At 41.4% G+C, this 72,089-nt stretch overlaps 2 protein-coding genes across 2 annotated transcripts; both read left to right on the forward strand.

Annotated features, from left to right (window-relative positions):
• Positions 1-4,899: 4,899 nt before the first annotated feature.
• Positions 4,900-17,549, forward strand: LOC309548241 (collagenase 3-like). The gene is made up of 9 exons (XM_082248192.1): positions 4,900-4,942; positions 6,112-6,260; positions 6,345-6,470; positions 7,490-7,651; positions 8,802-8,904; positions 12,294-12,427; positions 14,368-14,527; positions 15,450-15,556; positions 17,439-17,549. The coding sequence occupies exons 1-9, from the start codon at positions 4,905-4,907 to the stop codon at positions 17,528-17,530; spliced, it is 1,071 nt and encodes a 356-aa protein (XP_082104318.1). The 5' UTR covers positions 4,900-4,904; the 3' UTR covers positions 17,531-17,549.
• Positions 17,550-30,098: 12,549 nt separating this feature from the next.
• On the forward strand, positions 30,099-47,580 carry LOC309545983 (collagenase 3-like). Its single transcript, XM_082245448.1, has 10 exons — positions 30,099-30,395; positions 34,222-34,466; positions 35,087-35,235; positions 36,446-36,571; positions 37,847-38,008; positions 39,968-40,085; positions 41,080-41,213; positions 43,225-43,384; positions 44,807-44,910; positions 47,058-47,580. Exons 1-10 carry the CDS (start codon positions 30,276-30,278, stop codon positions 47,156-47,158), a joined length of 1,419 nt encoding a protein of 472 aa, XP_082101574.1. The 5' UTR covers positions 30,099-30,275; the 3' UTR covers positions 47,159-47,580.
• Positions 47,581-72,089: the final 24,509 nt, after the last annotated feature.

The following is a 72,089-nucleotide window of genomic DNA, read 5'->3' on the forward strand; positions in this document are numbered from 1 at the left end:
TTCATGCTGTTTTGAAATAGGGGACAACTTTTTGTTGCATGCATGCAGATTTTCTGTTGTTAAGAAGTCATTTGCTCATACATCAAGAATGTCATCCAGTCTGATAAGAGATTGATAACACTCTGACTCCAACTATAAATAATATTATGCTGATTGCCTTCATGCCAAACAACGGTCCTTAAATTAAAATAGGAACATGTTCCAAATCAAAGTCTACTTCATACTTTGGGGTGTAATAAGCATCGCATATGGCATGCCGATTGCAGCCAACCAAAATCTGGATGACAGTCTGAAGTCTACAATGGTGAGTGCATATCATCTATCTATATCTATCTGTCTGTCTGTCTATCTTTTTTGTTTTTACTTTAAGAGTAGGATAAAATGCACTGCAATAGGCCGAATGCTATATTTAGTGTTTTATGTATAAATTCTGTTATCCTAAACATGTAATGTAATAATGATGGTCTCGCTTGCACCGATTTCATCTCCTTTGTCAGTAATTAAATTGGTATTAAACTCAAAAACAAAAATGAAATATATTGTAGACTACCAATCCCTAAATGTGAAGGCTGTGTTAGTTTTCTTTTTTCATCTTTTTTTCCTTTACTTTCACTTGGCCAGTAACACACTTCCTGTCTTAAGCTGGATACACACTATCCAACTTTTGTGGTTAGATTTCCTTCAGATTTACCTTTTCTATGTAGTGCAAGGGCCTGCCAGATTGCATACAAATTGAAAGTGTTTAGGTTTGACCTCATATTATATGGTTTTGGTAAATCTAAAGGAAAAAGTCTTCAGAAAATCTTATAGTGTGTATGGCCCATTAGTGTGTATTCACTCTGGATGGAGAAACCACAGAGACACCTTTGGACAGCATTGTCAATCTGGGGAGATGGTAGCATTAGATGTACTAGCAGATCCAGATGGACTTGACTAACAAATTTAAGATGAACTCCAAAAAACAGGTTTTAAGCAATTACAGCAAGCTTTTTTCCTTTTGGGATAAAGGTTTTATATATATTGAATAAAAGCTGACCATTGTAAGCACTCCTGTCAGTGGTAAATGATTTGTCTAAACCTTCTACCAGACACTTTTGATGGACAGTTTGGTCAGGTAAAGGAAGATAAAAAATAACAGAATAAGTGCCGGCTCACACTATAGCGATGTCAGACATCACATGTGATTCACACCGCCCTGCTCTGCAAATCACATGAGATGTCTGTGCGATGCAAATTCAGCCATACAGAATTTGCATTGCATTTGGACCAAAGTCGTGCAGGACCCTTTTATTTGGTCTGCACCAGAATCGGATCGCCTGGGTGTTCGGGAATTAGATTTTGCATCGCATTCGGACCAAGGTTGTGCAGGACCCTTTTTTTTGGTCTGCACCAGAATCGGATCGCATGGGTGTTCACACCTATTCAGTCCGATTCCTGGCTGAATTGACAGTTCACAATGCAATATGGAAACTAATCTGGGGGTGTCATTAACTTTGTATTGACACTCCCAGCAGTTCGCATATGGCAGTGTAAACTGCCTGCGAGTCGGGTGCAATATGGGAACTCGCAGTGGATTCGCAGGTTTCCCACATCGCACCAATGGGAACAGGCACTTACTGTCAGGATTAGCAGGTGAAAATAAAGAAAAAAAAGCCTAGAAAAAAAAAAAGAAGACAACAAATGCGGCCATCATATTTAAGACCTGGTAAGCTGCAATATATGGCATTTTTGTTTTTGATTTTAATACAGCTTTACGTTTCACAACTTGTATCACATTTAAGGCAAGAGGCCCTGTCTGCCTGATAGGATTTATGTAATCCTAACCAAATACCATTTACTTTGCTAAAACAATGTGTTTCATCAACTAATGCTATGTTTTTATCTAATAAAATCATTTTACTGGTGCCAACATGGCAGCATACATGTGTTAGTATGCTGCCATGGATTGGCGCCAGGAAAGGAAAAATATAGTAAGTATGTGATGCCATTTTATGTTTTCCCTGCACCAATCTGGCAGCATACTACCACATGTATACTGCATTGGATTGGCACCAAGAAAGGAAAATTACAGTAAGTATTTGATACAATTTTCCGTTTTTGTGTTTTTACATTTTTTGTCTTTTGTTGCATTTCAGTGCTGCTGACCTCCTGCGGCATTTTTTTGCAACCAATTTCTGTCAGGCTGAATTTCTTGATGACGACAGTGGACCATGCCTGTACATTGTGTACTGAAATGGTTACTTGTAGACTCTATTGGGAGCCCATGTGACAGGGTGACAATGCAGGGGCACAATTAGGAGACAGGAAGAAATTGTTGTCACCCAATAACAGGAAGTGCCCGAACAAGGACCTGAGTGGCTTTCCAGATTACATAGTTAGTGAGGTTGAAAAAAGACATCAGTCCATCCAGTTCAACCTATGATGTGTGTGTGTGTTTGCTTTTAACCGTACATTGTATACCCCTGTATGTTGTGGTCTCTAAGGTGCCCATCTAATAGTTTTTTGAAACTATCAATGCTCCCTGCTGATACGACTGCTTGTGGAAGAGAATTCCACATCCTTACCGCTCTTACAGTGAAGAACCCCTTACGCACTTTAAGGTTAAACCGCCTTTCCTCTAGTTTTAGTGAGTGGCCACGTGTCTTATTGTATCTCCTCTCTCTGAATAGTTTGTTCTTTATGCTAGGGTCGCCAGTACAGTATTTGTACATTGATATCATATCCCCCCTCAATCGTCTCTTCTCCAGAGAGAATAAGTTCAGTGCTTGTAGTCTTTCCTCATAGCCGATGTTCTCCATTCCCCTAATTATTTTTGTTGCCCTTCTCTGGACTCTCTTCAGTTCCAGCACATCCTTCCTGAGGACCGGTGCCCAGAACTGGACAGCATACTCCAGATGTGGCCAGACCAGAGTCTTGTAGAGTGGGAGAATAATCTCTTTATTTCTGGAGTGAATCCCCTTTTTTATAAATCCCAGTATTCTGTTGGCTTTGCTTGCGGCAGCTTGGCATTGCATGCCACTGCCAAGCCTGTTGTCTACCAGTACCCCCAAGTCCTTTTCCATCCTAGACTCACCCAGAGGTTCTCCCCCTAGTGAGTAGCTTGCTTTCTGGTTTCTGGCCCCCTTTCTGGACCTTTATGGCAGGATAATTTTTAAACTTTTTTTGTGTATATATAGCCAGAACATTTGGGGAAATAGTAGGGAAGGATTAGAATCCCTGTTAGGTTTACTAGACCCTGTTACAAAGTTTGTTCCTAAATTTCTGTTATGAAGACAATGATTAACCTGACAGGAAGTGAGTGAAATCTGCAACTAGGAAACAGACCGCAACAGAGAGCCAAGGGGTTCCAGCATTCCCCAACTTAACTTAAAGAAGAATTTTTACTTCTATCTGTGTTAAAGTTGAAGATAATTTTCCTGACTTCCTGTCTGGTGAAAAGATTGTCCCTGGGAAGGGACATTCAGTAAGAGGAAATCTCCCTATTGGAGCGCCAGCTAGCAGTAAAATCTGACAGATGGTTCTAATACTTCCCAACTCTGTGCAAAGCTTAAGAAAAAGAATGTGGGCTTTGGCCTTGTTTACACAGTCGCCGAGGCCAGTAGTCCATGAATGGGCTATTTGTGTATGCAGCTTGAGCTGCTGGGTGCTGTGTGCAGGCAGCCTATGTAAGTCTATGGGGGACAAAGTGACTTCATGGACACAAACGCTCATCCTAATTTTACAGGCACACTCTCTGCTTTTGGGGCCGCTCACCCGCACCTTTTTAAATTAGGACGCGCATCTGCCTGGATGCATCACATGGCATCTCAAACTCCATAAACAAATGGGCCATTTACGGTCTGTGGGCCTCAGCAACTGAGTGAACGAGACTTATAGATAAACTTTAATGAAAGCTGCAGATTTAACAATGTTGAAAATTACTTTTAAAATCCCATTAAGATGTTAAACTATGAGATTTTCGTGATTGGGTATCGTTAAAGAGGTTGGAAACCCATACAACTTTTTTTTTTTTGCAACCTGTAAGAGAAACACATAATGAGCTAGTATGCATCGCATACTAGCTCATTATGAAATACTTACCTTAGAACGAGCCCCCGCCGTGCCGCCCGCTTACCTCTATGACTGGCTACATGTCCAGTCGCCCGTCTTCCGGGATCGCGGCATCCGGCCATCTGATTGGCCGGAGCCGCGGTGATGTCACTCCCGCGCACGGGAGCCGTCGGTCACGGCACGGGGCTCTGAAGAAACGGCACCAGCGGCTGTTCCTTCAGAGCGCATGCGCCAGTGATGTCACTAGCTGCATGTAAGGTAAATATCTCCTAAACCCCTAGAGGGTTTACTTCCTCTTTAATGAAGAGATTTGTGTTTTTAATTTTTGAATGTTCTTGAATTTCTATTTCCTTTAGTGAGTTGCTAAATGGTATGAGTTTACTAAAAGTTATTTTCATGGTTCAATTGATGACGGGATGTTCATAGACATGGGTGGGAGGTTGGACATGCATGCACCAAGTGCCAAGCACCAGCTGGTACTACGTTCAACTTGAATATTCAGCTTGGCTAAACATTTAGATTCTGGCCAGTGGAAACAGTGGGGGAGAGGAGGGAGGTGGCTTAGACATATTCTTATTGATTTTTGGGGTGATGGGATGGCAGTAGGGAGTGATCATTTGGAAGGCATCCGTAGGCATTAGGACACCTAATGTACCCTTCTGAACATGTCTGATAAAGCTTGAATTTTGAGTTAGACGATAAATAGTGTCACTTCAATTACTTCTGTACAGGCACTTAGAACACAAGCTACCACTATTTTACCCATGGACTGGGATTTTGTCTTAAAGAAAGCTAACATAAAGGATCTGGCAAGATGTGGAGTTCCTGATGTTGCAGGATATAAAATGATTCAAATGAATTTAAAATGGTCCTCTACAATTATAAGTTACCAGTAAGTATATTTTTAGGAAACACTATATATATATTTTTGTAGTTATCCTATAAATTTAATTTGCACCATGTTAAGAATGTTCATTGTCATTGCGCTACCCCTATATCCCTTTCCTGCTATGGGGAGAACTGTACATTGCTTCGTGTCTTCACCAAAGGGTTTCACTACAGGCATATTTAATAAGGCAAAATGTAGTGTTCAAAGTGCATTTTCCAGCAGTAACCAATCAGCAGCCATTTTCAATGTTCAAATTTCTCTTATGCTGTATGGCCTGCTACACTGTACATTATCATTGCTCTTTAAATAGCCTAAAAAAATAGAAGTCTGTGATATGAAAAAAAAAAAAAAGAAAAAACAATAATACTCACCTAGCTGGATGCCCAAGGTGTTTTTGCCCAAGGTGGCAGCCAGTCATTTCTAAATACCATAATTTCCGGCGTATAAGACGACTGGGCGTATAAGCGACCCCCCTAATTTTCAAGTTAAAACATAGGTTTTGGGCTATAATCGCCTTATAAAACTACCCCCCTTCCGAAGCAAGGCAACACCATTGAAAAACATCAGATTTCTCAGATCTCTCATATATCTCCATATTACCCTAAGTACTGTAATAAATGTAATCTCTCATAATATCTCCAAGGTACCCTAAGTATAAGTATTACTGGTAGATGTACTCTCTCAAGGCGCTGGCTGGGCGGGAATCCTTTACCGGTATACTGTACCTTCGGCTACATACAGTATACCGCGCTGAGCCAATCACAGTGAGCGATGTATTCCATTATTGAATGCAAAGCCTGCTCGGATTGGTGGAGTTAGAGAGGTGGGCTGATGTTACTCTGCCAATCCGAGCAGGTTTTGCATTCAATAATAGAATACATCGCTCACCGTGATTGGCTCAGCGTGGTATACTGTATGTAGCCGAAACTACGGTACATACGGTATACCGGTAAGGGATTCCTGTACAGCAAGCATCTTGAGATTACATCTACCGGTAATACTTATACTTAGGGTACCTTGGAGATATTATACTTGGCGTATAAGACGACCCCCCCCATTTTTGGGGGATTTTCTTGAGGTACAAAAGTCTTCTTATACGCCGGAAAATACGGTAGATTTCGCTTCAAGTGAAATACTTCATATATTGACATTTTTCCTCCTGCACTGTACAGGATTTTTAATTACACCCCAGATTTACCTCCAGCTGAAGTAGATAAAGCGATACAAAAAGCTTTTAGAGTGTGGAGTGATGTGACTTTGCTTCAATTCATCCGGCTTCAGAACGGAACGGCAGACATGATGATATCCTTTGGTGGGAGAGGTATATTCAATTTATGTAATTTACAACAGTCATGGATATTTGTACTTGAGTTAATAAATACTTTATATCTGTGGTGTCATCTAGAACATGGAGATTTCTTTCCTTTTGATGGACCTTCAGGTGTGCTAGCTCATGCCTTTCCTCCTGGTGACCACATTGGTGGAGACATCCATTTTGATGATGAGGAGACATGGACTGTGAATGTTTCTGGTAGGTGGTATCAGTAATTTTTAGGTACTTTACTTATTAAGGCTTCCTTGTCGTAGTGCTCTTTGTACTTTCCGTAAAAAGTATGGTTGAGGGATATGCTTTTTTTTCAAATGGTATCTTAGAACTATTAACATGAAACGAGAGGCCAACCTAAATTACGGTGGACATTCATGCTGTACTATCATGTGGTCTAATTCTCCCCCCTCCGCCAATTACACAATAGGGTATAAAAACATTTTTTATGGGGTTAGTGTCTTTTCTGGAGAAGCTGGAAATGCACTTTCTACTTTTTGGCTTAGGCGAGAATGACGAATCACTCAGACTTTGAGCCATGGGTGGCCCTGCAAGCACCACCTGGCTTTACAAAAGTTGATTCAAAGTGAGTCGAAGCGAAAATGATTGGCCAAAAAGTGACTGCATTCTATCCTATGGAGGAGTTGATTGATATTCTTCTGTTCATCCTGGGCATACAGCCCCTAGTCTGACAGTTGTTGCAGAGTGTGATCACTGGGTGCAGTGGAGTCCATTCACATCAGACATTGTGGAGTAACAGGAACTGGCTTCTTTATTGCAACATAACACAGAAATCAAAGATGTCACCTCATTGTAATAAGAACAACAGAACAGGAAGAGATAACCAACAAGTTCAGTACAGTGTACAGGATATTACAACACATCATAGAAATGCATAGAATATCACTGAGCATTAGCGACATCTAGTGTCCTATTTATGAACTGCGGTTAATCTGCTAAACTGAAAGCTGTTGTATCTCCAACAACAGTAACAGTCAAAGCTTTGCTGTGACCTAAACTTCCTGTTACCCAACTCTAGTGTACATTCTTCATTTATTCCTATAGAGAGTTGATCATGCGGGCCCTATGATTTTTATAAACAGCAATCACCTTAAAACATATCTGCACCAAACAAACATTAGAATCAACACAAATACAGTTTAAACATTGTATATTACAGTATTTTAGTAACCGTGTCCCCTTAAAACATTGTCTTTTCCTTATAGACTACAATTTGTTTTCTGTGGCTGTACATGAGATTGGTCACTCATTGGGATTGGATCACTCTGGTAATCCTCAAGCTCTTATGTTTCCCTTCTACACACACTTCAGTTCAGAGGTCTTTACCCTTCCGGCTGATGACGTCCTGGGAATACAGGAACTGTATGGTAATCTTTCCATATATATTTATTTTAACCTATGTGTCATATTATATGAGTAAAAGTTTGCAATATTGGTCAATAATTATCTCTATAAAATGGAAACGTACATGTTTTATATTTTTCTGTCTATTGTTTATAATGGATGATAACATATATACTCTGTATATATTTCTGGCCCTAACAAACACTTAAGTACATCAGCCCAAACTTAAAGCCCAACTGAACCTTCAGTTTAAATCAGCTAAATGCATTCCAGGTGCATCAGGACCAAAAATTGTTCAAAGTCTTACAGTTTGTTATATTTCGTAAACCGCCACTGCTGGAGTCGAAAAGCCTGTCCCCTGCCAGCAACTGCAGAGTGAGATGTTCATTCTTAGTGTGGAGGCAGTGGTTTCCCTGTAGTGTTCAAACGCAGCCCCTGCTAAATCTTACCTATAGCTCTGCAATCTGCAAAGCTCATCTGATTATTGAGCAATGGCTATGACTCAGCGGTGGCTGTGTTTGACTTCTACAGAGAGACTAATGTTTCCATACAGAGAGGAGAGGTCCTTTGTTGTAGCATGCTGGCAGAAGACAGGTTTCTCTATTCAGGCTGAGGCTGTTGTTTAAAGAAAACATACTGTAAGAATTAGAAAAATGTAAAATGAAGGATTTGGATTATTATTGGAAGCCACTGGGCTTTAAATTTGCTGTCCATGGTAAAATAATATTGTACCCATTCCTGTCCTCATCACTTTGTTTATAATAATCAGTAAGGATCTACTATGACTGCTGCTAATTACATTTACTAGAAGAAGGTAGAAATAGGCTGGCTATAGACATGAGATAACAGTTGGATGTATGTTTACAATTCAGAAGGAGGATTTTTTTTTCAAATCTGCTACATGGAGATGCATGTACAGTATGTACTGCCAGAATGGCATGGATATTCACTTATTCACATTCAGTGTTTGCTATGGTCTGGGGGAAACCAGGAAGCAGTTGGCTCATTGACAACACAAAGCGCTGCGCACACTGTTGGTGCTATAAAAATCCTGTATAATAATAACAAATTAGTTGATGATCTTCTAACATCTATAGGTAAACTTTAACCAAACTCTATAAATGTTATTATAGTGCATTTAATATAATATTTATTTCATATTTTATGTTCCAGGCTCCAAACCATCAAGGATTATAACCCCAACAATCTGTAGTCAGGAGCTTCCTATGGATGCCACAGCTCACTGGGAAGAAAGTGTGATTACCTTCAAAGACAGGTATTGTATAAGCAGTAGACAAGATTATTTTTAACAAACGGATAACAGAAGCTGTCTACCATGAGATGGGTAAATTGATTTGCAAATCTGGTTGACCAACAAATCATTAGCACAGATGTCCAACCTGAACACATTTGTCAAATTATGAATCACAATGTTCATAAATTACAATTGCTTGGAAATCCAATTTGTTTGAGTTGTTGTTTGTCTAAGACAGATATTCATGAAAATAATCAGACAAATTAACGTCGACCAAAATGGCTAATTTGCTTGATGTGACATTAGACAGGTCTAGGCTCAAAAGAAGACAGCAGGTGTGATTTAAATGGTATATTCAGGCAAAGTCTTTAGATTTGGAAAGAGTAGAGAAGGGGTAAAACACGTCAGGCTATTAATTTTCTGTCTGAGTACAACTGAGGAGATTTTCCTTTACTTCCTGTCATGGAGAAGAAGCAGGAAATGATATGAAATCTCACCATTTAGAAAGTTGCCATCAGGACGTTTGTTCCTATTGGATAATTTCCCTTCACCTCCACTTTTTTCCCCCTACTTTGTGTTTATGTGGAAATGGTTATCACGACAAATAGAGAGGGTGAATCTCCAAAGTGGGGACACAGACAGTGATAAAAACCTGAGAAAGGGTCTAATCTCTAAGCCTTCGACTGAAAACAAAAATAAGTTTTGATATTACACTGTTAACATGAAAAAATGAAAACAACTATTAGTTTTGAGCGAATTGATTCAAGAAACAGAAATCCTGTAATAAACTTTCACAATTAAACATTCAAAAGAGCACATAACTGTAGTATATAATTTTAGATGTTATCATTTAGTGTTCAATGACAGGCCCCTGAGGAAGTGCGAAACATGTTGAGCCTGAGCCCAGAACATACGTCAAGTATCAGAGTTGCCTTACCACCATCCTCTACCACTGACTGAAATCCTTCCTTCTGAATAATTGCTGCTATTTACTAGTGGAAATTGTTAAGGAAAGTTACAGATTCAGTGGTAATAGGCACCCCTATGTTGATTGATGCACATTTAATACTATAATGTGGCTACATGTATGTTTTCACATACAGTGGGTACGGAAAGTATTCAGACCCCCTTAAATTTTTCACTCTTTGTTATATTGCAGCCATTTGCTAAAATCATTTAAGTTCATTCTTCTTCCTCATGAATGTACACATAGCACCCCATACTGACAGAAAAACACAGAATTGTTGACATTGTTGCAGATTTATTAAAAAAGAAAAACTGAAATATCACATGGTCCTAAGTATTCAGACCCTTTGCTCAGTATTTAGTAGAAGCCCCCTTTTGATCTAATACAGCCAGGAGTCTTTTTGGGAAAGATGCAACAAGTCTTTCACACCTGGATTTGGGGATCCTCTGCCATTCCTCCTTGCAGATCCTCTCCAGTTCTGTCAGGTTGGATGGTAAACGTTGGTGGACAGCCATTTTTAGGTCTCTCCAGAGATGCTCAATTGGGTTTAAGTCAGGGCTCTGGCTGGGCCATTCAAGAACAGTCACGGAGTTGTTGTGAAGCCACTCCTTCGTTATTTTAGCTGTGTGCTTAGGGTCATTGTCTTGTTGGAAGGTAAACCTTCGGCCCAGTCTGAGGTCCAGAGCACTCTGGAGAAGGTTTTTGTCCAGGATATCCCTGTACTTGGCCGCATTCATCTTTCCCTTGATTGCAACCAGTCGTCCTGTCCCTGCAGCTGAAAAACACCCCCACAGCATGATGCTGCCACCACCATGCTTCACTGTTGGGACTGTATTGGACAGGTGATGAGCAGTGCCTGGTTTTCTCCACACATACCGCTTAGAATTAAGGCCAAAAAGTTCTATTTTGGTCTCATCAGACCAGAGAATTTTATTTCTCACCGTCTTGGAGTCCTTCAGGTGTTTTTTAGCAAACTCCATGCGGGCTTTCATGTGTCTTACACTGAGGAGTGGCTTCCGTCGGGCCACTCTGCCATAAAGCCCCGACTGGTGGAGGGCTGCAGTGATGGTTGACTTTCTACAACTTTCTCCCATCTCCTGACTGCATCTCTGGAGCTCAGCCACAGTGATCTTTGGGTTCTTCTTTACCTCTCTCACCAAGGCTCTTCTCCCCCGATAGCTCAGTTTGGCCGGACGGCCAGCTCTAGGAAGGGTTCTGGTCGTCCCAAACGTCTTCCATTTGAGGATTATGGAGGCCACTGTGCTCTTAGGAACCTTAAGTGCAGCAGAAATATTTTTGTAACCTTGGCCAGATCTGTGCCTTGCCACAATTCTGTCTCTGAGCTCTTCAGGCAGTTCCTTTGACCTCATGATTCTCATTTGCTCTGACATGCATTGTGATCTGGAAGGTCTTATATAGACAGGTGTGTGGCTTTCCTAATCAAGTTCAATCAGTATAATCAAACACAGCTGGACTCAAATGAAGGTGTAGAACCATCTCAAGGATGATCAGAAGAAATGGAAAGCACCTAGTTAAATATATGAGTGTCACAGCAAAGGGTCTGAATACTTAGGACCATGTGATATTTCAGTTTTTCTTTTTTAATAAATCTGCAACAATGTGAACAATTCTGTGTTTTTCTGTCAGTATGGGGTGCTATGTGTACATTCATGAGGAAAAAGAATGAACTTAAATGATTTTAGCAAATGGCTGCAATATAACAAAGAGTGAAAAATTTAAGGGGGTCTGAATACTTTCCGTACCCACTGTATGTTGTGTGATGTATTTGTATGAGCAACTGATGCTTTTTAATATTGATATTAGAAATAAAAATGTTTTTTTTTTTTAATAGATTATTTGTGATTATGTCCAGGTAAAGTCCATGCTGTTTAGCCCATACTCCTTTCTTGTAGTATATAAACTAATGGTTAAAATAGTATTAAACTTTCAGTGCAAATTTATGTTTTATTTTTAGGTCAATGCAACTGACTGAAAAATGTCCATGCTCTGTTCATCTCCACTGCGCTTTATTTAGACTCTCAGTCACGAAGCGTGCACTGTGCAATTTCTTATGAAATTATGCTTTAAGACTACATGTTCCATGGTTCCTTGCCCATCCCCCACACTGTGCATGTACACGGAATACAATAAAGATACCTGTGTACCTTTCGAATAAAGCTTGAGCATGTACAGAATAAGAAAGACCCGGCCAGGAGTGCACTCGTCAGGGTGACCTCCAAGGCATGGGTAGATATGAGTTACACTCCACTTCAAATGTTATTTATGCTAAACAAAGGGGCTAAACACAAGAGAGGACTGGAAACATTTTAAGCCTAAGACATTATATCAGTAGATGACATATAGTATGGTAATCAAAAAAATAGTATAAAAATGTAAAAAAAATAACAGAACTTTTTTTTTTTTTTTTTTTATCATTTCCTAGAAAAGTAAGGTATCATCATCCAAATGCTCCTGTATCGAAATCGTTCTCATCTAATTCACTTTGGAAAAATGTTCCAAATACCATAGATGCAGCTTATAACTTTCCAGGAAAGGAAACTCTTTATTTATTCAGTGGTAAGTAAAGACAATATTAATAGCAGCATAACTCATTGCCAATGGAACATCAAAAAAATGAGAAAGTACTCCTTGTATGCTCCTTTTCCTGAAAAACAGCACTTTGCCTTGGAATTTGTTTTCTTCGTGTAGATTGAAATCTGTAAGTGAAGATTGGTCTGATTATTTGAAAGATATTTCTCCTGAGCTCCATATCTGTTAAATGAATAAGTTATACAACTGTGAGAAGTTTTCTGGTTATCATACTGTATATACCCTCATGCTGGTCCTGTCATTGGTTACTTCATCTATAAAGCCAGGGTATGGTCTTACTGCAGCCAGATCACTGCTTTAACCACTTTACCACCGGAGGATTTTGCTGTCTTCCGTCCAGGCCACTTTTTGCGATTCGGCACTGTGCGACTTTAACTGACAATTGTGCGGTCGTGCAATGCCTTACCCAAACTAAATTTACGTCCTTTTTTTCCCCACAAACAGAGCTTTCTTTTGGTGGTATTTTATCACCTGTTTGATTTTTACTTTTTGCGCTATAAACAAAAAAAGAGCGTTTATTTTGAAAAAATAACAATATTTTTAACATTTTTTTATATGAAATCCCCCCCAAAAAAATGTAAAAATCAAAATTTTTTTTAATTTTTGGCCAATTTTGTTTTCTGCTACCTATGTTTGGTAAAAAAAAATCACAATAAGCGTATTTTGATTGGTTTGCGCAAAAGTTATTGCGTTTACTAACTAAGGGAAAGATTTCTGTCATTTTTGGTGTTTTTTTTTTTAACAAGTAATGGCGGGGATCTGCGATTTTTTTTTTTTTGCGGGACTGCGACATTGCAGCGGACAGATCGGACCCTTGACTGACATTTTTGACACTTTTGGGGGTACCAGTGACATTACTGCAGTAATCAGTGCTATATATATGCACTGTTACTGTAAAAATTACACTGGCAGGGAAGGGGTTAATTTTATTGGAGAGGGAGGGGTTAATGTATGCCTGGTGCTTACTGACGTGTGTGGGGGGAGGTGACTGAGTGAGTCATGGACAGATCGCATGTTCAGCTATGCTGAACACTGCAATCTGTCACTCCTTGTCACTTAGGAGATCCGCCGCTCTGTTTACACAAGTGGGCGGATCTCCAAACTAGATTCCCCGACGATCGGGGAAGAGCAGCAGCGATCGCCGCCGCTCCTCCCCTGGCCCGACTCCCGCTGTGACTGAAAACAGCGGGCGCGCGCCGCCTACAGGGGGAGGAGTCCAGTGACGTAGGTCTACGTCGCTGGACGATAACGAACCACTTTGCCGCAGTACAGTCAATGTGACTGGTCGGCAAGTGGTTAAAAGAATCATACTGCACAATTATGAAACCCGGCAGTGTGATTTCCAGTTTTCCAGATATGCATTGAGCTCCACTTGCTTCTGAAGTTCTATTATTAAATATATTAAAAACAGCCGGGAGGAGAGCCCAGTCACCATGACCTATCAAAGTTGTGTGGTTAGCCTCTCCTCCAGTTGTTAAGTTCTTTCTGCAGCATTAAGAGATAGTGGTATCCACTCTTTAAACAATATATCTAAACAATCACCACGCAGACCTCCCTAGTGTGATATCTAATGAGCCTACTCTTTTCCATAAATATGCTTGCTAGAGTCTGACCAGTCCCTAAGGAAGTGAGATCATCTAATCAGATGGATACACTGTGATGTTTCAATCTGTTATTTCATTTACTAACCTGCCTTTTACTTTTTCTGTACTTTTGTGGTTTGTGAGCAATGATATTATGCAATCTGCTATACTGGATAAGAACCAATCAGATTTCAGTTTAATCAAGGGATCTGACAGTGCATCATTGATGCACTTTAGGCCTAAAAGTGAGCATTTCTAATTAATGTATTATCGCATTTATTAATAGTTATTGAATATCCACTAATTGCGAACACTTGCATCTAGGAAGGGAATTCTGGACTGTCAATGGATCTACCTTGTTGAATGAAGGTCCCAGAGATATTGATGAATATGGCATCCCAAAATATGTACAGAAAATAGATGCTGCTTTTCATGATAAAGGGAAAGGAAGAACATTTCTCTTTGCTGGAGATCTGTGCTGGAGGTATGTTGGCAGTAAATGTATGGCAAACATTTCTCTATTATAATTACAGCACAACATTTTGATTCTTAACAGTGAATGTCATGCTTGGAATGAGATATCCTGTTCTAGATCCAGTATGCTGTGGACAGCTAAAAAACTCATTGGTATCATGCAACTTGCTCTGCCAAGTGATGTTGGCCCTAAAACTATGCCAGCACCATCAGACGGGAGGTCAATCAGCCACAGCTCAAGGATGGAACCTTAAGCCCTGTGCACACGTACCGATTGTCGGCCGCAAATATTCGGCCGCTGACCGATCGGCCGATTGTAGGCTTGTTAGTATGATGCTTCCGACAGCCGACAGCGCATTTTCGGCCGAACAGAATCTGTTGTGCAGACTTTAAAATATTTGTTGGCCATCACCAGAACGGCTGATTATTCGCCAGTCAGTACAGAATTCGGCCGACAATCAGCAGATTTGCAAGACTGGGCATGCTCAGAAAAGAAAAAACACACGGAAAGTTAACCATCACATGACATCACTTCTGCAGTCGGCTGTTGTTGGCCGACAAAATTCGTGTGCAGTCTTTTGCAGTTTTCAACCGACAGGACAGCCCTGGACAAAAGACGGCCGATCGTTCGGCCGACGATCGCTACATGTGTACGGGGCTTTAGGGTTCCATAGAACCCTGACTGATAATTGGCAAGTTGAATGTGTTCTTTTGAATAAAGTAGAATAATTTGAGCACTGGTCATCTTTTATCCTTGTGTTTTAGAAAAAGCAGTAAGCCAACCTTTACAAGTCAAAGCCTAACAGCGACCACAGCTTATTTTTGAATCAAGTCACCTCCAGAAGTAAAGAAAACACTTGGGCCAGAGCTCTGCTTTAAAATACAGAACAGATTTTTTTTCATATTTAAATATTTTACCCCTGTTTGTTTAGTTATGATGAAGACAGAAAGCAGCTGGACAGTGGATTCCCTGTACATCTGGAGTCACAATTTCCTGGCATTGGCAGTAAAATAGATGCCGCTGATATGCATAATAATGGTAAGCTTGCCAATAAATAAGCATTTTCACTTATATTATATGCCAAATGATTTATGAAAACCTGACCATAAAATCTGTATGGGCTTGTTGGACTCCCCATTCTAAACCCTTTTTTCTCCGTTTAACCCAGCGGGCCAAATGAAAACAAAACTGACTGCTCAGGAGAAGCCACTGTACTAACTATGTGATGTTAGTACAGCGATATCCCCCGCTGAGCTATTGTGGAGGACTGCCCCCATGCCAGAACACACCAGTCAGTGCTCTCAGCCATCAGATGAGAGCGCTGAACGGCAGACTTTTTTCGGTCATGCCCCATCTTTGGGCCACAGTGTTCATGTACTGGATGTTAACAGTTTTGCAATAAGCATTTCCCTCCCCACCCAGCCCCAGCATCCCTTTAAATGGGTCTTTATGCTTGGAGAAGGGGGTGCAGGACAGACCTCTGTGTCATGTAACCTCTGTGATTGGCTGTCACTGTTGTCATATGATTGGGAGCTTGTCCCGCTGACTCCCAATCATGACTAGAGACCAAGATCTGTCTATGCAAGCCAGCAAGCAAGCTTTTACCACAGAAACCTCGGCCATCCGTGGACTCATATGTGCATTATGAGGCTCAGGAGTTGAGAGAAGGCAGCACCAATTTCATTTTCACAATAAATGATTAAGTTTGATTTTAAATTCAGCTACCTCTATCTTGGCATTTGATATATGTGGTTTACAGGATGTAGAAGAAAGCCTACATGTTGGGGGTGGGGGTTGCTTTGAGGCAAAGGAATGGAGAAGAGACGCCTGAGAGGGGACATGATAGCAATTTACAAATACCTCAATGGTGATCTGAGCATAGAAAAAAAATGTTTCGGTCGCAAGGAATGCATGAGAACACGAGGCCATACAATGCGTTTAGAGGAGAAGCGATTTAACCTCAGGTTACGCAGGGGGTTCTTTACAGTAAGGGCTACAAGACTGCGGAATTCTCTGCCACAAATGGTAGTAACTGCAGGGAGTATGGCTACGTTTAAAAGACTCTTGGACGTACATCTCAAGGATCAAAACATTCAGGGGTATGAGAAATGATTCACACCTACACAGGTTGAACTGGATGGACTATTGTCTTTATTCAACCTCAACTACTACTAATGTATATCTGTGTTAACCATAGAACTCTATGTTAAAGACATCCACCCAGACCAATGCAGCCACCACCAAGCCACCCCGATCCTAGGTGGGTATGCAAACCTGACCTCCCACATCCCAACAAAAATACAAAAACCATGGCAAGGTTATTGTGTCTGCAGTTGTCTCACTTCTATTTTTATTAGCTTCCTCCGTCCCTCGCGAGACAAAGTACCCTATAGTACTTTGTCTTATTTTCCTATGTTCTTCAATAAGGTTAGCTGTGAGGTTGGACAGGGCAGGGTGTTCCTTCTTCCCATATGGCTGTCTGGCAATACAGCTAGCAAGGAGAGGGCTTCTCTGCTACAATGTTCTAGGCAACTGAGAGTAAGTGCTTGGAGATGGAGAAAAGTAACACCTGTAAAATTAGCCATCTTCTTGCTAGCTGAGTTGTCGGAAGGCCATGTAGGGAGGAGGAGTGCTCTGTCTGACCTCACAGCTAACCTTACACAGCACCTAGGAAGAGGTACATGTACTTTATCCCCTGAGAAACAGAACACATTAATAAAAATGGGAGAGCGAGGTCGGACAGGGCAGAGTGTTCCTCCTTTTTAAGTCTTATTTCTTTATTGGAATTCAAAACTGAGCCTTTAGTAACTTGACTGTGACCTTAGTGCATTTGCATTATCTCAAACAAGCATACAGTACATTGCTGACTTTATCCTCAAAATTATTACAACCCATACTCTCCTATTCTTCTCCCATACAGGATTCATCTATTTTTACCATCAAACAACACAGATTGAATATGACTCTAGAAGAAACACTGTCACAAATATGTCAGAAATATACCCATGTTAATGTCACTTTTATTTTTTACATATACATATATTTATATATATTTAAACATAAATGTGTGTAATAAAATTATATAAGATTTTCATAGCCTGTATTAAAACCCCTCTTAAGTCTTGTGCATACCTGTTAAGTATAATGCATTATCTTTATTGATTATCAGGGCTTTTTTTTCTCAGTCAATAGGTGCAGGAACTCCCCTTTCCAAGTCACCCCTTGTCTCCGCCGCCCTACTCACCTCCTGCACCATTCCTTAGTTCCACCCCCTAAGTACTGCTCCTTTTAGAGAATAAGGAACCATGTAACAATTGTGGTACTAAGTAATTTGTATGGAATTCGTTAATAATAACAAGAAAAACTAGATCACATGTGCCAGCAACAATAGATCCCCTCAGCAACAATGAACCCCCCAGAAGGAAATACCCCCTCCCCCAGCAACAAAAGATCTCCAGCAGCAATAACAGCTCTCCGTGCAGCCAGCACCAATAGACTCTCCAGCAGCAATAGACCCTCCCCCAGCAACAATGTATCACGCACAACAAAATACCCCCCCCCCTAGCAACAATAGACCCCTAGCAGCAACAACAGATTTCCCTGCAGCCAGCATCACTAGATCCCTCCCAGCAACAACTGACTCCCAGCAACAGTGGAACCCCCACCAACAACAATAGACCTCCTGAGCAACAGTAAACACCCCTCCCCACCCCGCAAAAGCAGATCTCCTCCAGCAACAATAGATCCCCCCAGCAGCTAGCATTAATAGACCTTGAACCCCTTGCCATTACATACAGTCAGTGCTGGAGGTGCCGGAACTGCGTTCCCCCGCGTTCCCGCTGAAAGAAAGCCCTGTTGATTATACATAAAAAATTGTGCATTACCTTTTTGAGTATACAAAAAAAAAAAAAAAAAAGTGCGCTATCTTTTTTTGATTATACAAAAAAACTTTGTGGAACATATTGTATAATAATTTTTCATAAAATGGGTTTGTTGGACATTTGGAGTACTGTGCAGTATAATGTTATTACTATAATGGAGTAGAATACACTAAAGTAGGTACACAGTTGCACATTTGAACAAATATAAATTCAAGCTGTGAGTGTGACATTAAGGGTCTTTTCACACGGGGTGGACCGTTTTTTGATCCGCTCCGGCACTTTTTTTTTTTTACAGACATGGATGACACTTGTGTCATCCAGGTCCGTATGTCCGTTTATCATCCCATCCCTTTGCGAATGATAAACAGAGATAATGTATGTCAATGGGATTGCGGATGTCAGCGGATGACACCGCTGACATCCGTTTTTGCGTCCGTTCCGTTTTTTTAAACAGAAGAAAAATAGGGTTCTCTTCCGTTCCAAAAAACCTAACTGATAGGAAAGGACACAAATCGGATGTCATCAAAGTTGATCCAGGGAATATCCGATTGCCTCTCAGGGGATCAGGGAGGAATTTTTCCCCTGCTGTAGCAAATTGGATCATGCTTTGCTGGGGTTTTTCACCTTCCTCTGGACTGCGGGTATAGGATTGTGTATATGGGATTGTATGTTTTTTTTTTTTTAATTGTGTGAATTTGGTGGACTTGTGTCATTTTTCAACCTGACTAACTATGGTGGGGGTTTACTAAAACTAGAGAGTGCAAAATCTGGTGCAGCTCTGCTTAGAAACCAATCAGATTTCAGGTTTTATTGTCAATGCTTAATTGAACAAGCTGTAGTTAGAAGCTGATTGGCTACCGTGCACAACTGCACCAGATTCTAAATGTTCCAGTTTTAGTGAATTTCCCTCAAAGTAACTGCAGGTAAATCCTCCAACTAAATGTGTTTTGATATACTGTATAGTGAATGATGTACCATTAATGAATGTTTGGCCTAGGAAAGCAGTAAAATCTAACAGTTGTCTTCATTATCCAAAACTTTAAAAAAAAAAAATGGTTCTTAACTGTTTTCTAAGACTAAAGATGGCCATTCAGAGGAATCAGGAGGAATGTTAGCAGTGGGTTGCTCTGCAGGCTTGACAAAAGTTGATTACTCAATTGACTTTTGTTGAAGCGCTAGGACAAAAATTGCGATGCGAACAGCGCCTACAGCAAGTCAGCTGCAGGCACTGATTGGGTATTCTGACAGCTGGCGCTTGCAGCTATCAGAGTACAATAGCCAAGCAAGGGGGATTCATTCTATTACGTGGATGAAAAATATCTGTTAGATTTCTTTCATTCAGCCCACAGGCTGAGTGAAACAAAATCTGTTAATGTATGGCTAGATTCATTCTTAACACTAGGTCAAACTTTTTTATGCACACTCATCTTTCCCTGTGTCGGGAGTGACTGCACTGGTAGATCCTGGCCTGCACTGATACCAATGCCAATCTATTGCAGTGAAAGCTACTGATTCACTGAAATGGCTACAACAAAATATAATGAACAATTGGTTATAAATTTTAAAAATGGTATAGTAAACTATATTTGGTATTTTAAACCATTACTGATAGACAGCAATTAATTCATTGCACCATGGGCCCCTAGCTGTTTTCAAATATTCGGCTCCAGCCAGAGCCACTGTTAGCGTTCCTGAAGGGGCCCCCCAACTTCACACCCCCCCCCCCCCGTGGTGCAGTGGAACAGCAGCACTGCCTTTATCTGTCTACACCTCAAAAGTTAAAAACAAATATCTTCTTTGCTCCCACCTCCTGGGCCACTCTGTTGACCTGATGGGGCCCAGGGAAATGTAATTTAGGCCCTGGTAAGCAAGTAGGAGTGGGGTGTGGTCTAGTAAAATCCATTTATTAATATAGGCAGAAATTAACAATGCTTTCCTGGCCCTCTATGTAGCTGCTGGGTCCTGGGCCCAGTGCAACAGGACTGGCTGTACTGCCTTATCAGCGGCCCTTGCTCCAGCTATTGTAATAGGATTATGCTTACGGTTCAGTGTAAGGGTAACGCTTACCACTGAAGTAGCTGCTGATGTTTGGATCCCTTTACTCTACTGATATCAACCACCTTCCCAGCAATGACATACACTATGACACACCAGGGCTGAAGGGAAGATTTTTATTTGTGCAACACACAGTAAAACAATAAGATGGAAACACAGTATTAAACACTTGAACATAGTATATCGAAACAGTTACAAAATAACCTGTGACCTAGTAAATAGTAACCGGATCAATTTACCCCTAATCCCTATACTAAGGAAGATTGCAAAAATACTGGCCCAACAGTCTCAGGCAAACCTTCTCCCACTGGCCAGTGCATTGAGGCTCAAATCTGACATTGAAACACTCAAATTTGAGTCCCACAATCCCGGGTGTAGGTGCCTAAATGGTGTCCAAAACGTCAATACTGTTCCTTTAAATAGTGTACAGAGGGTATGGCCAGTGGCCTCTCACTGACACAGAGGATGGCGACTTGTCTCTTCCTGCTTTCCCTCTGGGGCTCAGCAATGCCAGCTGATGTGATGCACTCTGCATTACCCGGTAACAATAGCAGACTTAAGGGGGGGGGGGGGTGAGGTAGATGGCGCTGCTTGTGGAAAGATGTCTGGTAAAATCACATATACCAAAACAATACACTATATTAAAAAGTCATAAGGCAATAAAGGCTTATCAAGTATGATATACATATGCATACATATATACATATATATATATAGATATATACATACATATATACATATATACATATGCATACATATACATATGCATATGATATACATATATATGAACTTTGGATAAAAAGTGCCAGAAAGTGCAATAAGTGCTATAGTACAATGGTATATGGTAAAAAATATATATAATACAGTGAGGTGGTCCATCGTTACACAGAGTCAGGGGTACTGGTATAAATCAAAAATGAACTATAGACCAAAAGTGACACAATGTGCTAATGGGAGGTGATGCAATTAATTAGTATATAAAAATTGTGGTATAAAATATATATATATAGTACTCATAAGACCATAAACATAAAACCAATAATGAGGTGGTGCAAATAAAAATAAATGTATGTAAATAATCAAAGTGCTTGGTGCAAAGTGACCACGTGTATATCCTGACGCATACAGGTATGTAATCAAAGTAATGGGTAATAAATATAAATGCAAAGTGACTAAAGTGATATAAGCCCCGGTTCACATTAGTGCGTTCGCGGAGTTCGCATGTAATTCGGAGTGCACTGCTCCTAAATTACATGCGAGCTCATGTGCGGTGCGAATTTCAGCCATACACTTTGTATGGCTGAATTCGCACCGTATCCGCACTAAACTCGCACATGAGGCTTTTTTTTGGTATTTTATTAAATAAAAAGATAATAAAAAAGGGGGCCCTCAGATCCTGCCCCCCCCCCATGTGAATGGGTATCGGGTACATAATACCCGTAAGCATTCACTAAAAAAGTGTCAAAACATAATAAAAACAGAGACAGTTTTTGACAAATCCTTTATTAAAATATAAAAAATAAAAACAATATTTCTCAATCACGCTGCCCGCCGACCCGAAAAAAACAACAACAAAAAAACGGTCCTTGATGTCAGAAGGGGGTGGTTCCACCAGGTGATGCCCCTTTTCTATAAAAGAACTGTCAAACAGAGGAGGCGGCGTGATTGACAACGGATCTACATTGGGGACACTGTTTTTTATTTTTTAATAAAGGATTTGTTAAAAACTGTGTGTGTGTTTTAATAATTTTTTACATTTTTTTACTGAATGGGTACAGGCACTATGACAAAACCCATGCGCATTAGGCGGGGGGGGGGGGGCGGATCTAGGGCCCCCTTGTTAAAGAGGGCTTCCAGATTCCAATTAGCCCCCTGCCTGCAGACCCCAACAACCACAGCCCCAGGGTTGTCGAGAAGAGTCCCTTGTCCCCATCAACATGGGGAAAAGGTGCTTTGGGGCACCTTTGCCCCAAAGCACCGCCCCCAATGTTGAGGGCATGTGGCCTGGTATAATTCAGGAGGGGGATGCTCACTTGCCCCCCCTTTTCCTGACCTGCGGGGCTGCATGCTTGGATAAAGGTCTGGTATAAATTTTTTTTTTTTTAGACCGAAGGGCCTGGTATGGGCTTGGGGGGGCCCTATGCCATTCTTTAAAACATTTTTCTATTGCCGGGCAATGCCGGCATGGAGCCCGCTGACAGATGATGACTCATGGTTGTTAAGGACGCGTGCGGCCGGCACACCAAATTCCAATCGGTCAATCATTTTTCGACCGATCTAAATTCTAATTGCTCTGAAAAGTTGGAATTTGTTAGAATTTATTAAATGAAATAAAAAAAGGAATGAAAAGGAAACTAAATTTACCAAAAATGAAATGAAACTAAACAAATTCCGAAACCAAACTAAACTAATTCCATAAGGAAACAAAATTAGTAACATAACGAATTTATCCGAAATGAAACTAAACACATTTTTCCATTCTGCACATGTCTAATTATGAGTATATTGTAAGGAAATATATACAGAGAATGTGAAATGTAGTGTGTACTCATTTTCAGAAAAAAAGACATATTTCATTTAAGTGAAAATATAAAAAAAATCATGAATCTCTTGTGTAAACAGCACTCTAAAAGGACACACATGCAGTGATCACCCTCTGCTTACTTATTTGGGAAAATGAAATGTTTTCCTCCCTCTACCATGAGAGCTGTTGGTTTTTTATTGCTGGCATGCTACTAACCTGAGAAATTACCCAACACTATACTATGCATTCATTGCTTCAAAACAAACATTGATGTTCTTAGAAGATCTGGCTACATCCGATACTAAAAGATCTGCACACATTTCCTTGGCTTTACAGAGGTCACACACACTTGTCACAAATAACACATTAATCCCCCCCCCCCCCGGAGGTAAGAGGTAATATGGCCCTTTATGATACATTTGTGAGTCATTATATTATAGACAGCTGGCAGAGCAACTTTGTATCATTAACACATAATAAAAGACTTTGCTCAGTTTATATAAAAGATCCGTTAGTGACACAAACCAAAATGTATAATACAGTTTATCAGTAATTAATATGTTTAATCACTTGCCAACCGCCTGACATACATGTAACTGAGGCAGGTCGGCTCTATTGTGTGAAATCACGTACCTGTACGTCATTTCGTGCAACAGCCACCAGGGGGCGCGCACGTGCCGCCGGAGGCCCGATCGCGAGCTGATTGGACAGAGGGTGAGCCAATCAGCGGGTCCACCATTCACCTGCGATCATTCCCAAGACATGCAGAATGGCCATCTGCCTATGTAAAACAAGGCAGATCACCGTTCTGACATGGGAGAAGATAGAGATCTTGTGTTTCTGCTAAGCAGGAACACATATCTCTGTCTTCCCCCAGTCAGAGTATCCCCCACACAGCTAGCAAGCACCCTCTAGGGACACATTTAACCCTTTGACGGCTCCTGATGTTAACCCCTTTCCTGACAGTGTCATTAGTACAGTGACAGTGCATATTTTTACCATCGATCACTGTAATAATGTCACCGTTCCCTAAAAAAGTGTCAGGTGTCCGGTTTGTCCACTGCAATGTTGCCGCCATTACTAGTAAAAAAAATTAAAATGCCATAAAAATATCCCATAGTTGGTAATCTCAATAACTTTTGCGCAAACCAATCAATATACACGTATTGGGAAAAGATGTAGCATAATACATATTGGCCTAAATTGGTAAAGAAATTGTATTTTTTTTTACATTTTTTTATTGGATGTGTTTTATAGGCGAAAGTAAAAAATAATTGTTTTTTTTTTTTTTTTTTCAAAATTGTCTCTTTTTTTGTTTATAACGCGAAAAAAAAAGCAAAGGTGATAAAATACCACCAAAAGAAAGCTCTATTTCTGGGGAAAAAAAAGACATACATTTTATTTGGGTACAGCGTCGCACGACCGTGCAATTGTCAGTTAAAGTAGCGCAGTGCTGTATCACAAAAGATGGCCTGGTCATGAAGGGGGGTAAAACCTTCTGGGGCTAAAGTGGTTAAAGGGATTCTGGTCCTAACAAAGGAGAATTCGCACATGCAGAACACACAGCTTTGTCTCTCTGTTAAAGGAAGTGGAAAATCAACTGATCTTCTGGCAGGGAAAACGGGTAATAAAACAATGTTCTGGGGGGGGGATTTAGAAAAACAAAACCTGCCGTGGTAAAGTCCAATTGAAGCCTCCCTGTTAAATACTGTAATGCAGACAGCCTGCATACATATAATAGAAATGCTTGTTTCTGTGTATTTTTGCATACTAAGTACAGCAGCAAGGTTTATGGCCAGCTTAAGGGTTTGATTACCAGATATGTGCACACTAGAAAAATGTGTTTCCTTTTTCGGAATCATTTGTTAACCAATTCTGGACCAGAAGGTTTTACCCCCTTAATGACCAGGCTCATTTCTTGCTATTCGGCACTGCAATATTTTAACGGACAATTGCACTGTCATGCAAAGCTGTACCCAAATAAAATTGTTGTCCTTTTTTCCCACAAATAGAGCTTTCTTTTGGTGGTATTTGATCACCTCTGTGATTTTTATTTTTTGCACTATAAACAAAAAAATAGCGACAATTCTGAAGAAAAAGCAAACACTATTTTTCACATTCTGCTATATAACATTTCCAATAAAACAAATGTAAAAATCAACATTTTTCATCATTTTAGGCCAATTTGTATTCTGCTACATATTTTTGGTAAAAAAAATCCCAATAAGCGTATTTTGATTGGCTTGCGCAAAAGTTATTCTGTCTACAAACTACGGGAAAGATTAAGTAATTTTTATATATTTATTCATTTTTACTAGTAATGGCGGCGATCAGCGACTTTTAGCGGGACTGGGACATTGTGGCGGACAGATCGGACACCTAACTGACATTTTTCGGGGACCAGTAACAATACTTCAGTAATCAATGCTAAAAATATGCACTGTTACTGTAATAATGACACTGGCAGGGGCGATTAAAGGGTTAAATGTATGCCCAGGGGGTGTTTTCTAACTGTGAGGGGGGTGGGCTTGTGAATCAACACAGAGATCTGTGATCCTAAATAGGAGGATAACAGGCACTATGTGCTGATTCCTGAGAGAACAACGGTCTGCTGTGTTTACAACAGCAAGACCGCTGTTCTCGCTCCACGGGGAGTGATCGCGGGTGCACGGCGGCAATCGTGGCCGCCGGCCCCGTGAGTCAGCTTCCCCACTGGCTAATGGGGGCGTGCCCCCAGGATCGCTCCCGTGGATCGCCGTACAGGTATGGCAATTTGAGCAGCCGAGCCAGCCTGCCGCAGTATATCTGCGGCGGGCGGTCGGCAAGTGGTTAAGTAAATCATATCATTTTGTTATAATCATTATGTTAGAATGATTCTTTTTGGAATTAGTTTTGTATATTTGTTGTTCTGAATTGATTCATATTTTCTGAAGATATTTTGGAAGATTCATTTTAATGTTAATTCCTTATTTCGAGAGACTTATGCCATCTGAGTCATCCCTGCTAGTCCAACCCACAAAGAAAAATGTAATTTACCACTTGCTACCCGCCCGGCGTCAAATGACGACGGAGCAGTGTAGCTATTGTTCTGGGATGCCGTCATATGATGGTGCACCAGAACAGCCTCTCTCGCGCGCCCCCGGGATCGTGGCCGCGACGTGTTGCTAGGACACAGCGCGACCCCGATCTCGGTAAAAAGTCAATGACATGACTCTTTACCCATGTGATCGGCTGTGTCCAATCACAGTCGGTCACATGTAAATGAGGAAGTGCCGTTATTCGGCTCTCTTTTAGAGTGCGAGGCGAGGAGAGCTGATCAGCGGCTCCTCCTCATAGAGGAGACAAGTACAAGTAATCAGGGCACTGATCATCAGTGCCCTGATTACACAAAATGTAAATAATGTGCCAATTACTGCCCACCATCAGTGCCCACAGTGCCCGCCATTAGTGCCCACAATCAGTGCCCACAATAAGTGTCCATAGTGCTGCCAGTCAGTGCCCATCAGTGCCTGCTCATCTAGGCACTGATGGGCACTGACTGGCAGCACTATGGGCACTGATTGTGGGCACTGATGGTACTGGCCATCAGTATCCATCAGTGCCGCCCATCAGTGCCGTCCATCAGTGTCCATCAGTGCCGTCCGTCAGTGCCCATCAGTGCCGCCTATCAGTGCTAATCAGTGCCACCTATCAGTGCCCATCAGTGCGGCATATTAGTACCTCCTCATCAAGAAAAACTTTTTTTTTTCAGAATGTTCTGTCTTTTTTCTTCTTTTTTTGTAAGAAATAAAAAATCCAGCTGTGATTAAATACCACCAAAAGAAAGCTCTATTTGTGTGAAAAATGATAAAAATTTCATTTGGGTACAGTGCAGCATGACCGCGCAATTGTCATTCAAAGTGTGATAGTGCTGAAAGCTGAAAATTGGCCTGGGCAGGAAGGGGTGAAAGTGCCCTGTAGGCAAGTGGTTAAAGTAACAAATGGAAGGAAATTTATTTCGGATTCATTCGTTATGCTATGATTTGGATTATGATGGATCCACCTTCATCCAACCCAAACACAAAGTAGCAATCATTTTATTTCATTTTAAACGAAGGGTCTGTCAAGTTCAACCCCAATACAAAAAGAATCTTATTAGAATATTCCTGATACGCCCACTAGAATAGAACCGAAAGGATCCAAATCAATTCAGATCATACATTATGTTGTTGTGTTACTTCTAAAACTTTGAAAGGTGCAAACTATCGCATCATGTCATTCGAATGAAACAAATAAATATGAATGATTTTGTTGTTTTCTTATGATTTATTTCAGATTCCTTAAAATTTGTTACAGTTATGATTCAGAGATTGGGATACATCTGAATTTTCCAATAATAAAGAAAATTTTGTCTGAATTTGTAAATAAATAAATCGCATATGTCTATTGTTCACATAGATCGCCAGGGGGAAACAAAAGCAAGAAGCTGAGCTATGGTTTTACCACCCCTGAAAAACCTACCTATAGAAAGAAATGTAGCTACTCATGTCCTGGCTATGGCAAAAATTAAACCCAATGTTGCATTTCCCAAGCCGTACCACCACTGAATGTGACCTATTCAAGTGAATGGGGTTGTGCCATAATTATACTGTAACCACAGGAAAATGCAAGCAGTTGTGTCCCTGGTGGCTTGACCTTTTCAGGGTTAAATCAGGTGCTGAGGTGACATATTGCCTCCCAGCTGCCTCTCCACCGCCCTCTGAAAAACAATCTATGGTGGAAATGTAGCCACTCTGGCCTGTACCACAAAACGTAAACCCCATAAAGGGGCAGGCAGTACCACTACTGGATGCAACCCATGCAAGTTCATAGGGCCGCTCCACAACTGCCCTGTTGTGGCACAGTGGTTCAGCCTTTCCAGGGTTAAAACAGGCACTGAGAAGGTGACATTCTCACATTTTACAAAGCCATCCACAGCTTAGCCCCCAGGTACATCACTAGCCTAGTCCCAAAATACCAACCTCATCATTCTCTTCGTTCCTCTCAAAACCTCCTGCTCTCTAGCTCACTCATCACCTCCTCCCATGCTCGCCTCCAGGACTTTACCAGAGCCTCACCAATCCTATGGAACTCCTTACCCTTATCTGTCCGATTATCTCCCACTCTATTAGCTTTTAGTCGATCCCTGAAAACCCTTCAGAGAAGCCTATCCTACCCACACCTAATAACTGTACTTCTATTTTTTCCATCAGCTCACCCCCCCCCCCCCACAGTTATTGCCTTTTGCTTCTCTTGACCCTCCCTTCTAGATTGTAAGCTCTAAGGAGCAGGGCCAATTCCTCCTCTATTGAATTGTATTGTAACTGTATAGTCTTCCTTCATATTGTAAAGTGCTGTGCGAACTGTTGGCGGTATATAAATCCTGTATAATAATAATAATAACATTCTGGCAGGGCCGGTGCAAGGATTTTTGCCGCTCTAGGCAAAATAAAAATTGCCGCCCCCCCCATATGCTCTCCCACCCCCCATACCAAGTTGCTGAAGGGGTTAAAACCAATGGCGGCTTGGTGCTCCATCGGTCAGGAGGGGGGTGGCAGACAGACCTGGCCATGGACCCCCCCCAGTCACTCCAGAGTCCAGTCAACACCATATTCCCCCCTGGGCACCAGTTCACTTACCTTGTTCCTCAGGACAGCGATGGCTTCCCTCTCAGTCTGCTCCATGTCCCCTCTTGGCGGCTATCTCCTCCCTACTCCTCCTCCAATAGGATGCCTTCTCCTTTGGCCAATTGGGAAACAGGTCTCAGGACCCACTTCCTGATTGGCCAGGAGGAGAATCAGTGTGGCAATAGCAAATATTCATTCGCTATTGTCACACAGGTTCAGGGCGCAGTGCTCTGCACCCCGAGCCCACCCTTTTTTGAAGCCTATTAGAGCCTCTGGCTCTTATTACATGCTTAAAAAAAAACCCTATTGGAATCCATGCGTCCGGCACCCTGCATGTAGATTAGGGGGCCGGATGCATAGATAGGGGGGGGGGGGGTGGCGCCCCTGCGCCCCTAATGGATGGGCCGGCCTCAACTGGTTAAAACCCCTTCAGTGACTTACGGTAAGTCGCATACCTCGGGTCAGGCTCCGCCAGCGCCCCCTGCTAAGTTGCGCCCTAGGTGAATGCCTAGATCGCCTTACTAGTAGCACCGGCCCTGCATTCTGGATCTCAGCTGCTTGCCAACTGCTCTCTGTAAAGCAATCCACCGCACATTTTCAGAGGGGTGACAAGAGCTTTACCAATTGCCGACCGCCCCACCCAGATTTACTGCGGCAGGGAGGCTCAGCAGCACATAATCACAGTGCCGAAGTAAAAAATGTAACGCAGTGCCGAATCGCAAAAAATGGCCTGGTCATTAAGGGGGTAAATCCTTCCAGAGCTGAAGTGATAAAACGAGGCCTAAATCTCTGGATCGTCTGATTTTAGTGACCTGCAGGTTTCATTATGGCTCAATTTACACCTCAGCGTATTGTTTTCAGGCATTTTTTTGGTGCTTTACAGGCGTTTTTTCAGGCGTTTTTTGTGGGTGTTTTTTTGGGGTGTTTTTCAGGCATTTTTTTGCAGGTGTTTGGAGGCAGGCATTGACATCTAACACAGACGCTTGTAATCTACCAAAAAAGAAGCTCATGTACTTTTATGAGCTTCAGGTGTTTTGCTTCAGGCAACAACAGGGGCCTTTGAAATGAATGGGATTTTGCTTGTTGGGCTTTTTGAGACTTTAGAGATGAGCGTTTTACAAGGTAAAAAACGCTCAGGTGTGAACAGGGCCTGAATGTGAGCTTACCTTTTGTATTTTCTCTTGGTTTGAATTGCCCAGGTGTGAGACATGTTTGCCATCTCTCTATATCTCTAGGTTGATCTCCATGTCTACACTGTGTAGGCTTCATTCTGCCCGTCATTCCCAGCACTTTCTTTCTCCCCTTTCAGCCTTTGTGTAGGAAGTTATTTTTCTGCACACTAATGAATAAAGACCAAACCCTGCGTGGTACTTTATGCAACTCCGTACTTCCCACACATGAATCTGCTGAGGGCATATTTACTTTAAGATATCCTTTCAAAAAAAAAGAAAAAGGCACGGATGTATAGGTTTTTCTATCTCACACCACAAACCAGAAGGAGTAATGGGAGGGTTGAGGAGGAATGATATTTACACTGCTCTGGTCAGGGGCTGCTGCATGTTTGAGTGGAGTGACTCATGGCCCTCATACTATTTAAGGAGCCTTGTTTGTAGCAGACAGTCACAGAAGACTCTCAGCTGAAGAATCCAAACATGACCCCAGCAATGCTAAGAGCCGTAGTTCTGCTGGGCGGACTGGTCTGTTGTCTCTCAGTCCCCATTCCCCAGGAAGACAGTGCCGAGTTCACCGACAATGACCTTCGCTTGGCACAGGTATGTCATAGCTTCCTATTTATCACTTGGATCTCAATGAATCTTTTGAAAACCTTTTTATACTTAGTGACACTATACAATATACTTATTATTGAAAAAATAATTGATATACATCCATTACTTAAAGCGATACTATAGCCTTGTTTTTTCTTTTTTTTAAATAACAAATATGGTATACTTACCTGCTCTGTGCAGTGGTTTTGCACAGAGCAGCCCAAAGCAGCCTTCTCGGATCCCTTGCCATCACTCTTAGCCCCCCCCCCCCTGCCAAGAGCCCTCACAGAAAGCAACTTGTTCTGGGGGCACCCAAGCAGGCCCTCTCCTGAGCCGCTGCTCTGTGTGTCCATTCACACACAGAGCTGTGAATCGGCCCCGCCACTCCATCTCCTGATTGGCTCACTGGCTGTGATTGCCAGCAGCAGGAGCCAATGGCATCTGAAGTGCGAGTTTCTGGAGAGGCAAGGCTCTCGTGGACATCGCTGCATCGAGAAGGGGCTCAGGTAAGTATTAGGGAGGGCTGGGGGGCTGCTGCACACAGAAGGTTTTTCACCTTCATACATAAAATGTATGAAGGTAAAAAAACCTTGTGCTTTTACAACTACTTTACCCACTTCTGGACCGCCCGCTGCAGTTTTACGTCGCTACTTTGAAGTTAAATACAGGGGTTATGGCAGGAGATAGCTGCCATAACCCCAGTATTTTTTTTACAGGGCGGGTGGTCCTTTTTCACATAAAAGTGGTCCCAGCAGCAGATTCACCGTGGGATCACTTTTATTGGCAGCAAGAGAGGTGCCCCCCCACCACTTCCCGGTCGTTTTCCCAGCTTACCGGAGCCATCAGTAGCAGGGAAAATTATCCAGTCCTTTCCCATCCTAGGCAGAAAGTCGAGTGAGGGCAAGCTGGCCCCCACTCAACTTTATGGCCTTGGAGGACAGGAGCGACGTCATATGCCACTTATTCCCAATGGCTCTAAAGGGCCTATTTTTTTTTCATGATTTTTTTTGCTTTTTAGTGTAGATGTGAGATCTCAGGTCTTTTTGACCCCAGATCTCACATTAAAGAGGACCTGTCCTGCTTATTTCTATTACAAGGGATGTTCTATTACAAGGGAATTATGTCAGCAGCAGGTGCATATGTCAGAATACAGTGTCCTGGTGTGCAGGATTCCTCCATTCACTGGCTGAAAAAAAAAAAAACTGTCTAGGGCAAGTCTAGGTCTATAGAAAAAACTCATTCAACAGACGTTTTACTTGTCACTTACTAACATTACTCCAGTTTAGACTGTACATATCATATCTAACCGCTTCCTTAAAGTGATTGTAAAGTCTTTTTTTTTTTTTTGTTAAAAATACCAAACTTGTTGTACTTACCTGCTCTGTGCAGCTGGATTTGCACAGAGCAGCCTGGATCCTGGATCCTCCTCTTCTTGAGTCCCTCTTCGGTGCTCCTAACCCCCCCTCAGGTGTCAAACGCTCTCCACAGCAAGCGGCTCCCTGTGTTAATTTAGACACAGAGCGGCGGCCCGGCCATGCCCCACCCCCTTTCTCTCCTCATTGGCTCAATGAATTTGATTGAGAGCAGCGGGAGCCAATGGTGTTGCCTTCTCAGCCATGGAGGATGGAGAGTCTCGGGCAGTCGAGTGTCTCCTGCAACATCACTGGATTGAAATCGGCTCAGGTAAGTATGGGGGGGGGGCTGAGGGGGCTATGCTTTTTATCTTAATGCATAGATTGCACTTACATAAAAAAAAAAAATCTGATTTTACAACCCCTTTAAGTTCTTGTTTAAAAGTCCTATTTCTTAAGTAGAGCAACCTATAACTAACTGAAGTTAGCCAAGTACAAGGAGGATTGTGATTGGCTATATATGTGATTGGCTAGATATGAGTTAGGCAGCCCATACATTGGACATTTTTTTTTTCATTCAACCAGCAGGTTGAATAAAAAAAAATGATCCAATCCCCCCACCAACACATTCAAGGTGGATGGGGGATATTGTTCCTGCTGTTGTATTGTATTATGACAACAAGGAGCCTTACCCACTGTGAGAATGCAATGATCAGTGTTGCCTGCTATAGCTAGCTAGCGGTACTGATTGTTCGAGAAGAACCCAACAGACTGGTTGTACACATGTTGATCAATAGATCGGCTTGTGTACAACCAGCCTGCCCATACATGGACTGAAGTTTGGCCGGTCCCTGCTGAATCAGCCACATTTTGATACCTGTATAACCAGCTTTAGTGAACCTATGATTTAGACCTGTTTATAGAATAATGTTGTAGATGACTCCTGTAAATATTATATATATATATATATATATATATATATATATATATATTTTATTTTTTAGTTCAGTAGATGATCAGTGTAATAAATATAATAATATACAGATAGCCACTAGAGCAGTCGTCTCCAAACAATGGCTCTTGGGCCAGATGTGCTCCTTGGCTTGCCTTTATCCACCCTTGAGGCATAATTCCTCCCACTGACACCAGCAATGAAACACTATTCTTTCTACTGACAGAAATGATAGGGAACTATTCCTTCTGCTGATACTAATAATGGGGCATAATTCCTCCCACTGATATAAATAATTGGGCACTATTCCTCCCACTGACACCCACGATGGGGCACTATTCCTCACTTTAATGCCAATGCACTATTCTATATTCTATTCCACAGGTCCTATGTAATATTTTCTACTCCCACTGACCACTAAGCCTGGAACATTGTTTACTCCCACTGAGACTGAGCATTCTCTACTCCCAGTGGCCACAGTGCAGCCCCCCTAAATTCTAAAGGACAGTAAACTGGCTTTGTTTAGAAAGTTTGGGGACCCCTGCACTAGAGTGACCATTTTGAAATCTATTAAGGTATTATTTTCATAATTCATATAATATAAAATAACAAATAAAATCATACAAGAGCATAGAAAATCACAATTAGACAAACTTACAATAACTAAAATGAGTGCTTAATTTGGCCATACACTGCGTACATTTTGGCCAGATCCTAAAGAACCAGCCAAAATTCTATCAGTGAGTGCCCCAGTTGCCTCCTTCCTCCATTACATTCTTTACTGGAAAAATAAAAGGGGGAATGGGGGAGGAGTTAATGGAATTGTTGGCCAAACAGTGGTTGCATCAGATGGTGGAAGTAATGATTTCATCCCCCGTGTCTTCACTATGGCCAATTCATTAATAAAAACACAAGGATGCTCCTGAATGGCAGAGAAGCACTCAGCCTGACTCTCTTTACTCCCGCCAACAGATGGGAAGTTGCCTGTACTGCTGCTGAAACACAAGTAGCTAATGCTACTACAGTATATTAAATCACCCACAGCGATTGCATTATTCTAGATTGTAAGCTCTATCGAGCAGGGCCCTCTAGTTCCTACTGTTTTGAATTGCATTGTAACTGTATTGTCTTCCCTCACATTGTAAAGCGCTGCGCAAACTGTTGGCGCTATACAAATCCTGTATAATAATAATAATAATAGTTATGGAAATAGTTAGAGAAATAGTGTTTGAACCAGCTTGGCCCAATTGCACTATTTAAAGTGAACTGAAACCTGGTATTCTCTTTAAATAATTTTCAAGTTTTCTTAGTTTTCATTGAAGAATGTCAAATCTGATTGTTGTTGTTGAGTTGTTCAAAGTCAACTTTGGTTACTTATACATGACAAGGTAATATTCACTAAGCCATAGCATTCAAATAGTTACCCTGTCTAATAGGCAAAAGGTGACATCTTCAGCAGGCATAATGCCCAATGTTATGTATTTGTGTACATTACACAACATTGAAAATCATTTTCCATCTCCTATAGAAATATCTCAGCACTTTGTATAGTTCCCCTGCTAACCCAGCTGGAATTCTGAGGCGTAGCGGTGGTAAAACTGTCCAAGCTCAGCTAAAAGAAATGCAATCTTTCTTCGGCCTGGAAGTGACAGGAAAACTGGATGAGGAGACCTTAGACATCATGAAACAGCCAAGATGTGGAGTTCCTGATATCGGCGAATACAACTTCTTCCCACGGAAGCTCAAATGGCCCAGAATGAATCTCACATACAGGTATTTATAGTATTTATAACTAAAGCATCATTTCCCATAGCAGATTACATGGGACCTAAGTTTGCAGATGAACAGCCCCTCAAAAGTCAACTTTACATGTAATTAATAGGGGCAAATAACACAGCCCAACAGTTAAGAGAAAAGTAGACAACTCAGGGGCTCTTTTAAATGCAAATAGAAATATGCCCCGTACACACGTGCAGATTATCTGAAGACTTTTGTCTGCAGACTTACCTTTTCTATGTAGTGCAAGGGCCTCCTGGATTGCATACAAATGGAAAGTGTTTAGGTTTGACCTCATATTATATGGTTTTGGTAAGTCTACAGACAAAAGTCTTCAGATAATCTGCACGTGTGTACGGGGCAATAGGCACACATCCACCATGTCTTTATTTTCCTTTCCTGAAAAAGCTTTATTGTAGCATGGAGGAGTTCACTAAATTGTCATTTGTAATTTGCCCTCCACCGATCCCTGCTCTTTCTTAACGGGCGCTTAAACATAGACATGCATGGACTTTATGTTGTGAATTCAGTCATCAAACAATAACGTTTCTGAGGAACAAAAATGAATATTAATATTTATTGCCTAGTACTAAATTACTTTTACTTTGTTTTAACAGAATCGTTAACTACACCCCCGATTTACCCCATGCAGATGTGGATAGAGCTATCAAAAAGGCTTTTAAAGTATGGAGTGATGTCACCCCATTAAATTTTACCAGACTGCGCTCTGGCACTGCCGATATCATGATATCCTTTGGAAGGAAAGGTAGGGCAAATCAAAGAAAAATATAATAATATACTTTTAATATGTATAATGGAGCTCACAGATTTAAGTCCCGTACACACGCAACGATTATCGGCCGACTGATCGTCTGTCTTTTGTCCAGAGTTGTGTTTTGTTGGTTGGAATGTGCCTAGACTGCACACAAATTTTCTCGCCCAACAAAATTCTACTTCAGAAGTGATGTCATGTATTGGTTTGCTTTCTTTGTGTTCTTTCTTCACTGAGCATGCCCAGTCTTGCTCGTCAGATTTTTCCCTGTTGAAATCTGTACTGACTGCACGAAAATCAGCCGTTATGTTGACGGCCAACAAAAATTTTATAGTCTGCACACCAGATTTTTTTCGGCCGAAAAGTCGGAGTTGGTTGTCGGAAGCATCATACTAACAAGCCGAAAGTCGGCAGATCGGTCGTCGAACGAAAATTCCCTGCCAATTTTCGACGCGTGTGTACGGGGCTTTAGGCTCCTGTTTTCACTGAGTCATCCAGCTAATGAAAAGAAGACTCTGAGGCTCCGTTCACACATGCTGTGGCCTTGGCTTACAGCATGGGGTCCAGTGCGTCCCTGTTTACCAATTCAGGTGCGGATCAGTCCAAACTTTTGCCTGAATTATCATCTGAATCAGACCGGAAAACGCACAGGACCCTTTCCAAACCGCAGCCTCTTTCCAGACCGCAGCCCCCCGGAGCTGTGTGAACCGGCTCCATTGAGAGCCAGTCACACTCTCCTGTCATGCGAATTGGATGCGGGGAAACCCTCTCATATATGTGAACCCAGCCTTAGGGCTCCATTTATAATGAAGAGTGGATTTCACTCAATGTCAAAAAAAAAAACACTGCTGTGTTGTTTAAATGTGTAGTTTTGTTTTTTTAAAGCCACTGTATGGCAATACTACAACTTTATAAAGATGTCCCTTAATATCTTCTGAAATTGGGTGGCATGGTCCATATAGTGTTCATGGGGAAGTTGAAGTTGATTGGATGGTTATAGAGCCAACATATTCATTCAATCATTTGCAAACCTCAGTATCTAATTTTTGTCTTGGTTAAAGGCATTGCACCTTCTAATAAAGTGTAACTCTAATAAACATGTATACGAATACTTGACACTCAGCTATACAATCATTTTGGATGCATTATATAGATTTTAATTATATTGCCTGAAATTACATGCTTTTATCTTTCTTTTCTCTAGAACATGGCGATTTCTATCCTTTTGATGGCCCCAATGGCTTGTTGGCTCATGCTTTCCCCCCTGGTGAAAAAATTGGAGGGGACACCCATTTTGATGATGATGAACATTTCACCAATGACTATAAAGGTAAATAGTGTGGGTGGGCTCCTGACATTAGACATGATAAGAGTCTCATCATGTGTCAATCTGTCTGTTTGGTGGCTTAAGAGCCGGTTCACACTGGGGCGACTTGTCAGGCGACCTGGTCGCCTGACAAGTCGCTGTGGGTTGCCTGCCATAGATTAGCACAGGACCCGTTCTAATAGGAGCGACACAAGTCGCTCCGACTTAGAAAAAGGGTCCTGTACTACTTTGGGGCGACCTGGAGTGACCTGCATTGACTTCAATGATATGAAGTCCGTGCATGCCGCTCCGAGGTCGCGGTGCGCGCTGTGCACCGCGACTTCACAGGTCGCCCCGGCAAGTCGGGTCGCCCCTATGTGAACTGGCTCTCAGGGTTTCATAAAAATCAATATTATAAGATATCAGTAGAACCAAAAACAATAAAGTATTATTTCCCCAGCAGCTGGATACAAACTGCTTCCCCTTGGTGCAAAAAAACAGCCTTGGCTTACAAAGGCTGAAACAATGAACAATCTTCACATTGCTATATGCCCTTACATATTTCTAGCAAACGTTTACATAAAAAGAGGGATTCTTAGTTGATATCTATTGCAAAAAATAATCAAGCTGACCAATGGGGTCCAAATGATCCCTCTCTGACCAATCCCTACTTCATTTACCAAATTCCCAATACTTACTTGCATATAGCATACTTTAGTGGAAATAGAGTGCTAATGTAGGGTAAACTGACACAGCTGGAGGAGAGCTACAAAACCAAAACTTGCTTTGCAATATACTCTATGGAAACCAATTATCTCTGTTTTTACACACAAGCTAGTCAGGAGCACATAAGGGTGTAAAGTAGTATACAGAGTTTTAAATGAGATTTAGCTACAAAAGCTAATCAGCTTTCAATGATACATGATACAAGACTCTGAAAATCATTTGGAAAAACTGCTTAGTATAAGACATTTATTTAAAAAAAAAAAAAATGTAAATGTGCCTGTTGCCAAAACATAACATGAACAAGTCAAATCTAAATCTGGCCTTCAAAAACAGACATTGCAATAAGACACTGTAAATGGAAAGAAAAAAACCTAAATTAGAGCATTACCAAAAATGTACCTATAAAATATATTTAACAAAATTGCTTAAATTGTGTAGTTAAACAGACCAGGCTTACAGTCATGAGTAAAGATTTATTGGGCATATTCTTTGTATAAGCTTGGTGCAAAATTGTCAGCATTGTAAATGGCAACTCACTTTACTAAAATAAACATCTGTTCCATTATCTTGCAGGATACAATCTGTTTATTGTGGCAGCTCATGAATTTGGCCATGCCCTCGGTCTGGACCACTCAAGGGATCCAGGATCGCTTATGTATCCAGTTTATACATATTCTGAGAGTAGTAGCTTTGTCCTTCCTGACGATGATGTTCAAGGGATCCAGGAGCTGTATGGTGAGTAGAGCCTTGTACGGTAAATGAATGGCAACATAAGCACATGATAAGTATGGAATTGCAGTGCTTTCTGTAAAGGAACTGTACCATGACTTTGTACCATGTACCATGATTTGCCATGATCATTTAGAAGAAATTTGACTTACTTGATCACTTCTCTTCAACAACCTCTCATCCAAAGCTCACCTTCTAATGCCTCGTACACACGCAACGATTATCGGCCGATCGATCGGCCGACTTTTGTCCAGAGTTGTGTTTTGTTGGTTGGAATGTGCCTAGACTGCACACGAATTTTCTCGGCCAACAAATATCAACTTCAGAAATGATGTCATCTGCTGGTTTACTTTCTTCTCTGAGCATGCCCAGTCTTGCTCATCAGATTTTTGTCTGCCGAAATCTGTACTGACTGACGGAAAATCGGCCGTTGTGTTGACGGCCAACAAAAATTTTATAGCCTGCACACCAGATTTTATTCGGCCGAAAAGTCGGAGTCGGTTGTCGAAAGCATCATGCTAACAAGCCGAAAACCGGCCGATCGGACGTTGGCCGAAAATTCCCGGCCAATAATCGATGCGTGTGTACGAGGCATAAGATTCAGCTATTACTGAGTTAGTGGAGGAGGAGGACACAAAAAAGTATCAGAAAATATGAATTCCAGTTTAGCTCTTCTTTGTACGATTTAGGAGATGCTAAGAGCAAAACTTTTTTTTTTTAGTTTTGAATAGAGTGGAGAGGGTTTACCTGTCAGTTTTCATTGTTGTCTGTACCCCATTAGGAAGATTCATCATCTCTGTTTGTCCTGTTTACCGTTATTATCAAAAGTGAAAGTAAAGGCAAATCCAAAATTTTAGGTTGACACCAGGACAGTAATAGAGGAGAAAACTTCCAATGGGGACACTGACGCCACCCCAGAATTCCCTCACTTTGGAGGGATTTCCACTCACTTACTGTATTGGCTATGGGAAGGGAATATCTTCCTAGTTGAGCACAGATGCAAAAAAAAAAAAAAAAGTTTTGCTTTTAGCGCTTCCTTAAATATTGTCAACAGCTCATTCGTTTAAAATTATATTCTGCTTTGTATCTGGACTAGAGTTCATCTTTAAAGAGAACCTGCCATATGAAAATAAGCATCTAACAAGTTCTAGTGCCTAGGAGCATGTCTAAAGAGGAGGTCCAGGCTCCTTTAGAAAAAATTAAAGCGGTTGTATACCCATTTTGATCATGATTCTTTAAATTAATAATACCAGGCTATTGTATTTTTTGCTATTTTTTTATGCTCCTCTTACCCGCTTCGTTTTTGAAAAATCATTGTTTTTCTATTTAATGACATCACCTGTTCATGCGTCAGTATTCCTTATTTTCTGGCAAGCTTAGACTGATGGAAAAATGCTGGGTCTATGCTGGGGTTGTGTCATTTCCTTCCGTCGCTGTCAGCCCCAAGATCCCACGAGACTCCTTCCCCATTGACAAGCTACGGATACGGCGTGTAATGTGCATGCATGGGATTATGGCCAGGGAAACATACAGAGGGTAGAAATAAAGCATTAATGCAGAAGACCATAGTTGTAATGTCGGAACAAGTGGGAGCGATCAGAATCTATTCATTTCTAACAGTAAGCACGCTTTTGGAGCATACTATTAGCGGGTTTTAAATTAAAAACAACTGGTTTAAAGTTTTTTTTTTTTTTTTTATAAAGCCTTAAAATTGTACAATGTTGAATTTAAATGAAAAAAGCGCAGTTAGAATAGATTTTTTGGCTCTGCTTATTTAATACAAAGTCATAAAAAGCTTGAAATACAGTAATCCCTATGATCAGATTTTGTTGTTTAGAAGCCTGCTTTAGTCATACCAGTGGAAGGTGCTTTCTGATTGGTTGGAATGGCTCACTAAATATGACTGCTCTTTCCCTCTGTATTAAATTATTCAAACAAACTAAAGAGTTCTGATATTTTTTTTAGGACCTGGAAACAAAGACCCCGACCGCAAACATCCAAAAACTCCTGAGAAGTGTGATCCTGAGCTGGAGATCGATGCTGTGACTGAACTCAGAGGAGAAAAGTTTATCTTTAAAGACAGGTTGGTTTCAGTTTCAAATATTTACTTCCCTTTTAAAATCAGAAAGTCCATTTAATTTAACTCTAATCTGAGCATTTTGTAATTCAGCAGACCGCAGTTATGCTAATCACAAGGCTTTATAGTGCAGCCTCATAACGTAAAAGGTGTCTTGTGCAACCCTTTTTCATCTTCTGCTCTAATGTGTATGGATGAGACTTCAATGGGATCGGAACAGGGGATGCTTAAACAGGCAACCACACAGGCAAAAGCCTTTTTTAGGATGAGAATACTGGCAGCCATAGGGAGTAAGATATCCAGGTGTAGAAGATGCCATTTTATTCATGTAGCACTACTCCCGTGGGAGCTGCTGGTTACGGATTCCCCGGGTTACCCATAGCAACAACTTGACATATTCTAAGTACTTGGCTCAGTCAGAAAGCAGTCCAGGGGATTTGGTTTTTTGTTGTTTTATTTGAGAACTGGGATAGGAGAAGGGATGAGTGGGATACTCCAACTGAACAAACTATGCACAATTGCTGGGACTTCGGAGTAAAGCTGGATGCGGCAAGGCCGCTGCTTCACCTTGCCACTATAGTGAAGTAGAATTAAGCAAACTGTACTGTACTGTGAATCACTCTTAAGGGTCCTACTTGGCACCCCCTTTTTCCCTACTCTTCACGGTTCTACACGGCACCCCCTTTACTCTGACACACTGTGTGAGCTGACCCTTTATCCTCTGACTTTATTGGGGCGGTCCCCTTTCCTGGGCAGACCCTTTGGCAAGTCCCCTGGTACTCATGGACACTGTTTTTCCCAGAAGAATCTGCCAGCAGCTCCACTGTCCGCTTTACAGGATGCGCTGCAGCTCAGCTCCAACTATATTTATGCTAGGAAAATGGAACACTTCACTTTAAATACCACATGAAAGAAATATCCTGAAATCATTACATTTATGTTGAGTAAATATACAATACAATCTTTTCTGAAGTGACCGCCATATATCTTTTTTGTGCAGATTCTTTTGGAGGGTTCACCCACAGATGACAGATGCAGAGCTGACCATGATTAAATCTTTCTGGCCTGAACTTCCCAATAAAATTGATGCAGCATACGAAAACCAACAGAAGGATCTTGTGTATATTTTCAGAGGTGGGTTTCTGCTATCATAGTTTAATAAATTTATTTCCTAAAATATGCGCTTAAACCTGCAGAATTAAATCAAATGTGGGTCAGAGTGTCAACACAGAAAGTGCAAAATGGCCCTTGAGTCCATCAGTTCATGGGGCCCAATCACAACTGCTATGTCCTGTTAGGTTCCTCCTGTGAGCTCCGGTTTTGGCTTCACTCACTTCCACAAAGTGGCAAAAGCGTCTATTGCAGCTGTGTTGTCTGGTTACGCATCTACTATATATTATGGAGAATTCATCAATAGAACATTGCACAGTGGTTAAATCTAGTAGTGTTTGCAGCAGTTGTGCAGATTTGGGCATTACAGTGGGGATATCTTACTACCGGACTCTTTCAAAGGGCAAACATATGATTCAAAGTACCAAACTAAACTAAAGTGATTTTTTGGGTAGTTAACCCTTAAAGGGATAGACATAAAATATGGGGGTGGTCCCAGTTTATATTCTGAACCGGGGCAGCATATGAGAGACATGTGCTGTATATACTACTTTACTGGACAAATGTATGTAATATTGAATGAGAACTTTCTAAACTCTTGGTGCCAATACACTTTTTGAAAAATCCTGTAGTCATGTACACAGGGCAACAGATGCAAAATGATCATAGTTCTGCCCGTAGGCCTAATGGCGATAAGTGAAACCTGTGGGCAGAGTACCTATATTGAGTAAGTTCCAAAGACAAGTTGGATAGGCTGGCATGCAAATGATAACAGTTCTATAAGTGATTAGCCTGCTTAACCAGGATATAAATATGAAGTTGCTCTGAATTCATTTTGTACTATTACTTGTCACTTTCCATTATATGGTTCATTGTAGAAAAAAGGGTTATGAGTTAATTGAAAAAGCTGAGCTTGGGTGAGCAGATAGAGGAGGAGGTGTGGGCGCAGTGGTCAACCTTGGTGCATAAAGGAATACTCAAGTCAATACCTCTCTAGTAGAAGCAAAATACAAGATACTATCCGAATGGTGTCTTCTCCTGGCAAAGTTGGCGAAACTCTACCCTGGTGCCTCACCCCACTGTTTTGCGGATGTGGTTGAGAGGGAGCTATGTTTCATGTCTGGTGGTCTTGTCTGAAGGTCCAGCAATTTTGGATCAGAATATTCAATCTAATTTACTTGGTAATGGGACAAAACATACCTAAAAATGGCAAAACAGTGCTTTTTGCTGACCTATCGGATGAGATCCCCAGGCACATCCATACCCTTATCTTTTTCATACTCACAGCAAATAAAATTACGCGAGCATTGAAATCACCTGCGGATAATGTCACACTGGTTAAACACAAAATATCCTGGATTATGATTAATGAAAAACTAACAAGTATTCTTAGAGACAAACAAACCTGGTTTAAAAAAGTATGGTTCCCCTGGATTATATACCTCCAGGCCCCGTAGGGGCTGAGACGCCCTGCAGTCAGAGACCCGGATTGAGGGGACCATTTCTCGTTCTTTCCCCCTTTCTTTCTTTTTCTCTTTACTTCCTCTTCTCCCTTTCTACTAAATACTTCTTAATATGGATGCACATGGAGGGTCCATAGAGCCTCTCCCATTCTAACTCAATTATGGAAGCAAGGCATTGTGCCTTGAGGTACTGAACATAATCCCTATCATTATCGCTCCCACATTTCTTTGACTGTAACTGTGTTACCATTTGACTAATTGCTAATGTGATGTTCTTTTATAGATATGTCTTTGTTCTGTACTCATCATAGGGTGTGTGACCATACTCACTTTACGCACTTGGTCAACAGAGGTCTTTATAGGAGGGCCCAGACTGTTGGGCTCATTTATTTTGGTTCTTGTTCATAACTTTCGGGCCCTTAATTGTATTGGAGAGAGCATCCATTTTTCTCTGATATTTGTCTAACAACATTGGTATTTCTGTACTTTGTTAAACTTTTAAATACAAATCTATTGCAAAAGAAAAAGCAGAGCTTTTAATGGAAACTATATTTTCTGTGTTTTTTTTCCAGGAAAAAAAGTGTGGGCTATAAATGGTTATGATATAGTAGATGGATATCCCAAAAAACTGCATGAACTTGGACTGCCAAAGACTTTGAAGTCTATAGATGCTGTTGTTCATAATGATGCCAGTGGGAAAACTCTATTCTTTACAGGGGACAAATATTGGAGGTAGGAAAGCAATTGCTCTTTTTCTTTTCCTTTTTTATTTGCTGTGTGGACTAAGAGTGACCACACAAAGGAGAAATCTTTGAGGTCAGTAAATAATGATTTAAGAAAGCTGTACAGCCATTAGTGAGCTACTGAAACAGGATATGTTGGCTGACATTTTTTTTCTAGTGTTTTGTTAAATAATTCCCCATTAACTATGATTTTCCTTAGCTTTTGTCAAATCAATATATTGTATACCATCTGTAGCAGATTGAATGTCTTTGGCTTTTTAAATCCTAAAAGAGAATGTAGAGCTTGGAAATAACAAATAATTTCACCTGAAACTGAAGACATAAATCAATCACAAAATATGCTATAATTATTTGCTTTGAGTCATTGCAGTCTTAATATGATATTAAGTTTGTTGTTTGACAAATTATAATTTGACCCATTTACGGCCACCCCAAGTCTTTTGAGGTGTGATAACAGTTTTACATCTTAAAGCCTAAAGCCCCGTACACACGTACCGATTGTTGGCCGAACGATCGGCCGTCTTTTGTCCGGTGCTGTCCTGTCGGTTGAAAAGTGCAAAAGACTGCACACGAATTTTGTCGGCCAACAACAGCCGACTGCAGAAGTGATGTCATGTGATGGTTTACTTTCCGTGTGTTTTTTCTTCTCTGAGCATGCCCAGTCTTGCTCATCTGCTGTTTGTCGGCCGAATTCTGTACTGACTGAGGAACAATCGGCCGTTCTGGTGTTGGCCAACAAAAATTTTAATGCCTGCACACCAGATTCTGTTCGGCCGAAAAGTTGCAGTCGGTTGTCGGAAGCATCATACTAACAAGCCGATAATCGGCCGATTGGTCGGTGGCTGAATATTTACGGCCGACAATTGCTACGTGTGTACGGGCCTTTACTCCTGCAAAAGTAATTGTCTTGCCTTGCAGTGGGCTGCCCCCAGACTGCATGAGTGAAACTGCTTGTTTAATATAGGGGACAGTAAGAGCAATTTTACTTACCTGATCCTCTGCTTACCTGGCAAATGTTGCGCCCCTACTCCCTGGCAGTAGACTGTCCTTTGGTGTGCTCTCATCCAGTTCAGGGCTATGATCCCTGCATCAGTTTTGATGTCGTCAGTGGACCTTAGATCACCAGGGTTCAGGAGAGAAGTAATTGCTGGGACCACATCTAGCAGTGCAGAAGAGCCTGTGGGAGCTGAGGATAGGGTAAATAAAACACAGGCACCTTTTGATTTAGTGGGAAAGGAACATGATACATAATACTATATACTGTAGAGTAGTCTAAGCCAGAGACCCAGTGTTTATTTCAATGGATTTTTTTTTTAAGTAGAAATAAATATTTAATTAGTAAGCATCCTTCTTTTAGTAGTACACTGATGGTATTATAATTTATGTTTCATGATTTTGTGTTCCTATTTAGTTATGATGAAGAAAGTATGACTTGGGATAAAGGTTACCCTAGACCCATTGCAGATGACTTCATGGGAATTGGAGAGAAAGTTGATGCAGCATATAGGAGAAATGGTAAATATTGGGCTGTCTGTGTCTTCTCTTTATTTATTAACTCATATTTCCATTTATTTATTTTAAGTTATGTACCTTTTACAAACCCTTTACAGCTTCAAGGGTAATATGGTTTATGGGGACCCATTATCTCTCCTTATTTTTCCTAATACAATGCCATCCCTTTATGTATAACATGATATGGCTATCTTGAGATATCTTAAGATACCCCTGTTGGGTGGTTTTTGCATGATGTCAAAGTAACCTGTAGAAAACATCCCCATTCCTTCCCCTTTAAGATCTATCTGCTAGTAAACCCCAGCCTGACTAATACAAGGGGGTGCTGATAGGTATGGAGGCTTATCCAGAAAAAATTGAGTTAAGAAGCTGTAACTGCCACACTATTCTACATATTCCCCCAGGAAAGTCAATGCACTTGCAACATCTGTCCTGCAGCTTCCTAAGTCCCTGCAAATAAAATCTTCTGACTGCTGGTGTAACCACTTATTTGCAGCATTAGTTGCCTCTGGAACACTCCCAAATCGTTGTTCCTTTAGGTGTTTTTTGAGATTGGGGAACAGATGATAGTCAGAAGGAGCCAAGTCGGGCGAATAGAGTGGATGGGGCATCACTTGAAAACCTAAGGTCAGTTTTGCCCATGTTTCACCTGCAGTGTGTGATGAGACTTTGTCATGCAACAGGATGGCACCTTTGGAGAACTTTCCTCAACATTTTTCCTTGATATTTTGCCTCATCTTCGTCAATAAAGCATAGTAATATGTTGCATTGATGGTTGAACCCTTTTGGAGGTAGTCCACAAGCAGAACTCCCTTCTTATCCTAAAAAAGGTTGCCATTTGGTTTGCACTGACCTTTGAACACAGGACTTCTTTGGCCTGGGGAAACCACTGTGCCTCTATTCCTTAGACTGTTCCTTTGTCTCAGGATCATAACAGTAGATCCATGTCTCATCACCAGTTACCAGTTTGTCCAGGAAATGTGACTCATTTCCTGCAAAATGTTCCAAAACAGCCCCACTGTCTCCACACATTTCCTCTTTTGTTCAGTTGTCAACAATTTTGGGGTCCACTTTTCTGCGAGCTTTCTCATTTCCAAGTCATTATGGATAATGGCACCAATTCTCTCACGTGATATTCCCAAAAAAGTAGTAAAAGGTTTGGCTGATTCGACGGTCCTCCATGATCATATCATGGATAGCTTTCACATTTGCAGGCACAGAGACAGAAACAGGAAACAGAAAATGGCCAGTTTTGGACCTGAAAAAGAAAGATAAATTAAAATCATAGGTAGTTGATTTTTGCACCATTGAATATAGACACATTGGCCAGTAAGCCCTGCAATTTACAGCTTCTTAGATCAATTTTTTCTGGGTAAGGCTCATTATTTATTAGTACCCCCTCGTATATACACTATATGGCCAAAAGGTTGTGGATACCTAATTATTAGACCCAGTATATTGCCAAAAGTTTGTGGACACCCTTCTATAATATTGGATTCAGATGTTTCTAGTGAAGGGGACTGTTAATGTTAGGCATCTGTACTATTCCAACGTTCTGACAACAGTTTGGGGAAGGCCCTTTTTCTGTTCCAGCATTACTGTGCACAAAGTCAGCTCCATGAAGACATAGATTGATGAGTTTGGCTTGGAGAAACTTGAGTGGTTGGTACAGAGACCTGACCTCAACCAAACCAAGCACCTTTAGGATGAATTAGAATGCTGATTGTGAGTCAGGTCTACTTGTTCAACATCAGTACCTGATCTCACAAATGCTCTCTTGAATGAATGGACACGAATTACCAGGGGGCACACACCATTATCCTGTGTAGAGCCTTTGCCAGAAGAGTGGAGTTAGTTTAAACCGCAAAGGAAGGAGGGGAGGAGGCATCCATAATAAAGTCCATGGGTTTGAAACAGAAAAAGCTTATATAGGTGTGAATGTCAGGTATATGATGGCTGAAATTTTAGTGGCTGAATTGTTCCTGTGTGGTAAGATATTTTTGGTCAATCCACTTTGGATAGAAATAGATTATTTGTTGTAGCCGGAAAACCAGACATCGTTTTATGACTATGAATACTTAAGCAGATTTCTGTTTGGGAATGGTCTCTGTTGGAATGGTTTCTAATGATTTTAAAATTTCCTATCCTAGGTTACATTTACTTCTTCACTGGACCCCTTCAGTATGAATACAGCATATGGAGCAAAAAAGTCACTCGTGTAATGAAGACCAATTCTATCCTGTGGTGTTAGTTCTATGAATGTATTATGCCCCTTAAAGCAGGCTGTTGAGCGGTCCTTTATAAGATTACGTTTAGTGTATCTTACACTGTATGTTAAATGGCGCTGGATAGCTGAATAGTACAGTGATATTTTGTACAGGTTTAACGGTTTTGGTTTGCATGAGTGGATCAAAATACAAAATACCCTTGTTTGAGATGTGATCATGGTGGCTAATATTACATTTTTTAAATGTTTGTGTGACCCACTAATTGTGGTGACAACCATCTTATGAACTTTATATTTATACGACTACTGCCTAACTATTCCCTGAGAACTGGAGGCATCATTGAGACATTCCACAGTGGAGATGTTGTTCCTAGCAAGCAATCAGACTACAGATTTTATTAGTTTAATGTGTATGTAAGGGCAAAGTTTTTTTGTTTCAATTTTGGATAGTTTGGGAAAGTATCAAACCCTCTTTTAGCTTTGTTTGCTGTTTGTTTCCTCACTAGGTAGATCCACCCTCTCTACTAGCCTTGGTCACCATTGTCACTGAGACAGAAAATGAGGGGACATTCAAAATGTTAAAGTTGGCATACAGCAAGAGGGGGGTATAAATCATCCAATGGGCATAACTGTCTTAGATGGAAATTCTCATCACTTTTAGGCTGGGTTCAAACTGGTGCGAATTGTAGGTGGGTTTCCCCACATCAATTCATATGTCCGGGGACTGTAACCTCTCAATGGAGCCAGTTCACACAGCTACAGGACGGTTGTGGAGTGGATTGCAGGAAACTCGAAGTCGCATCTGAAACGTCAAACAGGACGCACTGGACCTCCTGCCGCGAACCACTCCACAATGCGGTGTGAACCCTATCTAAGAATATTTAGGACAAGAAGTGACTGGAAATCTCCCCAATTTTAAAAAGAGAGCAAAAATAACCTGATAAGGGTTTTAGCCCTTCCTCATGCTATCTAAATCTGAGAAAAAAGTTTTGGCTTTATGTGAATGTTAATGCAAGTTAGAAAAAAAGAGGGCTAGCAACCTAATTACCTGTTGGGGAAATGCTGCCTCTTATATACATAAATTTGCACCTGTAATAAAAATAGTTAATACCTCCTTTGCACCCAGGAACACTGTTCAATTTAGAAGAAAACCTCTACTGAATTCTCTTTGGAAATCAGAACTTTCTGGAGTGTCAATCTCCTGTGTCCCCCACAGTGTGCTGTAGTTCCTCCCACCTACCATTATATCATCACAGGACACAGTAGTAATGCCATGGCTGGTTGGTAGAAACAATGAGTGCAGCAGGGGACATGGGATTACCAGGAGATATTCCATTTTAGAAGAGATTTCTTTAAGTTGAGTATTTTGTCTTCAACTGAACGACATTTGGAAGTGCAGGCAGCAGCAAAAGTATGTATTTAAAATCTTTTTTACAGATGCAGCTTTTATTGGCCAATTAATTTAACACGAGGCCTAAATATTTTGTTCACTGCCGGGTAAAACTTTTGTGAAAATTAGTCTAAGCCACACAATTGTCTCTATCTCTCTATATCACTGGCAATTTTTAGAACTCCCAGTACTCACAATATACAGAGCAAGAAATAAACTCCACAGATTGTGGGCAGGAACAACCCACCATATATTTGCTGAAGGAATTTTCAGATTACCTTAATGTGCTACTGTTTCTTTATAGGATATTTTTTTAAATATTTATTGTACCACATTTTGAGAAATAAAGTTTTTTCCATGCTTGTTTCAATTTGAGGTGCTTTGTAAAATTAGTAAGGGTGCTTGTCTTGAAGGTTACTAAGCCTTATTAAGGGAGGCTTTTAACAAGAGATAAACAAGTCATTAAAACTGTCCTTAATTAGTAGTCAAATCAGGAAAATCCTGATCTGTATATGTGTTGATTGCTTTTCTTATCTCTACTTTTAACTCTACATGCTGTTTTTTAAGAATAAGATAGGGTCAGTGACTTAATTTAAAGGGATCGTCCACTTAAAATAATTATTTATAGTATACTGGTATAAGAAGCCTATACAAGAATGATAGCATCCCCTTACACGGCCCTTGGGGAGCTGCTTTGCCTATTGATTAAAATTGGTCCTGAGTTTAGGCTAATTGTCAAGGTCTCTGCTGCCTGACAATCATCCTCAAGGTGGCCTACCTGCTGAATTATAGGCATCTGAAGTCAAGCTAACTGCAAATGATTTTTTGCAGACCCAGTATACCTTTGGAATGCCTTTTTGATCCTTATGCCTCGTACACACGCAACGATTATCAGCCGACCGTTCGGCTGTCTTTTGTCCAGTGTTGTTGTGTTGGTTGAAATGTGCTCTAGACTGCACACAAATTTTCTCGGCCAACAACAACCAACTTCAGAAGTGATGTCATGTGCTGGTTTACTTTCCGTGTGTTTTTTCTTCTCTGAGAATGCCCAGTCTTGCTCATCAGATTTTTGTCTGCCGAAATCTGTACTGACTGACGAGAAATCGGCCGTTCTGTTGACGGGCAACAAAAATTTTATAGCATGCACACCAGATTTTGTTCGGCCGAAAAGTCGCAGTCAGTTGTCGGAAGCATCATACTAACAAGCCGAAAATCGGCCGATCGGACGTTGGCCGAAAATTCGCGGCCAACAATCGTTGCGTGTGTACGAGGCATTAGACTGATATTTGGTTGGTAATCAACCTCTTGACCTGTACAGGTGAAGTAAAGGGTTGTATTTACAGATTTCAGTAGCTTCTCTCTTTAAAACAATATTCACTTTTTTTAGGTAGTCTACGGTTATATATGAGGGTAGAACCGCCCCAAAAAATGAAACTTTGTCCGTAGAGCTCTGATGTAGTCATATGGATGTATTTATGGCCAAATTGGCATTATGAGCCCTATTTCTGGCAGAAGGATCTCCCCATATACTACCATCCCCATAGATTAGACTGAAAGAGGCTGTATAACATAGGTTATATTTATTGTTAAATGAATACTGGTGAAACACACACAGAAGAAGAAGTAATATTATGGACCAAACCAACATCTGAGATAAACACAGTGCCATCAACATGGCCGCATTTATTGTCTAGAGGCAATATGAAATATGTATGTTCAAGGGCAAGTCCACAGTGAATATGTCTTGTTTTTGAATTCTAATAAATAAATGAAAAACAACCAAAGGAACCTATGTCATTGCATTCTTACCTACTTGATTGATTTGACAACTCTTTCTCTTTGACCTTTAAAGAAAAACCAGAGAGTTTTCTATGGCAAGGATGCCACTATTTAATTTATTTGCCAGTGTTAGAAAGTCCTAGCTGTCTGCAGATTGAACTAGAAAGAATGTTTTTAATAACATTAAATGACAAAAGAAGGCTTGTGTACCAATTACATTTTTTTTTTTTTACATCAACTTTTTACAAAAGTGCGGTTATCCTTTAAAAATGATTTCCTTAAAGCAGTATTAAACCGAAAAGCAAACATTTATTCTATTGAAGCTTACCAATTCTTAGATGTGATGGCCACATTAGTTTCCTTTTTTTAGGCTTACTTTCTTCGGTTTTCATCTGGTGAACCAGCCAGTAAGTCTATTGTCTTTCAAAAGCACAATGTATCAGTTTACATCATAGGTGTCCAACCTTTTGGCTTCTCTGGGCCACATTGAGTGTTGAGAAATTTTCTCGGGCCGCATATAAAATATATACTATAGTTAAGGTATATAAGTAATAAAACACTGTCGCGCCCCCCGAACTAATTTAACACAACTAGAGGATGATCAAATGAAATAGAATCAGTATACAGAGGTTTACTTCTTCTGAGAGATATTAAAGGAACACTCAAACCACCATGACCACTTCAGTGATTTGAAGTGGTCCTGGTGGTAGGCGTCAGAAACACTGCACATGCTCGCCTACCCCCCCCCCTCCCCTCCGTGGCAGCCTCTGCCTACCATTAGTTGGAAGCCGCTCTGGCCATGCCCCCGACCCGACTTCCTTCCTCCCCAGCAAAAAAAAAAAAAATTGTCAGGTGGTAGTGGGCCGCATTGCCTGCGGTTCCGGGCCGCAGGTTGGACATGCCTGGTTTACATGGATGAGACCAACCACCTAACACTAGCAGGGGTTATTAAAATGGTCAGCTTTTATTTTTTCATGTAAAACCTTTATCCCAAACAGAAAAAAAAAACAGTTTTCTGTAACTGATTATAAAGTGTGGGCTGGAATTTGGCGTCAGCTTGTTAGTGGTTCTAAATCTGCTAATGCATTAACATTACCCTCCCCCCAAGACTGACAAGGGTGCTGTCTGCTGTGCCCCCTGTACTCATTCCTCCAGATCTGTGTCTCACTAATACAGGAGGAGTGTTACTGGCCAGGTAACCAGGTGAAAACAGTGGGAAACAAGCCAAAGAAAAGAAAACTGATGCAGCCACCACATCTAATGATTGGTACGCTGCAATATAATAAATTTTTGGTTTTGGGTTTAACACCGCTTTAAAGCAAACATGAACCAAAAGCTCCCAGTGTGAACCTCCTTTTACGTTTACCTTTGCCTGGCTGTTTCTGTTGTGTAACTTTTTGAGACACTGGCTGGTAACAAGCATACAAATAAGAATGGTAAATTAAATTTACATCTCCTAAACTCCTTTTGCTATGGAGGCAAATAAAGGAAAATTATGTGAACCTCAAGGGAAGGAAGAGTTTTAAAGCCTTGCATTAAGGTCGATGTCATACTTGCAATCCCGTTGATGGCAACAACTCACCAACAACCTTCACACTCATTTACATTTTCCTGCAATATCCAACAAATTTCTCTCTCTAAAGGCCATTTTGCACTTGTGATCCTGTTGCTGGTGACAAATCGCCAGCAACAGAATCACAATAGGGAACAGAAAAAATACTCACCTGTTTGTACTGGCTGGTTGAGTGAAACAATGCAGGATTTGCCATCAGTAAAGGAGTGATACTTTCTTTGTTTGGCCGGTGAGGGAGTGATACTGAACAAACAGGTGAGCATTTTCTCTGCCCTTTCTAGCAAGAAAAATAATTGATATTGCAGGACAATGCAACCGAGCGCTATGCAATGCAGGACATTGCAATAGTGTCTGTATGGAGAGATCTGTGTTGTTGCATGGTAGATTGTGAGATTTAGTACTTTGTAACAATAAAGATATTAAGCATAGCTTCAAATGCATGACAAAAAGTGTTGTCTTCATTGGGTGTGGACTGGACAATGGTCTGGGTGTTGGTATCTGTGGTTCAAACCTATGAGCCAGGAAGTTTAGATGGTCGTGATCCATGGGGCCTGTGAACTGGACCTCAGCTTTTTGATTCTTAGATCAGGCTGCATTCTGTTTCTTCAGCAAAGTGACATTGGTACAGTGGGGAAAACAATTATTTAATACTCTTCAAATTGTGTAAGTTACCTTACAAAGAAATAAAGGGTCTATAATGTGTATCAAAGGTGTATTTTTAATGATAGAGACAGAATATCAACCAAAGAACCATAAAAAATACATAATACAAATGTTATAAATTAAGTTGCAGTTCAGTGAGTAAAATAAGTATTTGATCCCCAAACAAAACATGACTTAATACTTGGTGTAGAAACACTTATTGGCAAGCACAGAAGTAAGACGTTTCTTGTAGTTGGTTACCAGGTTTGCATGCATCTCAGGAGGGATTTTGGTCCACTCTTCTTTACAGATCTTCTCTAAATCCTTAAGGTTTCTTGGCTGTCGCTTGGCAACTCGAAGTTTCAGCTCCCTCCATAAATTTTCTATAGGATTACGGTTGGGAGACTGGCTAGGCCACTCCATGACCTTAATGAGCTTCTTTTTGAGCCACTCCTTTGTTGCCTTGGCGGTATGTTTTAGGTCATTTTCATGTTGAAAGACCCATCCATGACCCATCTTCAGTGTTCTGGCTGAGGGAGAAAGGTTCTCATCCAAGATTTTACAATACATGGCCCCATCCATTGGGCAAACTCGGCCTGTACCATTAGCAGAGAAACAGCCCCAAAGCATAATGTTTCCACCCCATGCTTGACTGTAGGGATGATATTCTTCGGGTCATAGACAGCATTTTTCTTCCTTCAAACATGGTGAGTCCCCCTCCTCAAGAAGGCACATGTACAGTCATGCCAATGAACATCTAAATGATTCAAAGATAGATTGGGAGAAAGTGCTGTGGTCAGATGAGACCAAAATTGGCATTAACTAAACTTGCCATGTTTGGAGGAAGAAAAATACTGACTATGACCCTAAGAACACCATCCCTACAGTCAAGCATGGAGGTGGGCCAATGGATGGAGCCATGTATTGTAAAATCTTGGATGAGAACCTTCTTCCCATCATGGAGCAGTCTAGCCAGTCTCCAGACCTTAATCCTATAGAAAATGTATGGAGGGAGCAGAAATTTTGAGTTGCCAAGAGACATCCAAGTAACCTTAAGAATTTAGAGAAGATATGTAAAGGAAAGTGTACCAAAATCCCTCCTGAGATGTGTGCAAACCTAGTAACCAACTACAAGAAACATCTTGTAAAGTGCTAAGTCATGTTTTGCTTGGGGATCAAATACTTTTTTTTTACTAACTGAACTGCAACTTAATTTATAACATTTGTATCATGTGTTATTTCTGGATATTTGGTTGATATTCTGTCTCTATCATTTAAAATACACCCATGATAAACATGATAGGCCCTTCATTTCTTTGTAAGTGGGAAAACTTACAAAATCTACAGGGATCAAATAATTATTTTCCCCACTGTATGTGGGATGTAAGGACAGCCCTGATACTGTCATATGACTTTTGGGTTTAGTTTCAATACTTTATTAGCAGTCAAGTAAAATACGGCCACTGGTTTTGGGGGATTGCCAGACTCCCAGCTTCTGGGCTTTTGGATAGGGAAAGAATTGACTGTAGTATGTGTGATGCTGAGGCAGATATGGATTTTGTGATTATGTGGATGCTTCTGATGTAGATCTAGTACAACATATACTGTACATCCTAGTGGCATATTTATATATATAAATGAACCTCTTTAACCACATCCCGCCCGCCCTATAGCAGAATGACGGCGGGAATGTGGTTGCATTATCCAGGTGTCACACTGACTCCCTGCGTGTCCAATCACGGCTGGTCCCATAGTAAACAGGAAGAGCCGTTGATTGGCTTTCCTCAGTACGTGCCTGACAGGCACGAGTAAAGGAGCGCCGATCGGCGGCTCCTCTGACAGGGGGGGGGGGGGTCGGCACTGGTAATCAGATCGTTGATTACCAGTGCAGACCTTTGGGGGGGGGTGCCACTAGAACCACCAGGGATGCCCACCCATGACCCCAGGGATGCCCACCCATGACGCCAGGGATGCCCACTATGGCCACCAGGGATGGCAATCAGGGCTCAGGGAGCCCCCCATTGCCCTCCCTATCAGTGCTGGCCACCAGTGCCTTCCCCATCAGTCCTGCCCTCCAGTGCCCATCATTGCCATCTATCAGTGCCGCCCACCAGTGCCCATTATTGCCCACCAGTGCCGTCTATCAGTGCCCATTAGTCCCCATCAGTGCCGCCCATCATTGCTGCCTATCAGTGCCCATCAGTGCCCACCAGTGCTGCCTATCAGTGCCCATTAGTGCCACCTATCAGTGCCCATCAATGCCGCCTATCAGTGCCCACCAATGCTGAATATCAGTGCTACCTATCAGTGCCACATATCAGTACCTATCAGTGCCGCCTATCAGTGCCACCCATCAGTGCCACCCCATCAGTGCCTCCTCATCAGTGCCTGTCAGTGCACTCTCATCAGTGCTCATCAGTGCAGGAAAAAACGTATTTATTTACAAAATTGTATAACAAACAAAAAACTTTTTTTTTTCAAACTTTTCAGTCTTTTTTTTATTTGTTTAGCAAAAAAGAAAAAACCTTGCGGTGATCAAATACCACCAAAAGAAAGCTCTATTTGTGGGGGGGGGAAATTACATAAATTTTGTTTAGGTACAGTGTTGCATGACCACGCAATTGTCATTCAAAGTGCCAAATGGTGATTCTGAAGGTTTGTGTCAATCCAAATACTTAATTGCAGGGTGATCTGCACCCTGGCCTGAAGTTTTCAAATGATCCTGCCTTGATTAGATTTTCAAGATAAACAATCATCTAGATGCCCACAGTTCTCACTTCAGAATATAAGCCTAGATCCAGCAGAGAGAGAGAGATAAATGTCCTAACTTCTTAGGACAATAAGCTAAAATGTTGCTTGATACAACCTCTAGGTGGCTGTAAGAATATTTACATATTGTCACGTTATTGCAAACAAGGTTAGGGCTAGTTAGGTAAAAAAATATTCTATATCAAGGAGGATATCATGTCATGGAGTTGGGTGACAGAAGCTATGTGCTTAGAGTTGCCAGTAATAGAAATCCATCTTTGATGATGGATGTTCTACAGCGATTGAAAGATCTGCTGTTAAAAATATAATTATACAATTGTGATTGAGAATACACTGTGCCTAGTGTGAAAAGCACCAGAACAGCAATTGTTCCTGCTGGATATTTAATTAAACAAGATATAACATTTGCATCATGGTGTGGTGTGCAATGTTCCTCTGAGATGGTAAAAGTGATTGCTTAGTAGTGGAAACATGTCAAGTCAACACTTAGCTTATCCAGACATTTTTTTTACTAATAATTCAGAACATTACGAGTGTTTGTCTATAGCAGGGATGGGGAACCTACGTTTCGGGGGCCGTATGCGGCCCCCGAAGTCATCTGGTTCGGCCCCCCATGCAGCTGAGTCTGTGTCTCTCAGCTGATCTGTCAGAATGAAGCCGATGCTTCCTATATAGTTCCTGCTCCGTTATGACAGTCTGAGTGAGTCACAGGCGGAGTGATATCAAATGCACTCCGCCTGTGACCAATACAGGAAACATCACCTCTTCCTCCAGCGTGGCGCTGCTACACTTCTCCTAGCCAGCAGTACCAGCCAGAGCCAGCAGTACACACAGCAGTACCAGCCAGAACCAGCAGTACACACAGCAGTACCAGCAGTACCAGCCAGAGTCAGCAGTACCTACAACAGTACCAGCCAGCAGTACCTACAGCACAGTACCAGCCAGCAGTTCATGCCAGCAGTACCAGCCTGAGCCAGCAGTACCTACAGCAGTACCCGCCTGAGCCAGCAGTACCAGCCAGCAGTACCCACAGCACAGTACCAGCCTGAGCCAGCAGTACCAACAGCAGTACCAGCCAGCAGTACCTACAGCACAGTACCAGCCTGAGTCAGCAGTACCCACAGCAGTACCAGCCAGCAGTACCCCCAGCAGTATCAGCCTGAGCCAGCAGTACCATCCAGCAGTACTCGCAGGCGCAGCACAGTACAAGCCAGCAGTACCAGCCTGAGCCAGCAGTACCCACCAGCAGTACCTGCCAGCAGTTCTTTTCAAAACTTACCACCACAAAAAAGTCGACTGCGCTCCAGACTGACCGACGCAAACCTGGGAAACCTGTTGCGAGTAGCAACATCATCAATACCAGCTAACCTTACACACCTCACCAAAGAGAAGCAGTTGCAGCCATCACATTAGGGGTGAGTTAATTAAATGTTTGACCAAATATAACAGGCTAATTTTTAAGGTGATAATTTTGTACGGCCCCCGAATGGTTTTATAAATACCCAAATGGCCCTTGGCAGAAAAAAGGTTCCCCACCCCTGGTCTATAGGGTAATTTAAATACAGAAACCAGCTCTTAGAACAATTTGTCAGGTATCAAAACATACAAAATCACTCCAGCAGCTGAAACCACCCTTCGTTCCCCCAACAGGTTCCATAATTACAGAATATTTATTCCCGCGCTTGGAGGTATAATCTCCTGGCTCCCCAGATAGTCAGTGTCCTTCAATAAAATTAGGTATCCATAAAAATACAGGTAAAAATCATCAATTATGTGAAATCCTCAATATGTCCTCTATACAATACTCAGAAAAATAGGACACTCACACGATGATCAGACCCTCGTAAGCAAACAAGTCATATCCGGCATGTAGTTAAATACAATAATGGCCACCAGGTGTCGCTTCTTCTCTTCTCAATATATGCATCTAATAGTCCTTTACTTCTTATTTTCTCTCATAAATACAGCATATAAATGCAATAAATAAATAAAAATCATAGTGTAGTATTTCAAAACAATCTCGCCAAAAAAAAAAAAAATGAAATTGTGCTCACATAAATGCAACAGGGCAACACCCACATGTCCCTAAATAAACTGTATGTCTCTCAACAAAATAAAGCATGAAGACATGGATGGACGGGTGAGTATTAAAAATGAATTAGGTAACATTTTTAGTTTGTGGTGCTCAGATACAGTTAAGTTCTGCTTTAAACAAACAGTGTGAATATTGTTTTCCCCTTTTAAAAAACTGATATGTCTGTCTGCACTACTCCATTAGGGCCATAAGGTAGCCGTGTGTACAAAAAATCCGAAAGGATTCTGCTGTTGTTTTACATCATATATCAAAAACAGGATCTTGTGTGATTTATTTTGTGAACGAAGACACTGATTTTTTGCTGGCAATTTTTAAGAAATGTCACCACCTTCTACCAGCTTACAAACAAATCAAGGCAACGCTTTAAGTCCCCGTTCACACTAAGGCGACCTGTGAGGCAACCTGGTCACCTCACAGGTCGCCTCCCATAGGGAAGCTGCGGACCCGTTCTAATAGGAGCGACACAAGTTGCTCCGACTTAGAAAAAGGGTCCGGAGCTTCTTTGGGGCGACCAGGAGGCGACCGCCATAGACTTCAATGTTATGAAGTCCGTGGCGGCCTCTCCGAGGTCGTGGCGCGCTGCTCGCACCGCGACCTCGGAGGTCGCGGTGCGAAGTAGCGTCGCTTGTATGTGAACGGGGCCTCAAGGTGTTGATAGAAATTGTTGGTGGGTGACAATCATTATTTTGGTAATGTTTGCATTTAAAAGCTTATTAACAACTTGAAGACCAAGCCTTTTTCTGACATTTACAAGTTAAAATTTTTATTTTTTTGCATAGAAAATTACTTAGAACTCCCAAACATTATATATATATATTTTTTTTTTAGCAGAGAATAAAATGGCATTTTATGTCACACTGTATTTACGCAGTGGTCTTGCAAACACAATTTATCAGAAAAAATACACTTTAATGAATAAAAAAAAAAAAAAAACAGTAAAGCTAGGCCAATTTTTTGTATAGTGTGAAAGATGATGTTACACCAAGTAAATAGATACCTACTGAATCATGCTTTAAAATTGCGCACACTTGTAGAATGGCGAAAAACCATGGTGCTTAAAAATCTCCATCTCGCATTAAAATTTTTTTTACACGTTACCTGTTTAGAGTTACAGAGGGGGTCTTGAGCTAAAATGATTGCTCTCACTCTGATTGTGATGAAACCTCACATGTGGGGTTTGAATAAGGTTTACATTTGGGAGCATGACTTATGTATGCGTTCACTTCTGTGCGCGGGCACGGAGGGATAGAACGCTTACATTTTTTTTTTGTTCTTATTTATTTTTACTTTTTATTTTTAAATTCACACTGCCCCTTTAATTTATTTATTTTTGATCACTTTTATTGCGGTCACAAATAATATAAATATCCCTTGTGACAGTATTAGACAGTGACAGGTACTCTTTATGGAGGGATCTGGGGTCTATAAGACCCAAAACCCCTGCTCTGTGCTTGAAAGCATTTTAAAAGCCGAGATCAGTGTTTTTGAATACTTTCAAAAGTGGTGCCTTTAAGACTGCAGTAAACCATAAGTGATGATGTGACGTCACTTCCGGGTTACTACATCCGAGACCCGAGTAAAGCCAATTCGGGTCTCCGGACAGCCGGTGGACGTGGCGGCTGGTCGCTTGGGTCTCCCGGTGGGACGGGTCTTACAAACACAATTTTTAAAAAGAAAAATACACGTTTTTGATTTAAAAAATAACAACAAAACAGTAAAGTTAGTCCAATTTTTTTCTACGTGAAAGATAATGTTACACCGAGTAAATTGATACCTAACATGTCATGTTTAGAGTTACAGAGGAGTTCTAGGGCTAGAATTTTTGCTCTCGCTCTAACGATTTTCGGACACCTCACATGTGTGGTTTGAACACCGTTTACATATGTGGGTGCGACTTGCCTTCACTTCTGAGCATGAGCTCGGAGGGACAGGGTGATTTTTTTTCTTATTTATTTTTACTGTCCCTTTAAAAAAAATAAAAAATTTAGTGGAAGGAGAGCCCCAGGTATATATACTGTGGCAGGGCAGCCTTTTAACGCAAAATCACGTACCTGTGCGTGATTTTTTTCTCCTGGTTCTGGGATGCGTGCGTACGCCACCGCCATACCGCTCCCACTGTGATTGGACACAGCGGGAGCCAATCAGCGGGTCTTGCGGACCCAATGTCCACTGGGACGCGCTGATTGTTCCTGAGACAGACAGAAAATGTAAACAAGTCAGATCACCATTCTGTGACAGGAGAAGACAGAGATCCTTTGTTTCTGCTAAGCAGGAACGCTGATCTCTGTCTTCTTACAGTACAAGCACCTCCCCCACAGTTAGTAATCACTCCCAGGGAACCCATTAACTCCCCTGATTGCCCCTGATGTTAACCCCTTCCCGGCCAGTGCCATTAGTACAGTTACACTGCATATTGTTTAGCACTGATCACTGTATTAGAATGATCACTGTATTAAAAAGTATCAAAAGTATCACTTAGTGTCTGATTTGTCCGCCGCAATGTCGCAGTCCCACTATAAGTCGCTTATTACTAGTAAAAAAATCCATAAAAAATCAATAAAAATTCCATAAAAATATTGCATAGTTTGTAGACACTATAACTTTTGTGCAAACCAATAAATATATGTTTATTGGGATTATTTTTTTACCAAAAACCTGTAGCAGAATACATATTGGCCTAAATTGATGAAGAAATTCGATTTCTTACATTTTTTTTATTGGATATGTTTTATAGCAGAAAGTAAAAAATATTGTTTTTTTTTTTCAGAATTGTCATTCTTTTTTTGTTTATAGCGGAAAATATAAAAATCGTACAGGTGATCAAATACCACCAAAGGAAAGCTCTATTTGTGGGAAAAAAAGGACATACATTTTATTTGGGTACAGCGCCGCATGACTGCGCAATTGTCAGTTAAAATAATGCAGTGCCGTATGGCAAAAAATGGCCTGGTCATGAAGGGCGGTAAATCTTCTGGAGCTGAAGCTGTTAATTAAATGGTTTGACCCACTGGAAATGGTGATTTATGGTGATTTATTATTTTTACTATGTTAAGCTGCGTTTTATTTGCCTCTATTACAGAACATATGTAACATAAAACAAAAGCAGAGTGAATTACCATGTAAATTATTTTTTATTTTCAAATTTATAGTACCTTACTTATACCAGTAAATGTGTATATATATATATATATATATATATATATATATACTGCTCAAAAAAATTAAATACGCTCTTTTTAACCACTTAAGCCCCGGAAGATTTTACCCCCTTCCTGACCAGGGGGTTTTTTGCAATTTTTTACTGCGTGACTTTAACGGACAATTGCGCGGTCGTGTGACGCTGTACCTAAACAAATTTCACGTCCTTTTTTTTCCACAAACAGAGCTTTCTTCTGGTGGTATTTGATCACCTGTGTGATTTTTTGATCATGCGCTATAAACAAAAAAAGAGCGTAAGTTTTGCAAAAATAACAATATTTTTCACTTTTTTATATGAAATTCCCCCCCAAAAAAATGTAAAAATAATTTTTTTTTAACATTTTCGGCCAATTTGTTTTATGCTACATATGTTTGGTAAAAAAAAATCGCAAAAGCGTATTTTGATTGGTTTGCGCAAAAGTTATTGCGTTTACTAACAAAGGGAAAGATTTTTGTCATTTTTGGTGTTTTTTTTTTTACGAGTAATGGCGGCGATCTGCGATTTTTTTGCGGTACTGCGACATTGCGGCGGACAGATCGGACCCTTGACTGACATTTCTGACACTTTTGGGGGTACCAGTGACATTACTGCAGTAATCAGTGCTATACATATGCACTGTTACTGTAAAAATGACACTGGCAGGGAAGGGGTTAACTGTATTGGAGAGGGAGGGGTTAAGTGTGTCCTAGGGGCGTGTTTCTAACTGTGATGGGACATGGCTACTATTGTAAAAACAGAGATCAATGGTTCTACATAGTAGAACCGTCTGATCTCCATTTTTACACAGGGGAGAATGACAGGCGGCTTGTTTATATAAGCCGCCCGCCTTTCTCCCGCTCTACCGACGATCGTAGTGTGACCGACGGACATCGGGTCCGCCGGTCACACGCCCGGACTCCTCTGTCAACGAGCCGAGGCGGGCGTGCGCCTCAGCGGGCGCGCGCTCGCCTGCTATTGGCTCAAAACCCGGTGACAGGCTAGCGACGTAGATCTACATCACTCTGCCTGGCCGGGGCTGACTGCCGCAGTAAATATACTGTGCGCAGTCGGCAAGCGGTTAATCAGAGTACAGCATCAGGTCAATTAAACTCCTGGGATATTGATCTGGTCAGTTAAGTAGCGGAGGGGATTGTTAAATGGTTTCAGCTGCTTTGGTGCTATTGAAATTAACAACAGGTGCACTAGATGGGCAACAATGAGACAACTCCCAAAACAGAATGGTTTTACAGGTGGAGGCCACCAAATTTTTTTCCCTACTCATCTTCTCTGACTGTTTTTCACTAGTTTTGTATTTGGCTAGGGTCAGTGTCACTACTGGTAGCATGGGGCAATACCTGGACCCTATAGAGGTTGCACAGGCAGTCCAACTCCTTTAGGACGGTACATCAATTTGTGCCATTGCCAGAAGGTTTGCTGTGTCTCCCAGCACAGACTCAAGAGCATGGAAGAGATTCCAGGAGACAGGCAGTTACTCTAGGAGAGCTGGACAGGGCTTTAGAAGATCCTTAACCCATCAGCAGGACTGGTATCTGCTCCTTTGTGTGAGGAGGAACAGGATGAGCACTGCCAGAGCCCTACAAAATGACCTCCAGCAGGCCACTGGGGTGAATGTCTCTGACCAAAAATTCAGAAACAGACTTCATGAGGGTGGCCTGAGGGCCCAACAATATCTAGAGGGCCCTGTGCTCACTACCCAGCACCGTGGAGCTTGATTGGCATTTGCCATTGACCAGACCACCAGGCTGGCGCTCTGTGCTTTTCACAGATGACAGCAGGTTCACCCTGAGCACATGTGACAGACGTGAAATGGTCTGGAAAAGCCGTGGAGAATGTTATGCTGCCTGTAACATCATTCAGCATGAACAGTTTGGTGGTGGGTCAGTGATAGTCTAGAGAGGCATATACATGGAGGAAAGCACAGACCTCTACAGGCTAGACAAGGGCACCCTGACTGCCATTAGGAATCGGGATGAAATCCTTGGTCCCATTTTCAAACCTATTGTCAAACGCTGGTGCAGTGGGTCCTGGGTTCCTCCTGGTACATGACAATGCCTGGCCTCATGTGGCAAGAGTATGCTGCCAGTTCCTGGAGGATGAAGGAATTGATACCATTGAATGGCCCCCCATGCTCGCCTGACCTAAATCCAATAGAACACCTGTGGGACATTATGTTTCAGTCCATCCAACGCCGCAAGGTTGCACCTCAGTCTGTGTAGGAGCTCAGTAATGCTCTGGTCCATGTCTGGGAGGAAATACCCCAGGGCACCATCTGTTGTCCTATTAGAAGCATGCCCCTACGTTGTCAGGCATGCATACAAGCATGTGAGAGCCAAACAATCTAATGAGTACCATTTTGAGTCGCTGCAATGAAATTTCAGCAAAATTGACTAGCCTTCTGCAGCATTTTTTTAACTTTGATTTTTGGGGGTGTCTTTATATGTAGCCCTGTGTAGGTTGATAATTTTCATTTCCATCAAACGATGTGTCATCCTTTGATTCCTAACACATTACCCAGTCCATATCAGTATAGATATCCAGCATGATATTTTTCCCCATTCAGATCTAATGTGTTTTCGAAGTGTTCCTTTAATTTTTTTGAGCAGTATATATATATATATATATATATATATATATATATACATACAGTATCTCCCAAAAGTGAGTACACCCCTCACATTTTTGTAAATATTTTATTATATCTTCATTTTATTTATTATTTTCAGATACTTATATGGCGCTGTCAATTTACGCAGCGCTTTACATATTCATTACACATCAGTCCCTGCCCTCAAGGAGCGTACAATCTAAGGTCCCTAACTCACATTCATACATACATAATAGGGCCAATTTTATACAGGATCCAATTAACCTACCAGCATGTCTTTGGAGTGTGGGAGGAAACCAGAGTACCCGGAGGAAACCCACGCAGGCACAGGGAGAACATGCAAACTCCAGGCAGGTAGTGTCGTGGTTGGGATTCGAACCAGCGACCCTCTTGCTGCTAGGTGAAAGTGCTAACCACTACACCACTGTGCCGCCTGCCTTTTCATGTGACAACCCTGAAGAAATTACCCCAATGTTAAAATCTCCAAATCGGGCCATTTTTGTGTGGCCACCATTATTTTTCAGCACTGCCTTAACCCTCTTGGGCATGGAGTTCACCAGAGCTTCACAGGTTGCCACTCTTCCACTCCTCCATGATGACATCACGGAGCTGGTGGATGTTAGAGACCTTGCGCTACTCCACCTTCCATTTGAGGCTGTCTCACAGATGCTCAATAGGGTTTAGGTCTGGAGACATGCTTGGCCAGTCCATCACCTTTACCCTCAGCTTCTTTAGCAAGGCAGTGGTCGTCTTGGAGGTTTGTTTGGGGTCGTTATCATGTTGGAATACTGCCATGCGGTCCAGTGGGGATCATGCTCTACTTCAGTATGCCACAGTACATGTTGGCATTCATGGTTCCCTCAATGAACTGTAGCTCCCCAGACCATGACACTCCCACCTCCATGCTTGACTGTAGACAAGACACACTTGTCTTTATACTCCTCACTTGGTTGCTGCCACACATGCTTGACACCATCTGAACCAAATAACTTTATCTTGGTCTCATCAGACCACAGGACATGGTTCCAGTAATCCATGTCCTTAGTCTGCTTGTCTTCAGCAAACTGTTTGTGGCCTTTCTTGTGCATCATCTTTAGAAAAGGCTTCCTTCTGGGATGACAGCCATGCAGATCAATTTGATGCAGTGTGCGGTATATGGTCTGAGCACTGACAGGCTGACCCCCCCATCCCTTCAACCTCATACATCTATTTCCCAAAGACAACCTCTAGATATGACACTGAGCACACACACTAAACTTCTTTGGTTGACCATGGGGAGGCCTGTTCTGATTGGAACCTGCCCTGTTAAACCGCTGTATGGTTATGGCCCCTTCTCATACACATGGTCATGGCCCCCGTGCTGCAGCTCAGTTTCAGGGTCTTGGCAATCTTCTTATAGCCTAGGCCATCTTTATGTATAGCAACAATTCTTTTTTTCAGATCTTAGAGGGTTCTTTGTCATGAGGTGCCATGTTGAACTTCCAATGACCAGTATGAGAGAGTGAGAGCGCTAACACAAACACACCTGAGACCTTGTAACACTATTGAGTCACATGACACCGGGAAGGGAAAATGGCTAGCTGGGCCCAATTTGGACATTTTGACTTAGGGGTGTACTCACTTTTGTTGCCAGCAGTTTAGACATTATTAGCTGTGTGTTGAGTTATTTTGAGGGGAGAGCAAATTTACACTGTTATACAAGTTGTACACTCACTACTTTACATTGTAGCAAAGTGTCATTTCTTCAGTGTTGTCACATGAAAAGATAAAATAAAATATTTACAAAAATGTGAGGGGTGTACTCACTTTTGTGAGATGCTGTATATATATATATATATATATATATATATATATATATATATATATATATATATATATATATTCTATATTCTATTTAGGTTTCCATTTTAAAATAAAAACTCCATTCGGTTAGTTACTCCTCTCAAAACCATTTTGTGCCTAAATGCTGCAAATAATAATTTAATTACCCAGAGGAAATGTAGGGGTCTATTTATAAAGCAGAAAATATGACATGCATAAACATTTCCTGGTAGAGAACCATCTACGTTTATAGGTGTTAATGTGTAAAATGAACTCAGACATTTGAATTTTATTTAATGGTCTAATTAAAATGTATCTGAGGTTTTAGGTAGATAAGAACAGAATGACAATGTTATATCGTACAATTTCAAATGATGGAGCACTTCTTAGTTCGATCACTTGGTGGGGCTGTCGATCTGCTTATTGTTTAACCAAGTATCCCAGGGCTCTCCTGCACTGTGCTGCACATCATGTTGACCATACACTGGATAAAATCCACAAGCAAGACTTATATTTCTAGTACAGTATATGTATATAATTAGAAGATTCAGCTCCAAGTAGCAATGGTTGATAACACTAGTAGAGATTTTAAAACATTTTACAAATATGTATGGTCAATGCAGTGAATATACACTGTACTACTAAAGCCCACTAGAGCTTTGAATTTGGGATTTTGATTTTATATATACTGTATGTATTATACACGCACCCATGCACACGCTCACGCCAGAGCCATTTAAAGACACTGACTAGAAATTAATAAAGAGTTTTGCAGACACTCTTTAGAGTTGTGTTGTACCTCCGCACAACAAATACTGGTGCCTGTCACAGATTATTGTACCTGTAACAAGTACATAAATTATTCATATGGAGGCATGGAGGAGAGTGGCACTGAGGCCAAATTGTGTACACTCAGTCCTCAGTGCATGTTCAGCCCCCAGGGCACGCCTAGGACACTACTGTTGGCTGCACAGTATCACTAGTTGCTAGGATGCTGTCGGCTGTGTAGTTGACAGTGTCCTAGCAACCAGTGACGCTGTATAGCCAACAACAACCTAGCAAACAGTAACAGGTGAGGCTGGAGGATTGGCTTGTAAGTTGTGACGTATGCAAATCTGTATATACACTCTGGCCCCACTCTGAACACTCTGGTCTATCTCTCTATGCCAACATAGAATTGGTCTTAATTACCTCCAATTTCCTTATATACAAACTGGAGGTAATTCTTTTATAACTTGTTTCAACAATAGCAACCCATTGTGAAAGTGGCGCAAACAAGAACTACCTAAATCTGTCGCACTTTTCAGATCTCCTAATAAAACTGTCACTTTCAGGATTTCATGGATTAAGCACAGGGTCCATATGGCCAGAAAAGTGTCGTAAATGCTTTAATGAACCACCCCCACTATGTAGGCCCTGGGCAAACATCTCATGAGTAGGCCCCCAAATCATAACAGTTTGTGACTATACCGCCCAACTTTTTGAGATGGGAATGAGGGACACCTATTAGCAAAAGTATGTAGGCCCCCCTGCCATGCCCCCCTAAAGGAGAATTGTTTGAAAAAAAAAAGATTAGTTAACCACTTGCAGACCATACGCGGCATATATACTGCAGCAAAGTGGCGCTATTGTGTGAAACTACATACCTGCACATTGTTTAGTTCAATAGCCACTAGATGGCGCAATCGCACCATCGGAGGCGCGATTGCCTCCTGATTGGCTAGTGGGGATGTCAATCAATGGGTTCGGGGGACCATGATGTCAGCCGGCCACCTGCGATCATCCCAGGGAAAGGCAGAATGGGGATCTGCCTATGAAAAAAAGGCAGATTGCTGTTCTCAATGGGACAAGATGGATCTCTGACTTTCCCCAATCAGTGTAACCGCCCCCCCACACACACTTAGTGAGCACCCCCTAGGGACACAATTAACGCTTTGATCACCCCTAATGTTATCCCCTTCCCTGCCAGTGTAATTAGTGCAGTAACAGTGTTTTTTTTTTTTTTTTTTTAGCACTGATCACTTTATTAGTGTCACTAGTCCCCAAAAAGTTTCAAAAGTGTCAGATGTCAAGTGTTAGATGTCCAATTTTTCCGCCGCAATGTTTCAGTCCAGCTAAAAATCGCTGAACACCACCATTACAAGTAAAAAAATATAAAATAAATAGAAATTCCATAAAAATATTGCATAGTTTGTAGACGCTATAACGCTTGCACAAACCAATTAATATACGCTTATTGGGATTTTTTTTTACTAAAAGTATGTAGCAAAATACATATTGGCCTAAACTGATGAAAAAAAAGATGTTTTACATTTTTTTATAAGGAATGTTTTATAGCAAAAAGTAAAAAATATTGTTTTTTTTTTTTTCAAAATTGTCGCTCTTTTTTTTGTTTATAGCGCAAAAAATAAAAACCGCAGAGGTGATCAAACACCAGCAAAAGAAAGCTCTATTTGTGGGAAAAAAGGACATCAATTTTATTTGGGCACAGCGTTGCATGACTGCGCAATTGTCAGTTAAAGTAACACAGTGCCAAATCTCAAAAAATTTTGGAAACAAAAACTGCAGCGCTATTTATATCTAAAATGTGTCAATGTATCTGTAAAAACTATCAAAGACTGATATCTACACAAGTAGATATTAAAGTGGAGTTCCGGCCACGGGGGTGAAATTTAGATAAAAATACCCCCAGGACAGTCAGGGCTAGTACATTCCACAATGGATAGCCTCTGTACTGTCCCAGGTCGCACTTACCTGCAAGAAGAAATACTTACCTTGAAAATTTCTTCTCCAGCGCTGCCATCTTGGATGTGGGCAGCTGAAGCCAGCGCGTCCTCTTCTGCATCCTCTTCCGTGTCCTCTTCTCCCAGAATGCGCCTGCACCGGCCCCGATTGTCACTTCCGGTGCGGGCGCGTCATCCCTGCACAGCTTCTGGGCATGCCCAGAAGCTGTTTAGCAGGGAATGAGGTGCCGCACCGGAAGTGTCGATCGGGGCCGGTGCAGGCGCATTGATTGCTGGGAGCGATGACGTTCAGCTCCCAGGAATCAATGCAAAGAGGAAGTGACGGCGCTGTCCGCGGCCGCAGAGGGAGGTAGTAGAAGAAAGGTGAGTATATTTTTCTTCAATAACAAGGTAAGTAAACAAAAAAAAAAAAAAAATCGTAACTATCCATTTCTTTTTAAGGTGACCAATAGCAAGCGGATGGCCCAAAATCGATTATGTCGATTTTGTGGCCGGAACTCCGCTTTAATAAGGTCTCCTCATTAATTAGGTTAACCTCACTATTAGTCTCAGCTGTTTACAGGCTTTTTTTTTGGTACAATCAAGTTTATTAAACAGAAGAAGAATGAACATAAGATCAGCACATACAGCATGTACAAAAAATAAAGTGTAGAGAGTACAAAAACAAAAAACAAAATGCAGGCTTTTTTATATGTGAGCAGAATGGTGCTCAGAATCACTCGCTAAACAGTGCCACATTCGTGTGGATGAGTTAATGTCCCTTGAAGAGTGACATATTGCTTACTGAACACTATCTCCACAATCTGTCCTCAAAGCCAGTAATCCCTGAAAACCAGAAAACACCAACCTCAGGTCCTTTTGTCTTTTCTCTCTGGGTATCCATTGACTGAACAGAACTTGAGAAGATACCTTTCTGTCCCACTCTGACCTGTGGATTCTCCATTGAGTCACTTTCATGGATGGTGGAGTACTTTGTGGTGTGGAAAGCAGAGTGGAAAGTGATGCAAGTGATTGCAACCATCCTCTTCCCTTCCTAACCAGGTGTAGATGCATCACTGCCTATGTTGACCCATTAAGCATAAGCCAAACTGGGTCCAGTTGCTCTGGTAAGCCTCCTTGATGTTGGTGGTGGCTGATTTATTCACATTTTTCTAATGGTGTTGTTAACAACCACTTGGATCACAAGTTGAAGATTCACATTTCCACTCCAATATGTACTTGAGATATCTTCTTTTTTGTCCTTTATAATCTCTTTGATGTTATTTTGAGTTCTTTATCACTTAAAGCGGAGTTCCGGCCATGAAAAAATATTTTCAATAAAAATACCCACTGCAAGAAGAAATACTTACCTTTAAAATTTCTTCTCCAGCGTTGCCATATCGGATGTGGGCAGCTGAAGCCAGCGCGATCCTCTTCTGTGTCCTCTTCCGTCCTCTTCAGTCCCACGATGCACTGCACCGGCCCCGATCGTCACTTCTGGTGCGGCGCCGCATTCCTCCACAGCTTCTGGGCATGCCCAGAAGCTGTTTAGCAGGGAATGCGGCGCCGCACCAGAAGTGACGAGCGGGGCCGGTGCCCGTTGCATTGATTCCTGGGAGTGATGACGTTCAGCTCCCAGGAATCATTGCAAACTGGAAGTGACGGTGCGGGTCGCGGCCGCCGAGGGAGGAAGTGGAAGAAAGGTGAGTATATTTATCTACAAATAACAAGGTAAGTAAAAAAAAAAAAAAATCGTATCTATCCATTTCCTTTTCAGGTGACGAAAAGCAAGCGGATGGCCACAAAATCGATTATGTCGATTTTGTGGCCGGAACTCCGCTTTAACATGAATTATTACATTTATTATGTACTATTCACTATTTACTGCACTATGTGTAACTGGCTATAGTAACCTCACACTTATATTTTTACTTGTGTAGATATCAGTCATTGATAGTTTTTACACATACATTGACACACTTTAGATATAATTAGCGCTGCACTTTGTTTCCAATATTGTACACAGACTGTCTTCTGTTGTGTTGGCTGCTTATGTTTTATTTTACAAGGCTCCTAGCGCGGTATATTTTGGCTTTATTTATCGCAAAAAAATGGCCTGGTAATTAAGGGGATAAAACCTTCTGGCCTTGAATTGGTAAACCCACAAGTACTTTTTTTTTAACCATTACTATTCCTTTATATTGCCTTTTGAAATTTACACATGCAGCAATTTAGAAATTGGATGAAAGGTTTACCACTGGGAAACACTTTTTCAATGATAAAAACAATTTTTTTATACAACTATATAGATCAGACCAAAATGAGGGACACATGAAGAGGATAGAGGGACAGAGGGACTTTGTTCCAAATCAGGGACAGTCCCTCGAATCAATGACAGTTGGGGGCTATGCGTGTAACTCATTCTACACACAGCACTGGGCCAATGAGTTTTACATGACAGTATGGGCCAATGAGTTTTACATGACAGTATGGGCCAATGAGTTTTTGATTACAGGAGTCCATAATTCAGGCAAGTGTGACTGGCTCTCAATAGAGCAGGGTCACACAGATCCAGGGCGGCCGCCGTCTGCATATAAAAAGGGTCCTGTGTGTATTTGGGTCTGATTCAGGTGCAAATTTAGGCAAAAATTTGGACCTGATTTGCCCCTGAACTGGTGAACAGGAACACACCAGACACTAGGCACGAACCCGTGGTCGTATATATGTGAACCCGGCCTAAGGCCCCTTTCACACATACGGACCATTCGTCTGTTTTTCATCCATCTGTTGATGGATGAAAAACAGACATCAATGCATTCCTATGGAAAAAACAGATGTAAATGGATGATCATTCATTTACATCTGTTTTCATCCACTTCCATCAACATTCGTTTTTTTTGAACGGATAAAAGCCCTTTTTTTTTATCCATTAAAAAAAACCGATTGGACCAAAAACAGATGAAAAACAGGTGACAACGGCTGAAAACGGATGAAAAATGGATGACAAAGAATGGCAAAGGATGACAACGGATGGAAAATGGATGTGAAACTGATATTGACTGAAAAAAACTATGACAAAAAAAAAAACGTGACAGAACTGATGAAATGTTTGTGTGAAAGGGTTACACAAGGCTTTGCTTTAACTGAAGCTGAACAGAGTGGCTGGTGAGCTAATAAAAGTTAATTGTATGCATCTGTGTGATGGTCTTTATTAGGGAGAACCTGTTGCTTTGCCCATGCAGAATATTTAGGAAATCCACATGTATTTTTAACTACTTCAATACAGGACACTTTCACCCCCTTCCTGCCCAGGCCAATTTTCAGCTTTCAGCGCTGTCACACTTGGAATGACAATTGCGCGGTCATGCTACACTGTACCCATATGAACTTTTTATCATTTTTTCCACACAAATAGAGCCTTCTTTTGGTGGTATTTAATAACTGCTGGGTTTTTTATTTCTTACAAAAAAATAAAAAAGACAGAACATTTTGAAAAATTTTTTTTTCTTATTTTCTGTGAGTAAATTTTGAAAATATTTTTTTTTTCTCCTTCACTGATGTGCGCTGATGAGGTGGCACTGATGGGCACTGATAGGCTGCACTGATGGGCACTGATGAGGTGGCACTTATGGGCACTGATGAGGGGGCACTTATGGGCAGTGATGAGGTGGCACTAATATGCCACTCTGATGTGCACTGATAGGTGGCCTTGATGAGCACTCATAGGTAGCATGGATGGGCACTGAAAGGCGGCACTGATGGGCACAGAGAGGTGGCACTGATGGCCACTGAGAGGCAGCACTGACGGGCAGCACTGATGGGCACTGATGAGCACTGATGGGCGGCACAGATGAGCAGGGACTGATGGGTACTGACTGATGATCAGTGCCCTGATTACGTGTTCTGGTCTCCCCTTTGAGGAAGAGCCGCTGATCAGCTCTCCTCACCACACACTCTGACAGTGTGAGGCGAGGAGAGCCGATAAACGGCACTTCCTCATTTACATGTGACCAGCTGTGAGTGGACACAGCCGATCACATAGGTAAAGAGCCATGTATTTGGCTCTTTACCAAGATCGGGGTTGCACCGTGTCCTAGCAAAATGGCGCGGTCACGATCGGCGCATTGTGCGCCTCTGCGGGCGTGCGAGAGAGAACGTTCTGGTGCGCCATCATATGACGGCGTCCCAGAACGAGAGCTGCACCACTCCGCCGTCATTTGACAGTGGGCGGGCGGGCAGTAAGTGGTTAATAAATCAACCTGAATAGAGCACCGCAGCTGGTCTTTTCTCGATAGAACCTAAGTTCACACTGAATTTGAAGTCAGGGTCCAGTGCGCTCCATGCACTGTTTTAGTCCAA

Source organism: Pelophylax lessonae (assembly GCF_965119305.1).
Source record: "Pelophylax lessonae genome assembly, chromosome: 2".
Classification (NCBI taxonomy): domain Eukaryota; kingdom Metazoa; phylum Chordata; class Amphibia; order Anura; family Ranidae; genus Pelophylax; species Pelophylax lessonae.

Bases quoted from the DNA above. Each gene is read 5' to 3' on its own strand.
- LOC309548241 (XM_082248192.1), top strand. From the start codon at position 4,905: ATGAATTTAAAATGGTCCTCTACAATTATAAGTTACCA. The intron at 7,652-8,801 runs GTAATCTTTCCA...TTTATGTTCCAG, and splicing joins GGGAATACAGGAACTGTATG to GCTCCAAACCATCAAGGATT. The intron at 14,528-15,449 runs GTATGTTGGCAG...CTGTTTGTTTAG, and splicing joins GCTGGAGATCTGTGCTGGAG to TTATGATGAAGACAGAAAGC.
- LOC309545983 (XM_082245448.1), top strand. From the start codon at position 30,276: ATGACCCCAGCAATGCTAAGAGCCGTAGTTCTGCTGGGCGGACTGGTC. The intron at 35,236-36,445 runs GTAGGGCAAATC...TCTTTTCTCTAG, and splicing joins GATATCCTTTGGAAGGAAAG to AACATGGCGATTTCTATCCT. The intron at 41,214-43,224 runs GTGGGTTTCTGC...TTTTTTTTCCAG, and splicing joins TCTTGTGTATATTTTCAGAG to GAAAAAAAGTGTGGGCTATA.